At 36.0% G+C, this 72,089-nt stretch overlaps 2 protein-coding genes across 2 annotated transcripts; one reads left to right on the top strand and one right to left on the bottom strand.

Annotated features, from left to right (window-relative positions):
* Positions 1 to 31,708: 31,708 nt before the first annotated feature.
* On the bottom strand, positions 31,709 to 44,824 carry LOC129741588 (uncharacterized). Its single transcript, XM_055733326.1, has 3 exons — positions 44,770 to 44,824; positions 44,289 to 44,708; positions 31,709 to 31,992 (listed from the first exon to the last, which is right to left on the bottom strand). The coding sequence occupies exons 1-3, from the start codon at positions 44,822 to 44,824 to the stop codon at positions 31,709 to 31,711; spliced, it is 759 nt and encodes a 252-aa protein (XP_055589301.1).
* A 376-nt stretch (positions 44,825 to 45,200) lies between these two features.
* LOC129741587 (uncharacterized) lies at positions 45,201 to 68,201 on the top strand. Its single transcript, XM_055733324.1, has 5 exons — positions 45,201 to 45,914; positions 46,014 to 46,392; positions 46,594 to 47,598; positions 47,665 to 48,362; positions 68,049 to 68,201. The coding sequence occupies exons 1-5, from the start codon at positions 45,201 to 45,203 to the stop codon at positions 68,199 to 68,201; spliced, it is 2,949 nt and encodes a 982-aa protein (XP_055589299.1).
* The last annotated feature ends 3,888 nt before the right edge of the window (positions 68,202 to 72,089 follow it).

The raw sequence follows: 72,089 nt of genomic DNA, 5'->3' as shown, positions 1-72,089 counted from the left end.
AAACCTGGCTCGCGAACGTTTTGGCAAAATTCCTTATATAGGATGGACAAAATATTTTTCATAACTCTTCATTTGGCATAAGAAAACTTTGCAGATAGGTAAAACGTATTTTAAGTTCTGAATGTGTATAAAAACATAAAAATATATGTGATTCAAGATGTGTGGCCCACGATTCCCCACAAGCTATGACTTGCAAATTGATTGCGTTTGTGTGACTTATTGGTGTTTCATCAAAAATTCCTTTTCCATGTGAAAGATCATGACAAAACTAAGATATTAAACGTATGAGCATATTTTTGTTATGCTCTTTAGGCTCCCCATCGATGAAATTAGCGGTTGTTTTTTTAATTATGTAAGTAAATTTTTCTAACTTTTTATAGCTTGATAAATAAAACAAGCATATGATGCGTATTTCAGTCAACAACATATAAGAATATAAGCTCACGCAAAGCGACGACGATGACAGTTGGTTTGAGATTTTTATCTCAACACACATCTCAGATATTAAAAGTGGCCCACGTTTCTCCATGGCCCACGATACCCCACTCTCCCCTACTGTTTATGTTGTTTAGAAAGTTCTGAATGCTTTATTAAAACTCCAATAAAACTAAGAAATTTGTTCAAGCATTTATTTGCATGTTTCATGAAAGCACGCAGTGTTTGAATTCACGACCGTAATAAAATTAGGTGACAGTTCTCGTTCAAGATGCAAGCACAGGAAACGCTCAGGCAAGAATACAAAATTTCACATATTTGAATTGTATCTCATTTCACCACATTTTTTAGTCATGTGTGTAGTCATCATGAATCCAAGATGGCGTCTTCCGCTTTTCTTCGAATAGAAGTCGAATTTTGCTTTCTGAAGCCATCTAGAAATCTAATATGTTGGCTTTCGATTAACTTGAAAGTGCTGTAAATTACTGAAAATCTTTTTAAATTTGTATGAGATTTTCGACAATTTACAGCATTTTAAATTTTAGCTGAAGTCACTCTCTTGGGTGGCGGAAAATAGCGAAATTGGACTTCTACTCGTTTAGCCATTTCACCTAATACCCATATTGTGAATGTTTCTTGAGATTTTCATTAATGTTCATATTTGAAAAAAACGAAGGCTGCCATCTCGGACTAATGATGGCATCAAGCAACAAATTTTCATGTGACCTTCAGTCGTTTACAGCATTTAAAGTTAATCGGAAGCCGACATCTTGGATTTTAAGATGGCGTAAGGTGGGGGACGCCGACCTACTGTGGTGACACCTGCCATGGCGAAGATCGTCAAGAAGCGCCTTAAAAGAAATCCTCGTCGTAGTGCCACTAAATTGGCAGAGGATCTCAACATATTGGATCAAAGTCTCCGTCGGATCCTGAAAGATAAACTTTAGACCAAGCCCTACAAGATCCAAAAGGTTCAAGACCTTACGGTGAAGCAGAAACAAGAACGGGTAAAAAGAGCGAAGGCGCTGCTGAAGAGGGCCGCAGAAGGAAGGTTGAAGAATATCGTGTTTACCGACGAGAAACTCTTCAGCGTACAGCAGTTCGTGAATAAGCAGAACGACAGAGTTTGGTCGCCAGACAGATCACGAAGCCATGCCGACTTGCTGACGGCCACCCGACGACAAAACCAGCATCGGTGATGGTTTGGGCCGGAATCATCCGTGATGGCCGGACTCCGTTGGTTTTTGTCCCTGCTGATCAACCAAAATACATATCGGGAACTAGTTCTACAGAATGTCGTCGAACCGTGGGCACGTCGACATTTTGGTTCCAGGGTTTTCCAACAGGACTCGGTGCCAGCTTACAAAGGGAAGAAAACCCAACTTTGGATTTCGCAACATTTTCCAGGGTTCATTTCGAGCTCCGAATAGCCGGCGACTTCGCTGTTTGGAGTATGTTGGAGGCCGAAGTCTGCTCTAAAAAACATGAAGGTGTGGAGGTCCTGAAGCGACATATCGTGGCAGCCTGGGATAAAATACCACAAGAACACCTGCGGGCCTCATATGATGCGTTCCTCGACAGTCTGCGGCGAATGGTTAAACTCAAGGGCGAACAAGTCGAACTTTACCAGTGAATTTTGAAAAAGTAATTTGTTTTCAAGAGAAATTGAATGAATTTGTAATTAAAAACTGTTGTTCTGATCAATTTATATGTTTATTTCAATGTAGCACTTCAATTACCGAACCCTTCTTTAATACTTCCCATCACCTATGAGAATTTGGGAAAAATTGTAAACTCCTCACGTTTATTGACTGCTTTAGAGTTTTCTTCCGCACAACTTTTGTCTATTTTAACTAAAAACATGTGTTCTGGTATAATGATTTCTGGATTTTCCTGACAAAGCAATTGCTTATTGAGATTTTAAGCTCTCACTCATAAAGGTGCCATAAAAATAATGGGACATGGCTTTTTCCCTCCATTTAACCAGAAACTTATCCAGGTAAAAGATCAAGAAAAATCCAACTGGGAAATTTAGAAGTGAATTCAATATTTTAGTTATTGTGCAAATTGTCTGTGATGGATATGAAAAACCACAACTAATCGACTTAATCAGTTAATGCAAATATTCAAAGGGATAGAATAGCTATGAATAGTTTTGAAAGATATTCAAAAATGGATGAATGATGATGATGATGATGATGGATGGCCCTCCACTTTCCCCCGTACATGGGATCTTGGGCTGGATTATCTTGTAAGATATTTTGTACAGTCTCCTCATGTTTGGTCGATTTTTTTAGTTTGCTGGTTTTCTGTGAATGTATTCCCATGTACGTCTATCATTGCCTTTTTATCTGCTTTTTATTTTGGTGCTATTAATTATCAACTTTTGAACAGGGACCATCTGAGAAAAGGGATATTTCAGGATATTCAACCCTTCCCACACACACATGAGTCCATTTCAGGGTTTTACCGCACCCCAGATCGCGTTGCTTTTGATATTTGTCATGTGCGGCTCAGAGACGTTTGTTCAGTTGACTTCATCATCATCTGGTAATAAATTACTCACATGTAACACGTACTATAAACTAAAATTAACTTTTACAAACGCCAAACACTTAATCTTAAAACGATTAAAATTTTCTTCTCTTTTGATTTCCGTTGGTAGATTGTTAAATAGTCTTATGCCTCGATAAAACAATGAATTCTGCGAAGATGCCAATAAAAATGATGCAGATCGTATTTCACAAGCAAAACGTGTTCCATAGTGATGCAGGTCCGTTCCTCTTACTATCCGTTCTTGAAGATATTCTGGTGCTATTCCTTTCACGATTTTGAAAATTAAAATCAATGTGAGGTAGGTTACTCTTTGTCTAATTGATAGCCATTGTAGAGCATTTAGCATATTTTGAACAGGGGTCCTTCGATGGCATCTGAGGATCAACCTCATGATTTTGTTCTGAAGCCTTTGTAGCCGAGCCATTTGCTGATCGTTTGCGAAACATATTATAGACGGACAGAAGTCAAAATGCGGGGATATGATTGCTTTATACAAATAAATTAGACTCCACTGTGACAAATCTTTACGTAAACGACACATTAAACCAAATTTTTTGGCAATTTTTTTCACTGAATTGTTGATGTGATCTTTGAAGTTTAATTTCTCATCTATTATTACACCGAGATACTTTATTTCATGAACTATATCGAGACGTACACCATCGATACAAACGTTTACTGAATCATAGTTCATATGCTTGTTAGAGACGACCAAACATTTAGTTTTAGAGACATTTAGTTTTAACATTTTAAAATTCAGCCATTTGTTCAAATTCACGAGATCACAGTTCAATTTATGGACAGCAGCACCAGCATCATCACAAGCAATAAATATCACAGTATCATCGGCAAATAAATTAATATCACAGTGTTTGAGAATTTTCTTCATGTCGTTTATATATAAAATAAAAAGCAGTGGTCCTAGAACGCTTCCTTGGGGTACGCCAAGCGTGGTTTCTTTGGTATTTGATATCACAGAGGAGTATTTGGTTCTTTGAAATCGGCCATCTAAATAGGATTGGAGCCATTTAAGAGCTGTGTCTTTTATCCCGTATTTCGAAAGCGTGTCAATAAGTTTTTTGCGTGAAATAGTTTCGAATGCTCGCTTTAAATCGAGAAAAACGGCAATGATTTTCATTTTTTTATCCAATGTTCCTTTCCATTTAGCCAGTAATAAGTTGAGAGCTGTTTCACAAGAGTGATTCTTACGGTATCCGCTTTGTTCTGCAACCAGTATTTTGTTTGCTTCTATGTAGCATAATAACTGCTCCTTCACTATTAACTCCAAAACCTTCTCATAAACTGGAAGCATATTAATGGGTCGAAACTCCTCTGCTTTTGATGTTCCATTGACTTTCTCAATCGGAACGACTAGAGACTCTTTCCAGGACTGCGGAACGATTCCCGTCAACAATGATTCATTGATGATGTGCAATAGTTTACCACCAATTAATTCAAATCCATTTTTCAATATTCTGCAGTTCACTATATCGGCACCAGAAGATGATCCCATTGTCCAGACAATTTTTTTCAAACATTCAAGCGTTATAGGGGAAAAATTGGCTAATTGGCTTTGGGTGTACATTCCTGTAAGTTGAATGGGCTCAGGCTCTGTTTCAATGGAACTACTAATTTCTTCAATGCTTGATATGAAATATTCATTGAACATATTGGCGATTTTCAACTGCTCATATTCTTCTACTCCATCAAATTCAATTGATTTAGCTGAAGGTGTAGCTGGTTTTATGAGCTTCTTGAGGACTTTCCATAGCTCCTTACTATTCGTTTTATTCGCGTCAATAGAGCGCTGTATATATTCTCGCTTTTTTCTTCGCAGATTACATGAATACTCGTTCCTGTACGTTTTATAGAGTGACCATGTAAGATCAGTGTTGCACTGCAAAAATTTCTGGTACGACTTATCCCTTCTTCTTTTCATCTGGGCAAGTTCAGTATCAAACCATTTGATTGATTCTTTGGTTTTTTTAAATTCAACGGTCACTAATGTATTGACACATTTTTGAATATTCTCGAATAAACATTTTGCTTTATTATGCAGATTATCTAGCAGCCATTCTGAATTTATTTGTTCTATATGACTTCTCAGCAATGTAAGTAATTTGTCAGGGGAGTAATTTTTCCAACTCTGTACCCTAATTAATTTTTCATCACAATCAATACTGTTGTTACCAATGTACAAACATAAAGTTTCATGGTCAGAGATTTTAAAATCGTTAACGGCACAAACATGAATATCACAGTTTGAGAACGCCAAGTCAATCAGTGTTTGGCTAGTACGTGTTATGCGAGTATAATCTTTAACATGCTGTTTGAGATAGAACGAATTCATCATATTTTTCAGGTTTGCGGAATCTGCAGGATTTACCCAATCTATATTGAAATCTCCGACTATCAAGGAAAAACAAAATCAAAATTTGAATGTGAATTACACTGAAAGCTGAAATACTTTAAAGCTAAGGCGTCCTTTTGAGGTTTTCAAATGACTAATATAAGTATTTTACATTCAAATCAAGAGTTTTAATTTGGTCCTCCGTTCGACTGGTTCCCGCGAAATATTATCATCTGGGATGAATAATTCCTTTCGGCGGAGCAGGTAGGATTTCCATTTGCTCTTCGTCGTCATCGTCGTCCCACAAACAGCGACAAACAGCGCCATAAATAACTCAGCTCTCGTTCATCGCGATTCCTCACCCAAAAGCGTCGAAAATGTGGCACAAAAGAAGAATCCAGAAAATAAATAATATTGACTTATTGTGGGGCTGGACCAAAATCGATCATCATGCGGGAGCAAATTCAATGGTTTCTTTCTAAAATTAAGGGGAGCGAAAGAGTTGAAATAAAGCGCACTACCGCCAATCTCGAGCTGCCCGGTCAGGTCTTGTGTGGGTCCAGAATTGGAATAACCGGTTCTCGAATTGTTGCTTTATTGTTTTTGGAAGATGGGGGAAAAAATTTTAATTTTAAATTCATCTGAACTGGTTTGGTTTTTTATTTCAACTTCGAATCTCGCTGACCGCTTCTGGTGACTTAGGCTCACGCTTAATTTATTCAGTAGTCTTTTGTAGAACAAAACTAATGTAATGAGATGCTCGAACGAATAACCGATTGGCGGGGATCGAGGCGATTCTTTATGGCTTTCATATTGGGGATTTATCGCGCTCCAGTGCCGCGTCGAGTTGTCGTCAATAATTCATTTCGGAAAGCGAAAACCAGCGACAGTATTCGTCAATTATTTTGAATCGCCTCCTCGAGCAGCGACAATTTTCTCATCGACCCGCTTCATAAATGGCAAACACCTGTCGAATGGATTTCTCCGACATGAACCACAAATCAACGTGTCTCGATATTTGCCCCCAGGGCTCAAACCGTCCTGTGTCCCCGGCAGAGTTTCAAATGAGCATTCGGAGAGATGGAATGGAAAAAGGCAAAAAAGATAGAAAACCGGAGCGTGCTGCTGACTGGAGTAGAGAACATATGTTTGTTAGCCTGGGTTTGGTTAGAAGTTCGCCAGCCAGCAAAAGGGGCACCCCGGGCGGATTGAAACGGATCGATTCGAACCTGGCCGGGGTTCCACTGAAGTAGGTATCAACTCGGCGCATTTCGAAAGATGCACACACGTACTGAGACCAAGCTGCAGGCGACCTCCTCATATATGCAAGGGGCACACCGGAACGTCAGGAACTTTTGATTTTGCCATCACATGAACGCAGAAAAAAAGGAAACTCAAATTGGCTAAAAATATGGCTGTAAAACAAACTGTCCTCCTGCTGATTGGAATTGCACAGATCTTACATCAGAAGGTAGGGCCAGCGTCAAACTGCGCCACGCCGGGTGTTTTACGGATCAGCAGGCAGCAGGAATGACCTACAAACTAACGACCTAGGCGAGGAGAAAGTCTCCGGTGATGGATCGCTGTATTTGGAAAGTGACTGTATCTTATGATGTATGCAGCAAGCGTTTAGTATTGCTGATGTTGTCATTACCAAAACGAACGCATTGATTGCCATCCGTGGAATTTGAAAGTTCTTTGATGTCAAATATTAATGAAAAATGTTGGATTTATATTTCTACAAAACTGATAAGACAATGTTGTTCGCAAATTTCTTTTGAGAAAACTAACGAGATTTCAATCCTATCGGAATAAAATCTATTGAATTTGTACTTAAAGTTTAGACTATGTCATTAATATTTTGCCACCATGAAATTAACAAAAGAAGTATTACTGTTGAGAACAGAATACGTGGTTTTATTTACCAAATAACGAATTATGAAACTCATCATCATCACATTTCCTTAGTTAGATCACAGAAGGCATTAGGAAATTTTGATGAAAGATTTTTTTCAAGTATAATTTTGATACATGGAAATTTTTCCAAATAATTATCGATAACTAAGTCTTAAGTTAAAATATATCAAAACTATCAAACATAAACTATCAAAAATATCAAAAACCTATAAGTTGAGTTTCAAATTGGGAAAAATTTGGGTTTGATTTTGAAAATTTCAAATGTTGGTAAAATGTAATTTCAATATCTGAAAATATCTATTTTTTCAAAGCCTCGCTAAAAAAACAACCTTACTGATGAAATCAAAGCGTTTAGAAGCAAACAGGTTGGTTTCTAAGCTAATTTGGATTTTTTTCTTTAGTAAATGTATAGTTTTGTTAGAGTTTTTGTTGTAGTTGGAGGTAATGTGATATTTAAAAAACAGGAACATTTTCCAAGAGTAAGCCAGTCCAGGACAAAAGGCTAGAAACTCAAATGGTAAAGTTTGAAGCAAAATTTCATTTGTTTTTATAGTTAAAATTTCATTAGTAATGTTCAAAAATTTCCCATTAATTTATGCAGCATCATTGTCCATCTTTCGATTTGAATATGTTGTTGGACCTTAACACATTAAAAATCGCGATGTATTTTTTTTAATAGCGAAAAACCAATAAACACAGAAATTCTGAAGGTGTTTTGTATCCTTTATGTTAAAATAAAATAAAGCCAAAATAGAGACTGATCAATGTTACCCCTAAGCATCAAGTTCTAAACAGAGACGGAATCGATTTTTAAATCCAATTTAAAGAAGACTAATAAATTTCTGCAACCATGTTTTACGTTTATTGGAGTCCAGTACTGGTTTTAAACATATGAATATTAAAAAAAAATATTAATCTTACCCCGGAATACGGTACACTTATGTTTTGCTCGGATGATAAAATGTGGATGCTGTTTATGTGAGGGTAAGTGAATTTTAACATGTTTGCCAAAAATTATAACTGACATTTAAAAAACAAGTTTAAAGTCAATTGTTTCAAAATAGGCCATAAAAATAAAACATCACCACTAGAGTGGCAATGGATGTATGAGCCTACTATGAGCTAAATATCATGATCGAATTTTGAAAAAAAAACGACCATATACATTTTGTTGATTGACCCAAAAATTGGACATGGGCAAAGTTTCAGCTCATTCGGAATTGATTTAGGGGTGCCTCAAACTAGTCCATCTCATCGAAGCACAATACGAGGCATTTTCGTGCAAGGTCTTGCACGACGGTATCTTGTCCGAACCAATCCCGGTAACTGCTGGAGTGAGACAAGGATGTATTCTATCACCGCTACTTTTTCTAATCGTAATGGATAAGATTCTGACTGGATCGATCGACTGTGTACCGAACCGAGGATTGCCGTGGAATCCTTCAACAATGGAGCAACTGAACGACCTTGACCTGGCTGACGATATTGTTTTGCTCGCCCAAACACAACCAGATATGCAGAGCAAACTCGACGACCTCACCGAAAGTTCCAAGGCAGCAGGTCTCAAAATCAATGTCGGAAAGACCAAGTCGATGGAGATCAACACAGGAAATCCCTCCAGTTTCATGGTAGCTGGGCAACAAGTTGAGAAAGTGGAATGCTTCCAGTATCTTGGTAGCCAGATAACGCCTGATGGTGGTACCAGAAAAGACATCGAAACCCGGATCAGAAAGGCCCGATTTGCGTTTGCGAGTCTCCGAAACATCTGGCGGTCACGCCAGATCTCTCTACGAACGAAAATCCGAATCTTCAACTCAAACGTCAAATCCGTATTGCTGTACGGGTGCGAAACTTGGTGCACATATGCGGTGACGACGAGAAAACTGCAAGTATTTGTAAACCGCTGCCTGCGGAATATCATCCGCGCTTGGTGGCCTGGCAACTGGATCTCGAATGAGGAACTGCATCGCCGGTGTCATCAAAGGGCGCTAGAAATCGAGATTCGGGAACGTAAGTGGAGATGGATTGGGCACACGCTGCGAAGAGATGAAAACGAGATTTGCAGAGAGGCGCTAGATTGGAATCCAGAAGGTCATCGAAGAAGAGGCAGACCCAGAAACTCGTGGCGGCGAAGCCTAGCCGCTGAAATCCGAACTGTCGACGAGAATCTTGACTGGGACCAAGTGAAGACGCTGGCTCCAGATCGTCAACAGTGGAGGTCTTTTACCAAGGCCCTATGCACTGGAGGATCGGCGCGGGATCATTAAGTAAGTAAGTAAGTGCCTCAAAGCGCTCAAAGTTCCAGATTTTAACCCACAAAAATCTCAAAAATGCAGAGGCCAGTCTTTCAGGCCAATCTATAAAATGTATATGGTCGGCTTGCGAAATTCGACATGACCAATTTGGCTACCACCCTAATGATAAAATATGATCAACAAAAAGTCATTCAAATATCGAAAAATGTTCATTTTATTAAAAAATAATAAGTATGGCTTCTTAAACAACATCTTATAGTTATTTTCCAAGTAGTGGTTGCCAGTCAAGATTTTAGGTAAAATGTGTATGAAATAGTATCTTAAAATAAATGCGCCTCGTGAAATCTTTTGAAACATGCCATTTTATTAACAAAAAAATTTTTTATGGGAAAAAATAGAATCAAAAATATTTTGAGAAAAACATTTGGTATGAGATCGAATCCCGGTCACGGCATACATAGTACACTTTCTGTGGGTTGTGGTGGGTTTTAGCATTTGTATGATGCTAGCCATCATGTTCTCGAAAGATGTACGCTTAGAGTTAAGAAAAAAGGAATCTCTTCGAGGAAACATCAAGTTTCATTGAGATCCTGTATGTGTTTGTGTTGGTTGATTAAAAAAAAAAAGCTATACAAATTGTTAAAGAATGCAGCTGGCTGAAAAGATTTTCATTTTGAATTTGCCCGTGTTGGTTCAAAAGGTTGCTCACGTTGTGGACGGGTATCTTATTTTATTTTTTGGTATCAATGAACTTCATAACAGTCGGAAAAGGCATTTGTGACCTTTTTTTTCATGACGTTCACACCTACTAAAATCCATGAATTTTATGGCGACATTCGAAGAACCAACCGAATCAATGACATTCGCCAGGCAGAAATGTTATTGAGAAGAAAAATTTCATAACATTTCAAATGAGAAATATCATTGCAAAACTCAATGACTTTATTTTTGTCATTTGCGTAACATTTTTTGGATGACCGTCAATGTCATTGAAGTCTCTGAGAAATGTTATGGAAAATGTCATGTGACGGTTGCGAGTTTGAATTTTATTCAAATGACATTCTCGAGCCTCGAGTCATATCCAAATCCTCTACCATGCCATAATTGGTTGTATTTGCTTGATTAGTTTGCGAAATATGCAAAAAAAATGTTATAGTGCTCCCCCCCCCCCTTTCCAATATCCCCACTGGAGTACCAAATAATCATAGAAACATTTTCCTACCCATGTTCAATCCCAAACCACATTTGGTCAAATTTGCTCGAATATTTCTCAAGATATGCAATAATTATTATATGGAAACCCTCCTCCCTCTTTTTTATCTCTCCACTGGAAAAAGGATGGGGTTTCAAATAATAATAGAAACATTTCTCGTATTCAAACACTCACTCGGGCCAAATTTGGTTCCATTGGCCTCATTAGTTTTAAGTTATATAAAAAATTGCAGGAAGACCCCCTCCTCCTTCCTATCTCCCCACTGGAAGAAAGAATGGTTGTCAAATATTGATACAAAAATTCCTCGTACAATTAGTAGAATTTGCTTGATCAGCTTTGCAAACATTTGTTCATAGTAAATCATTGTAAATTTTGCAGTTGACATTCTCAAATGCAATGTTTGTGTTCAGAACCAATACAATTAGAGTGCAATGAAAGATTTGAAATTTATTTTTAGGATTTCAAGACGTTTTGAGCTTATTTTTTATAAGAGCAAATTATTTATTTTATGGATTCAGAGATCCGAGAACAAAGATTTTTTGTATGATGTGAAGCAACGAAAATACATGAAACGCATATTTACTTCGTATTTTTATGATTCCTGGTATGGCATATGAGTTGGGTAAATAATGTGTAAATGTCATTGAGTTGTTGATTTCTCTATTCGATTGAGCATTGAAGTGTCTGAAATCGTCATCCGAATTTGAAAAACGTATACATTTATCCAATTAATTATAACAAATTTACAAATGCTTGGGAATATGGCTGATTTAGTGACCTTTTTTACTTGTTCTTGATTTATATGGAAATGAAAAGATTATCTTTAAAGATTACGTGAGGCCTTTAAAGCCGAAGAGGTTAATATATATAAGATGTTGAATTTCAAGTTTTGATTTCGAGAGAAACACGCTTTTAAGGTTCTGAGCTGTGTAAGTCCCCACATGTTTTATATGAATTCATACCGTTTCATTTGGCAAACCTGTGATGATAAAAATATAAACGAATTGAAATTACATCAGTAACAATTCGAAAACATATTTAAAATACCCTACTAATCGGTGAATAAATGGGATACACCTGCATTTTTGGGCAAACATTTTTGAAAAAAAGTATAAAATGTGATCAAATTTTCATATGTGATGAAAGAAATCAGAGAAACATGAACTATCAAAGAACGAAAGAACATAAGCCGTAAATATCATGAAAATTTCGAAAAAGATACAACGGCTCACCGACAGGACTTGAACCTGCAATCTCCGCTTCGGTACAACGGCGCGTTAGCCAATTCCACCACGGTGAACGTGATGGAACCGGCGAACACGAGTAATCGAGCTCTGCCGATCAACTGCTGGACCTTCTATCGAAACACCATGTATATCCCGCATGTGATCTTTCCCTCTATTGATCTCTCTTGTTTCTCTAACCCCACCCATCGACTCGGGATTTTAGCCGAGCGAGCACATGGTCGATTGCTTCGGGTTTGCCGCAACTTACGGTCAGATGAAGAAGCAATCAGTGCCGCTCAAGGTTCCGAGCAGACCAGTTACACAGGGAGGTGTTGCTCTGTTGAAATCAATACTGATGTTATGAAATCGCTTGGTACATCTTTGTACCTGAAAATGATCAAATTTTCATATGTGATGAAAGAAATTAGAGAAACATGAACTATCAATGAACGAAATAACATAAGCCGTAAATATCATGAAAATTTCGAAAAAGATACAACGGCTCACCGACAGGACTTGAACCTGCAATCTCCGCTTCGGTACAACGGCGCGTTAGCCAATTCCACCACGGTGAACGTGATGGAACCGGCGAACACGAGCAATCGAGCTCTGCCGATCAACTGCTGGACCTTCTATCGAAACACCATGTATATCCCGCATGTGATCTTTCCCTCACATATGAAAATTTGATCATTTTCAGGTACAAAGATGTACCAAGCGATTTCATAACATCAGTATTGATTTCAACAGAGCAACACCTCCCTGTGTAACTGGTCTGCTCGGAACCTTGAGCGCAGCGATGCCACACATACCGATTTTCCGGTATTTATACCGATTTTTGAGCAAAACTTTGACCAAGAATCGGTATATACCGATTACCGATTTTAGGTTAATCATACCGATTTCATACCGATTTTTAAGATTTTAACTCAAACCTCATTCCACTTCAACATTCCCACTGCATTCAAGCTATCCTCGTAAAGTTCCCGTAGAAAGAAGACAAAGTTCGGTGATGCACTAATATGGTACTCAACCTCAAAGCCAATGGACTAAGCTCAAGTCTGATATTTGACCTTCTGCGACTGCCAATAGAAGTTTCTCAAGACCAATCTCAATTGACGCTCGCATTAATGCTCTTGTCTCGTGAGATGCTAACTTTTCAAGGAAATACATACACCGTTTTAATATAATCCTTGTTCAACTCGTCGCCAGACGGGGTATGTCGAGATTTGAAGTGCAATCAAATACACGGTATGTCATATCATGGGTAAAATCTTCAATCCTTCTGAATCTTGTTAGCAAAATAAATGATATCATAAGAACCTAACTGCAGAGATCCCAGAATTAAAGACCACGCCAGGAAAAATGGGCATTTCAGTTATTGTAAAACTATGTATTTTTTAATCTTTTTCGGCAGAACACCTTCTTTTAGAGCACATTTCTCATTTATTTTCGCATAAAATTCTTGGATTTTCATATGACTAATGCGTGATTTTTCATAAAATAAAATTAATTTTTCATTGTCTATAAAAAAAATTTAAGCAACAACTCTTTCAACTGTCTGCAATCATTTCTTTTTTTGATCGCTAGAACTCATATCTAATACTAAAAGCTTTAAAAGCTGAAATGGCCAGATTGGCGAAAAACCATCAATAAAACGAAAAACATCAACTTGGGCCCATATTTACCTCGAACGTCAAAAAGCCATTGGATTTGTAAGTGCTAACTAAATTAAAATTTCATTTAAGTTGACGTGGTTCTATTTCTCTATCGATATTATCAAATTTACATCTCACTTTAGCAATCAATTGAAGTCTCAAGTTTTTTATTAATTTATATGCCTAAACACGTGTAACCTGAAGTTGCTCGCCATGCCCCTATTTATCATAGGTATCAAACGGTAACTTTTAAAATAAATTTCCATTCAGTTAGGAGTACTGGAAAGAATTACCAATTTCGGATTTTCTGCTGAATTTTCATTTGTGATTTTTGCTTTCGTCAGCAAAAGCAGATACCTAGTTTTAAAATTTAAAAAAAAAATTGTACAACTCATAACAAACATAAAGTTCTGTTAAAATTTCAAAATCGCCATTTTGTATAAACTAGTGTTATCAAAACCAAGTTACGGAGAAAATGCAATGATATATGCTAAAACACATTTAGTCAGCTAGTTTTGAACAAAACATGAACATACATAAGAGTTCTTAGACTTGCTGTTCATTGCAAGCTTCTATTTAAAAAAAATACATTAGGAAGTTAAAAATGTAAGCATATATGAATATCCACCTCAAATACCGATTTTCATACCGATTTTTAAGATTTACATACCGATAAAAGATTTTTTTGGGTTTCAAAATACCGATAGAAATGTGGCATCACTGCTTGAGCGGCACTGATTGCTTCTTCATCTGACCGTAAGTTGCGGCAAACCCGAAGCAATCGACCATGTGCTCGCTCGGCTAAAATCCCGAGTCGATGGGTGGGGTTAGAGAAACAAGAGAGATCAATAGAGGGAAAGATCACATGCGGGATATACATGGTGTTTCGATAGAAGGTCCAGCAGTTGATCGGCAGAGCTCGATTGCTCGTGTTCGCCGGTTCCATCACGTTCACCGTGGTGGAATTGGCTAACGCGCCGATGTACCGAAGCGGAGATTGCAGGTTCAAGTCCTGTCGGTTGAGCCGTTGTATCTTTTTCGAAATTTTCATGATATTTACGGCTTATGTTCTTTCGTTCTTTGATAGTTCATGTTTCTCTAATTTCTTTCATCACATATGAAAATTTGATCATTTTCAGGTACAAAGATGTACCAAACGATTTCATAACATCAGTATTGATTATAAAATGTGTTTATGATTTTGCACCGTTGAATACGACACACCTTCATTTTTTGCCTTTAACTTTTTTCAAAAGAACTGCGTCATATACAGTGTTAAATATTAGTTAACTCTAAGTTTAAACTTTTATAAAATAACCCCTCTGGCTCGAAAGAGCTCATCTGAAATTGGAGAAATGATTTTTCAGTTTTCGTAAAAAGTTTTGTGTAGTCTCACCCAATTGTGCACTCTCATGGGATGAACATTTTTATATCAATGTTCTGTATGCTAAGGCTTTGAGGAAAAATCGTATTTTTTTTCTTGTGAGATTAACTTTTCTAAATGCATTGAATGATCAAATCCACAACTTATGAAACAAAATAACCCATCATTTAAAACAAAACAAAAAATATTATGTAAACCCTTTTCTTGTTTCTTCAAATTTACGGTTTCGCCATTATAACGGTGAAATTTATTTTGAGCATGATAAAATCGAAAAACTACTGTATAACTTTTTTTTTATTATAACTCTTATCGTGGTGTATTTTTAGGTGAACCGTTTGACATGATAAAAGATTTAAAAATATTCACATTCAAAACAAATCGATCACTATTGAAATTATTGATGATAACCCATTGCTACTTTTTCGTTGCGTCACATTAGGGGCAGAACCGTTTTGCACAAAAATCGTGTGATGTAACGCAACGAAAGAAGATTGCTCGTGAAATTACCAAAAGTACATAAATTGATTTCAAAAATACTATTTTTTGTCAATTCATTCTAAATGTTTTCGCATAATTTCCTAAAATTGAAGACGTAGCAGAAATCTTCTATATCGTAAATAATTTGGAAAACGTTTAAAAGTCGCCTGATGTGACACAACGGAGGAAAAATGTTATATCATAACCACTGCATAGAAATAAAAACTTGTTGGTTGCAATTTCAAGGATAACTCACCTAAAAGTTATCACAAAAATCTTTGAAAAAGTTTTTCCGAATGATGTGACGCAACGCTGGAATGGGTTATTCAATTGTTGTTATGATAAAACATCAAATATTGAATATTTACTGAACATTAATTATTTCAATAAGGTATTTCATTTATTAAAATCAAATTCAAAAATAACAGGATTTAAACTTTTACCACATGAACGCTACAACGAACCAGTGGCTTTCAAAGATGAGCAATGGAATATGCTCAGTAGACCGCTGCAAGCTTTGTATGGAAATTTCAAATTTTTGAATATTAACACCTCCCATAACTTTTTTTGGTTGTTTGGTTTTTGATCGATTTATATGAAGGATTTTTAAACTATATCCTAAATTTTGAAACTCTTGATTCTAAGATCTTCCGATAAGCCGAAAGCACCCGTTTTACATAAGTAGTATTAGGCAACTATAACGTAGTTATTCAGTACCATCAACTTTCTCGAAAATCGTCATATAAAATGGCAATAAATAATTTTACTAAATTAAAATTGTTTGCCGCCATGTCATGGTGGGGTGTGTAAAGAAACCTTCCAATGATTGGTTTTTCAAGTTCGCAATTGCATAACATAACGCTTAGTGAGTTCATATTGATAAATTTTAAAGCAATGAATACTCCAGTCAAAACGAATTTTGTTTTTCACAGTATGACGTAAAATTGTGACAGAGATATAATTTACCGAACTTCTAATCTCGAAATTGCTAGTTTCATCCTGCTGAATATGAATGCATTTGGATTAAGTATGAATTATTGCATTTTTAACGAATTTCTCGAGCTGTTCCCCTCGCATTGATAGATATCAAGATTTTTTTTTTGTTATTCCTCAAGCAGCAACAACTTTCACATTAGCGCGCATCAGTCTCGCTCGCCGCCGAAGATCCTCCCTTTCCGAAAGTTATCAACAGCCAGCCGGCAACAATTCCACAGGGCAGAGCATATTTGTACAATCGTCAGGGTTGAAAGATGATTGATTGCGCCTGATATCAAGCTGTCTTGTCGGGTTGTTGTGCTTCCTGGCTTGAGCTCTTGGCTAGAAAAAGGACGACGAATCGGATTCAGGGAGAAAATCCTCCCTACTCGGGTGGTATCACGAAGTGAGGAACCGTCATCCATCATTCCGTCTACATTCTCACATGTTTCCCCGGGGCACACGTACACATGCACACAAACGCCACAGGAAGAGTTTTGTTTGGTTCATATCTTTTTATATCTGAGCACTAGCTTCTATATGGGACGGAGTTCTCTATCCTGGCGGATTATTTTCACAGTTCGTCCCTCTTTTCATCGGCGAGATGGCAATTCGGTCCGCGCGTCCGCGTCTTCTTGTGTTTGTGAGTGTGTCCTTGCTCCTTGCTCCTTTTTGTTAGTCTGTTTGTGTTCCTAGCAGCAAATCCGTAGAATTTTCCTTTTTGCAGCGCTGCTGACGACTTTTGGTCTTTTGACTAAAATCCGACATTTCAGGGACGTGGAAAGTGACGGCACACGATGGATGATGTTGGGTGGAGGTGTGGTGGTCGGATGATGGTACTGGTGAAAGGCTCTTTCTCACCGTCTGTCAGACATCTATGTTGGTTTCCCTACAGCCAGCTAAAAGGAGGTTCCCATGCTGGAAGCAGAAAACCTAACTAAACTATACAGCTGCTTTTCAGATTATTCCGACACTCTCGCTTTCCTCACTTTGTCTCTGGTGGCCGCGTCATCGTGTCCTTTCGCCTTACCTTTTCGTTCCTTCAAAATCTATCTCGGTGGTGCTGCCCCGAACGAATGGCATCCAAAATGGTGAAGAGAATTTGATAAATTAGGATTTATGGTGGAACAAAGTTTTCTTTGTTTGGACGTTTCTATCTGTGGGTTTCTGGCATTTTTCGGACGCCGGCAACTAGCATTCACCCAAAATAACTTGCTGTACGTTTCTATCAGCAGCCCCGGGAAAAGGGTGCAGCAGATGGTTGGCCAGTTATTATTGTGCTGCTGCTAGCTGCTGAAAAATGGACAGACGCTAAAAAATGACGTCAGTAGATTTGGTGAGAGATAATCCTGTTGGGGTAACGTCTTAGTTTCAAAGTTGAATGAAAAATTGATTTTTTCGATTCCATTTCTCCGATTCATGCTTTCAGCCAAATTATCAGTCCCGGAGATTTCCAAAAAGACTGCCATTGAACTAGGAGAACACCCGAATATGGCGGCAATTAATTATGGACTTAGCTTAAGGAAAGGTGGATTGTTCTCTAAATTAACTATCCCTTTCACAAGTTTATTATGTTGAGCTTCAAACGTTAAAATTAAAATTGATTACTTTATTTTGTGTCCACTTTGAAGAGCCTTTTATATCAATGCTAAGTTCGATCATAGAATTTCTACAGTTGGTAATAGTTTAGTAAGCAATTTAACACTTAAACAGACGCATGGAGAAATGTTTTTCACACAATTCCAAACATTATCAGCTCTAAAGTTTCAATTTGACACTATTGGAAGTTTGACAATTTGAAACTTTTAGCTAGGACACAGAAAAAAAATGGAAATTGTTTTTATTGAAGCAAACATCAGAATTAAGGTCTTAATTGATTTCATCTTTAAATTTGCGTTGATTCTTGAAACCGATATGTCAATTTAGGACTATAAAGTACGCTTTATAAATAAAAACAACACATGTTGCAGCACAGTTTTTTACTCAAAACGTTTAGTGTGGTGGATTTTTATTTTCCACACCAACATGCTGCTAATAGTTTAATTCGGAACCGACAAAAAATACTAACGACCAGGAAATTTGTTGATAGCACAACAAGTTTACGCTAAAAGCGAAAATTACTCGAGGTGTCACTAACAAAAAAAAAATTTCCATACAACCAATATTCGAGGGATCGTCTGCGTCTACCGGTTTGTTGTCGTTGTTGAGGTTTTTTTCTCGTTTGTGTCACACTCCTACAGCTGTTTTTTTTACTGTCCTTCCTTGCAAATCCGATACCCTGGCTGTTGCCTCTCCGCGGTTTGTTATTGAATTCAAAATTTACCGCCAAAGGAAAATCTAGCTCGGTGCGGTTTTGTGGTTAAGCGCTTTGACGGATTGTTGATTCAGGTTTTACTCTTGTTGTGCTTAATTTACGGGATTAGGTGTAAATTTCATAGAGGAACATGTGTTTTGCCAAGCTGCCGTTTGGAATGACTTAATCAGAATAAAAACAATGTCTGATCATTCAGTTCGAACATGTCAAGAAAGTTGTTGGTTGCAAATTGATAACAATAATCACGAAATCGACAAAAATGACAAAAATGACAAAAATGACAAAAATGACAAAAATGACAAAAATTACAAAAATGACAAAAATGACAAAAATGACAAAAATGACAAAAATGACAAAAATGACAAAAATGACAAAAATGACAAAAATGACAAAAATGACAAAAATGACAAGAATGACAAAAATGACAAAAATGACAAAAATGACAAAAATGACAAAAATGACAAAAATGACAAAAATGGCAAAAATGGCAAAAATGACAAAAATGACAAAAATGACAAAAATGACAAAAATGACAAAAATGACAAAAATGACAAAAATGACAAAAATGACAAAAATGACAAAAATGACAAAAATGACAAAAATGACAAAAATGACAAAAATGACAAAAATGACAAAAATGACAAAAATGACAAAAATGACAAAAATGACAAAAATGACAAAAATGACAAAAATGACAAAAATGACAAAAATGACAAAAATGACAAAAATGACAAAAATGACAAAAATGACAAAAATGACAAAAATGACAAAAATGACAAAAATGACAAAAATGACAAAAATGACAAAAATGACAAAAATGACAAAAATGACAAAAATGACAAAAATGACAAAAATGACAAAAATGACAAAAATGACAAAAATGACAAAAATGACAAAAATGACAAAAATGACAAAAATGACAAAAATGACAAAAATGACAAAAATGACAAAAATGACAAAAATGACAAAAATGACAAAAATGACAAAAATGACAAAAATGACAAAAATGACAAAAATGACAAAAATGACAAAAATGACAAAAATGACAAAAATGACAAAAATGACAAAAATGACAAAAATGACAAAAATGACAAAAATGACAAAAATGACAAAAATGACAAAAATGACAAAAATGACAAAAATGACAAAAATGACAAAAATGACAAAAAAGACAAAAATGACAAAAATGACAAAAATGACAAAAATGACAAAAATGACAAAAATGACAAAAATGACAAAAACGACAAAAAAGACAAAAATGACAAAAATGACAAAAATGACAAAAATGACAAAAATGACAAAAATGACAAAAATGACAAAAATGACAAAAATGGCAAAAATGGCAAAAATGACAAAAATGACAAAAATGACAAAAATGACAAAAATGACAAAAATGACAAAAATGACAAAAATGACAAAAATGACAAAAATGACAAAAATGACAAAAATGACAAAAATGACAAAAATGACAAAAATGACAAAAACGACAAAAACGACAAAAATGACAAAAATGACAAAAAAGACAAAAATGACAAAAATGACAAAAATGACAAAAAAGACAAAAATGACAAAAATGACAAAAATGACAAAAATGACAAAAATGACAAAAATGACAAAAATGACAAAAATGACAAAAATGACAAAAATGACAAAAATGACAAAAATGACAAAAATGACAAAAATGACAAAAATGACAAAAATGACAAAAATGACAAAAATGACAAAAATGACAAAAATGACAAAAATGACAAAAATGACAAAAATGACAAAAATGACAAAAATGACAAAAATGACAAAAATGACAAAAATGACAAAAAAGACAAAAAAGACAAAAAAGACAAAAATGACAAAAATGACAAAAATGACAAAAATGACAAAAATGACAAAAATGACAAAAATGACAAAAATGACAAAAATGACAAAAATGACAAAAATGACAAAAATGACAAAAATGACAAAAATGACAAAAATGACAAAAATGACAAAAATGACAAAAATGACAAAAATGACAAAAATGACAAAAATGACAAAAATGACAAAAATGACAAAATGACAAAATGACAAAAATGACAAAAATGACAAAAATGACAAAAATGACAAAAATGACAAAAATGACAAAAATGACAAAAATGACAAAAATGACAAAAATGACAAAAATGACAAAAATGACAAAAATGACAAAAATGACAAAAATGACAAAAATGACAAAAATGACAAAAATGACAAAAATGACAAAAATGACAAAAATGACAAAAATGACAAAAATGACAAAAATGACAAAAATGACAAAAATGACAAAAATGACAAAAATGACAAAAATGACAAAAATGACAAAAATGACAAAAATGACAAAAATGACAAAAATGACAAAAATGACAAAAATGACAAAAATGACAAAAATGACAAAAATGACAAAAATGACAAAAATGACAAAAATGACAAAAATGACAAAAATGACAAAAATGACAAAAATGACAAAAATGACAAAAATGACAAAAATGACAAAAATGACAAAAATGACAAAAATGACAAAAATGACAAAAATGACAAAAATGACAAAAATGACAAAAATGACAAAAATGACAAAAATGACAAAAATGACAAAAATGACAAAAATGACAAAAATGACAAAAATGACAAAAATGACAAAAATGACAAAAATGACAAAAATGACAAAAATGACAAAAATGACAAAAATGACAAAAATGACAAAAATGACAAAAATGACAAAAATGACAAAAATGACAAAAATGACAAAAATGACAAAAATGACAAAAATGACAAAAATGACAAAAATGACAAAAATGACAAAAATGACAAAAATGACAAAAATGACAAAAATGACAAAAATGACAAAAATGACAAAAATGACAAAAATGACAAAAATGACAAAAATGACAAAAATGACAAAAATGACAAAAATGACAAAAATGACAAAAATGACAAAAATGAAAAAAATGACAAAAATGACAAAAATGACAAAAATGACAAAAATGACAAAAATGACAAAAATGACAAAAATGACAAAAATGACAAAAATGACAAAAGTGACAAAAGTGACAAAAGTGACAAAAGTGACAAAAATAACAAAAATGACAAAAAATGACAAAAATGACAAAAATGACAAAAAATGACAAAAATGACAAAAATGACAAAAATGACAAAAATGACAAAAATGACAAAAATGACAAAAATGACAAAAATGACAAAAATGACAAAAATGACAAAAATGACAAAAATGACAAAAATGACAAAAATGACAAAAATGACAAAAATGACAAAAATGACAAAAATGACAAAAATGACAAAAATGACAAAAATGACAAAAATGACAAAAATGACAAAAATGACAAAAATGACAAAAATGACAAAAATGACAAAAATGACAAAAATGACAAAAATGACAAAAATGACAAAAATGACAAAAATGACAAAAATGACAAAAATGACAAAAATGACAAAAATGACAAAAATGACAAAAATGACAAAAATGACAAAAATGACAAAAATGACAAAAATGACAAAAATGACAAAAATGACAAAAATGACAAAAATGACAAAAATGACAAAAATGACAAAAATGACAAAAATGACAAAAATGACAAAAATGACAAAAAAGACAAAAATGACAAAAATGACAAAAATGACAAAAATGACAAAAATGACAAAAATGACAAAAATGACAAAAATGACAAAAATGACAAAAATGACAAAAATGACAAAAATGACAAAAATGACAAAAATGACAAAAATGACAAAAATGACAAAAATGACAAAAATGACAAAAATGACAAAAATGACAAAAATGACAAAAATGACAAAAATGACAAAAATGACAAAAATGACAAAAATGACAAAAATGACAAAAATGACAAAAATGACAAAAATGACAAAAATGACAAAAATGACAAAAATGACAAAAATGACAAAAATGACAAAAATGACAAAAATGACAAAAATGACAAAAATGACAAAAATGACAAAAATGACAAAAATGACAAAAATGACAAAAATGACAAAAATGACAAAAATGACAAAAATGACAAAAATGACAAAAATGACAAAAATGACAAAAATGACAAAAATGACAAAAATGACAAAAATGACAAAAATGACAAAAATGACAAAAATGACAAAAATGACAAAAATGACAAAAATGACAAAAATGACAAAAATGACAAAAATGACAAAAATGACAAAAATGACAAAAATGACAAAAATGACAAAAATGACAAAAATGACAAAAATGACAAAAATGACAAAAATGACAAAAATGACAAAAATGACAAAAATGACAAAAATGACAAAAATGACAAAAATGACAAAAATGACAAAAATGACAAAAATGACAAAAATGACAAAAATGACAAAAATGACAAAAATGACAAAAATGACAAAAATGACAAAAATGACAAAAATGACAAAAATGACAAAAATGACAAAAGTGACAAAAGTGACAAAAGTGACAAAAGTGACAAAAGTGACAAAAGTGACAAAAATGACAAAAATGACAAAAATGACAAAAATGACAAAAATGACAAAAATGACAAAAATGACAAAAATGACAAAAATGACAAAAATGACAAAAATGACAAAAATGACAAAAATGACAAAAATGACAAAAATGACAAAAATGACAAAAATGACAAAAATGACAAAAATGACAAAAATGACAAAAATGACAAAAATGACAAAAATGACAAAAATGACAAAAATGACAAAAATGACAAAAATGACAAAAATGACAAAAATGACAAAAATGACAAAAATGACAAAAATGACAAAAATGACAAAAATGACAAAAATGACAAAAATGACAAAAATGACAAAAATGACAAAAATGACAAAAATGACAAAAATGACAAAAATGACAAAAATGACAAAAATGACAAAAATGACAAAAATGACAAAAATGACAAAAATGACAAAAATGACAAAAATGACAAAAATGACAAAAATGACAAAAATGACAAAAATGACAAAAATGACAAAAATGACAAAAATGACAAAAATGACAAAAATGACAAAAATGACAAAAATGACAAAAATGACAAAAATGACAAAAATGACAAAAATGACAAAAATGACAAAAATGACAAAAATGACAAAAATGACAAAAATGACAAAAATGACAAAAATGACAAAAATGACAAAAATGACAAAAATGACAAAAATGACAAAAATGACAAAAATGACAAAAATGACAAAAATGACAAAAATGACAAAAATGACAAAAATGACAAAAATGACAAAAATGACAAAAATGACAAAAATGACAAAAATGACAAAAATGACAAAAATGACAAAAATGACAAAAATGACAAAAATGACAAAAATGACAAAAATGACAAAAATGACAAAAATGACAAAAATGACAAAAATGACAAAAATGACAAAAATGACAAAAATGACAAAAATGACAAAAATGACAAAAATGACAAAAATGACAAAAATGACAAAAATGACAAAAATGACAAAAATGACAAAAATGACAAAAATGACAAAAATGACAAAAATGACAAAAATGACAAAAATGACAAAAATGACAAAAATGACAAAAATGTCAAAAATGACAAAAATGACAAAAATGACAAAAATGACAAAAATGACAAAAATGACAAAAATGACAAAAATGACAAAAATGACAAAAATGACAAAAATGACAAAAATGACAAAAATGACAAAAATGACAAAAATGACAAAAATGACAAAAATGACAAAAATGACAAAAATGACAAAAATGACAAAAATGACAAAAATGACAAAAATGACAAAAATGACAAAAATGACAAAAATGACAAAAATGACAAAAATGACAAAAATGACAAAAATGACAAAAATGACAAAAATGACAAAAATGACAAAAATGACAAAAATGACAAAAATGACAAAAATGACAAAAATGACAAAAATGACAAAAATGACAAAAATGACAAAAATGACAAAAATGACAAAAATGACAAAAATGACAAAAATGACAAAAATGACAAAAATGACAAAAATGACAAAAATGACAAAAATGACAAAAATGACAAAAATGACAAAAATGACAAAAATGACAAAAATGACAAAAATGACAAAAATGACAAAAATGACAAAAATGACAAAAATGACAAAAATGACAAAAATGACAAAAATGACAAAAATGACAAAAATGACAAAAATGACAAAAATGACAAAAATGACAAAAATGACAAAAATGACAAAAATGACAAAAATGACAAAAATGACAAAAATGACAAAATGACAAAAATGACAAAAATGACAAAAATGACAAAAATGACAAAAATGACAAAAATGACAAAAATGACAAAAATGACAAAAATGACAAAAATGACAAAAATGACAAAAATGACAAAAATGACAAAAATGACAAAAATGACAAAAATGACAAAAATGACAAAAATGACAAAAATGACAAAAATGACAAAAATGACAAAAATGACAAAAATGACAAAAATGACAAAAATGACAAAAATGACAAAAATGACAAAAATGACAAAAATGACAAAAATGACAAAAATGACAAAAATGACAAAAATGACAAAAATGACAAAAATGACAAAAATGACAAAAATGACAAAAATGACAAAAATGACAAAAATGACAAAAATGACAAAAATGACAAAAATGACAAAAATGACAAAAATGACAAAAATGACAAAAATGACAAAAATGACAAAAATGACAAAAATGACAAAAATGACAAAAATGACAAAAATGACAAAAATGACAAAAATGACAAAAATGACAAAAATGACAAAAATGACAAAAATGACAAAAATGACAAAAATGACAAAAATGACAAAAATGACAAAAATGACAAAAATGACAAAAATGACAAAAATGACAAAAATGACAAAAATGACAAAAATGACAAAAATGACAAAAATGACAAAAATGACAAAAATGACAAAAATGACAAAAATGACAAAAATGACAAAAATGACAAAAATGACAAAAATGACAAAAATGACAAAAATGACAAAAATGACAAAAATGACAAAAATGACAAAAATGACAAAAATGACAAAAATGACAAAAATGACAAAAATGACAAAAATGACAAAAATGACAAAAATGACAAAAATGACAAAAATGACAAAAATGACAAAAATGACAAAAATGACAAAAATGACAAAAATGACAAAAATGACAAAAATGACAAAAATGACAAAAATGACAAAAATGACAAAAATGACAAAAATGACAAAAATGACAAAAATGACAAAAATGACAAAAATGACAAAAATGACAAAAATGACAAAAATGACAAAAATGACAAAAATGACAAAAATGACAAAAATGACAAAAATGACAAAAATGACAAAAATGACAAAAATGACAAAAATGACAAAAATGACAAAAATGACAAAAATGACAAAAATGACAAAAATGACAAAAATGACAAAAATGACAAAAATGACAAAAATGACAAAAATGACAAAAATGACAAAAATGACAAAAATGACAAAAATGACAAAAATGACAAAAATGACAAAAATGACAAAAATGACAAAAATGACAAAAATGACAAAAATGACAAAAATGACAAAAATGACAAAAATGACAAAAATGACAAAAATGACAAAAATGACAAAAATGACAAAAATGACAAAAATGACAAAAATGACAAAAATGACAAAAATGACAAAAATGACAAAAATGACAAAAATGACAAAAATGACAAAAATGACAAAAATGGCAAAAATGACAAAAATGACAAAAATGACAAAAATGACAAAAATGACAAAAATGACAAAAATGACAAAAGTGACAAAAGTGACAAAAGTGACAAAAATAACAAAAATGACAAAAATGACAAAAATGACAAAAATGACAAAAAATGACAAAAATGACAAAAATGACAAAAATGACAAAAATGACAAAAATGACAAAAATGACAAAAATGACAAAAATGACAAAAATGACAAAAATGACAAAAATGACAAAAATGACAAAAATGACAAAAATGACAAAAATGACAAAAATGACAAAAATGACAAAAATGACAAAAATGACAAAAATGACAAAAATGACAAAAATGACAAAAATGACAAAAATGACAAAAATGACAAAAATGACAAAAATGACAAAAATGACAAAAATGACAAAAATGACAAAAATGACAAAAATGACAAAAATGACAAAAATGACAAAAATGACAAAAATGACAAAAATGACAAAAATGACAAAAATGACAAAAATGACAAAAATGACAAAAATGACAAAAATGACAAAAATGACAAAAATGACAAAAATGACAAAAATGACAAAAATGACAAAAATGACAAAAATGACAAAAATGACAAAAATGACAAAAATGACAAAAATGACAAAAATGACAAAAATGACAAAAATGACAAAAATGACAAAAATGACAAAAATGACAAAAATGACAAAAATGACAAAAATGACAAAAATGACAAAAATGACAAAAATGACAAAAATGACAAAAATGACAAAAATGACAAAAATGACAAAAATGACAAAAATGACAAAAATGACAAAAATGACAAAAATGACAAAAATGACAAAAATGACAAAAATGACAAAAATGACAAAAATGACAAAAATGACAAAAAAGACAAAAATGACAAAAATGACAAAAATGACAAAATGACAAAAATGACAAAAATGACAAAAATGACAAAAATGACAAAAATGACAAAAATGACAAAAATGACAAAAATGACAAAAATGACAAAAATGACAAAAATGACAAAAATGACAAAAATGACAAAAATGACAAAAATGACAAAAATGACAAAAATGACAAAAATGACAAAAATGACAAAAATGACAAAAATGACAAAAATGACAAAAATGACAAAAATGACAAAAATGACAAAAATGACAAAAATGACAAAAATGACAAAAATGACAAAAATGACAAAAATGACAAAAATGACAAAAATGACAAAAATGACAAAAATGACAAAAATGACAAAAATGACAAAAATGACAAAAATGACAAAAATGACAAAAATGACAAAAATGACAAAAATGACAAAAATGACAAAAATGACAAAAATGACAAAAATGACAAAAATGACAAAAATGACAAAAATGACAAAAATGACAAAAATGACAAAAATGACAAAAATGACAAAAATGACAAAAATGACAAAAATGACAAAAATGACAAAAATGACAAAAATGACAAAAATGACAAAAATGACAAAAATGACAAAAATGACAAAAATGACAAAAATGACAAAAATGACAAAAATGACAAAAATGACAAAAATGACAAAAATGACAAAAATGACAAAAATGACAAAAATGACAAAAATGACAAAAATGACAAAAATGACAAAAATGACAAAAATGACAAAAATGACAAAAATGACAAAAATGACAAAAATGACAAAAATGACAAAAATGACAAAAATGACAAAAATGACAAAAATGACAAAAATGATTCGAATATGACACAATAATTTCTCGAAAGTGGTACAAAACTGATTTCATAATGACACAAAAATAATGCAAATTGACACGAAATTGAGGTAAAAAACATTCAATCATAGTAGAAGGACCTAAATTTAAAAAATCCGTTTGCTTTGGATTTTTTTTATTCGATATTTAAAAGCTTTTAAATTTAAGATCAAGTGCACTTTCCGAAAAACAAGTGTTCAAAGGCTGACTTATATTTTTAATGCTTACAAGTCGTTACAGGAGTTCCCTCAGGGCATTAAACAGTTTGTTATGGCAATTCGAAGAAAATTTCACTTTTCAAAATGCTTGGTTTTCTCTGTTCATTCTTAAATTGTCCCCACCACAAATACGCCTTCGGCAAAATTCAAACCATTGCACCATTGCATTGCGGTAGGTGGATAGGAAATTGGAACGCATGAAGTGCGCCACCACAGCCTTGACTTATGTCACTTTTATTCCTATAGTTAGTGCCGAGCGAATATTTTATCATCGTCTTAGGTGAGTCAATGCCCACGCGCTCTTCCAGGTTCAATGGTGCGCCGCAGTTATTCGATTATTGATATACAAATTGTCACAATTACAATTGATTATGACAAATTACATCCGAGTCTTGGAATGACTTTAAGTATGAGACATATGTTGACGAGTTGTTACAAGTTTTTTTTTAATGAATGTTAACGACTGCTGCTTGAATATTGCTCATTTGAATCACTGGAACTTTGAATTGTTTCATACATTGTATTGATGTGATTGTGGATTACATAAAAAAGCAACACTTTTTTTTTAATTTATGAAAAAAGGGTTTTGGGGCTATAAGGCTTTTTTGGACCTTCTTATTATTAGTTTTTTTTTTTCAAAAATGACATATATAAGAATTACCATCATTCAAAAGAACCACGACTTATTTTCCTCATTGTTTTGTTTTTCCTTCGATCATCTGTTCAGTTCGGGTAATCAACATATTTACTCTGTTGTGTCATATTTACTCTGTTACGTGTCGAGACTTCTCCAGCCCCAAACAAAAATTGCAAGTTTATACCACCCACCCAACCGTAATTTTAAACTCTTCAAACGCTTTTTTTGTGTTGCTCCCCACAATAAACTCACTGCCAAAAGTATCAAAAAATAAAATGAACACATCAACTCAGCTCATTTGCCGCCTCTGGTCCGGCTGTGGAAATATGTTGCCCTGATTTTGGAGCCCAGTCAGGTTCGCAATTCATCTCTCTTCCCCTCTTTACCTTTAGCAAAAGTAAACGAGGCGTACAAAAGTCGAGTGCAATTTAATCCAAAAACAAAAAACAGCAAAATAAAAAAAAACAAACGAATCTCAGCTCCGTTTTCAGGAAAGTCTAGCGTGAGCGAACAGTTAAAATTTTAATTCAATTTCACGCTTCAGTAATTGATTAATGTTATAATTATTGAAATAAACATAATCGGATGAAAAATAGACCGCGGGACCAATTATGATGAACTCTTTGATCCCCGGGAACCCGTAGTGCACTCCTGTTATGTTGGCCGTTTTGGTGCATCGGTTGATGTTTTCATTTTTAACTTCCCACTTTCTGCAATGTTGGTTGCTTTTTTCCGATGCAAAAATGAAAATTGGTTCACTCTGCAAATATTTTCGGGTGCTATCATATGGGACCAACAATTCCGTGTCAAGGAGAGCAGCAAATTTTGTGTTCATCCATCACGTCCAAACTGTCAGTGGCACCCTGAATACTGGCCGATGATGTTCAGCCGGTGTATCGTAATTAAATTTGCATGGATGGTTGTTTTTCTCCGGAGCAAATCGAGGAAAATAGATTTGATTGATTTTTTAAATGGTTTTTGACTCAACTTTTGATGTTTTGAACAATTTATTTTTTATGAATTTCTAGGTGAAAGTTGGATAAAGTTGAAAATGCTTGGAATTTGACCAAATTGGACATTAGGTAGAATGTGGTTCAGCTGAAAGCATCTCACGTTCGTTAGCACGTTAGTCGCCACGTTCATTTTAGTTGTTTTTCTAGCCGGGCCCAAAGAAATTCTCGGAGCGAGAAAGCAAATAGGAAGAATTCACTATTTGCAACGTGTGGCTAAATTGAGCGGCCAACTTGAGTAAGAGAGCGTCACACGTTTTTGATGTGACGGGGCCTCCCAGGAAATGCACCCGTCACACGAATATGGGTTCCATGGAGACGAACTTGTTGACACATTCATCGCCATGGGACCCATAAACGGGTGAAGGCTCTTTCACACAAGATAAATAAATTTGGAGCTCTCTCACTTTACTTCCACGCTCCGAGATTTTTTTTTTTGGGCGACGAACGCGTTAAACCACGCTCCACTTGGTGTAACCACCTCGCTCGTTGTGCCACTGCTCGTCTGGTATCTACCGAATCTTAGCGATCACCTGTTTTTCAGGACAGCTGTCCGGAATTCCCTGTACTGTCCATCGTCTCCACTCTACTTTCACCACCTTCTGAATACTGGGTTCGCCTTAGAGTCGCGTGAGCTCGTAGTTTATCCTTCACCTACACATTCCGTTTTCTAGCACTCCGCCAAAGGTGATTGTATACTAATCGCCCGAATTCTCCGAGTGCACTGCACACAGATCCTTCTCGAGCAATATCAACGTCTCATGCTCTTAGAGGATAATCTATGAGCCGTGAGGATTTAAGGATGCCTAGACCATAGCTTTGTCGAAGCCACTATGTGTTTCGAATGAACTCTATAGTTCACCCGAAACCCGCACACAGCACTGTTTTCCATGAATCGTAGCCTTGATCAGTCAGGTTAACTTTCTGGGAAAGTCGTTCTCGTCTTTGCTTTTCCATAGCTCGTCACGGTCGTTCGTATCGTATTTCGCTTTCAAGTCGATGAATAGATTGTGCTTAGGAATTTGGTGTTCACGACATTTTCGGAGGATTTGCCGTTGCTCGAAGTTATTGTCCGTTGTTTCTCCATGCTTCTGGTCATATATGTTTGTTTGTGGCATTAGACGGCGGTTGTAGGATTTTGTAGACGGTATTGAGGACACTAATCGCTTAGTAGTTCTCACAGTCCAATTTGATCGTTCCGTCCCTGCGTTTGTCCCGGCGCATTTTTTTTTAATAAGTTGATCACCCAGGTGGTAAATCCTTTTTACGGATTGCAATCCAAAGCGCGGCGAGCCACCGCGTCCCCCCAGTTTGCTACTCTGGGTCCATGGGTGCAATTGGACGACTCATGATACTATGTACCCTACGCCATAAAGTCCACCTGGGGCCTCTGGCCATATTTCCCATCCGGAACTGCAACAAAGGCTATACCCATGATGGGAAGACCATACTCGCGCAAAGCACTCCACGGCCATACTCATTTATTCGTACTACACCAGCAATCTTCATCCACTCTGCTGTCACGATTCACGACTCACGGGTCAGCTATCCGTTCGCCGCTACTCGTGACTCGAGTCCCACATTCGGTCTCTTGCCAGGGGAGGTGGAACTACTGTCCCGGCACATAGCTTTTGCGGGATGCTTAGAGCCTCGGGTAGAGCTTTTGTGTTTCCGAGGAACGTAGCAGCGACTGTAGATCTTCAAGTTCCTCCTCCTCCAGGTTGCGCTGTTTTAAGGTTAGGGCTCTCTGCCTATTCCACTGTCCTTTATTTTCCACGTTTGGACTGGAGCTTCTATGTTCTACTCTAACCCGTGTGGCATTCTCTTCGTCCATAATTCTCCTGCACTCCTCGTCCTGTTGGCTTTCTTGATGGTATCCCACTGGCCTGAAGAGAGCTTTGCCAAACTCGCCCTCTGCTGGCAGTGCTGCTTTGTGCGATTACGCGTAGTCTGCAGCATCCTTAGGTTGCTTCTGTCGTGCTATATTTATCCGAATTTTCGAATATTGTACACTATAGAGAGTTTTGGGCACATCTTCAGCATTTCCAGATAGTGGTCCGGTGGTCGTGATGGTGTTGTTGTTGGTGATTTATCGTCGATTGTTTTGACTATAACTGTGCTAAGTCTCTAGTGGTTGAACAAACCAAATTTTTACACCGTTGTGTTGTCTGTAAAAAGAACTATCCTGCCTATTTTTTTTTCAAAATTTATAACTTATGCATTTCCGAGATAATAAAGATGCAAAAGAAGAAGACAAAAATAATTTTGCACAATTTTCTTCAAAATCTATCATTATGGAATCGAAAGCTGAGGAGCCCGTTGTGTATACCTAAAATTACAATTCTTGTGTGGTAAAAAAGTATAAAAACATTATCAAGCATGTTCACAAAGCTCAAAACAAGTGTTAGAGTAAAGCACATGATCAGAAACTACTGTGAAAGATCAACCAAGGCTTATACCTGCATTTTAAATTATGAATAAGCAAAATACTCAGTGTAGATCTCTGAAACCTCAAAAAATCTCCCAGTGTTTCCCAGAAATCAATCATGTAAATTGAAACTCAAAAGACAAACTGTTGCTAGTTCTGGAGCTCGTTAGCTGTGGGGCCGGTGCCGAGCCATTACGACAGATAAGTTTTTTATGGACGACAAAACTTGTGAAATAAATAACGTGTCACAAGTTACGACAGTTGAACCCTGTAATATGTTTGCTTCTGACAAGGTCCCTAGCAGAATAAAGTTTATAATTGCTGATTGTTTTTGAAAAAATAAAATCAATCTTGTGAAAAAAAAATCTAAATATTTGCGACCAAAACTTTGGAATTAGATTTTTTCAAAAGCCTAAAAAGGAAGTCTTGTTTCTACCCAATTTCCAATCTCAACTAATCGATTTTACTTTTATTTGAGTCTTGTGATTACCCGCATAATTAAAAACAGTTGGGGATATAGTACTAACTATTAACTTAATATATTGGTAGCAGTACCAGTATGAAATATCTTCCAAGTATCATTTCATTATACATGTTCAAAATTTTATTACCTCAATAAATTATGACAGGATCGTATCAGTGACAGTGACAATATGATATATGATTTAGTAAGTATAGTATAATAAGAGAATAAAAATTTGCAACCTTTGAATATTGTCTCTGGACCTTATCCAGGACTCTAACAGTGTACGACAAAGTTTCCTTATATTTTCTTAGCATTAGACATTAAATTAAAAAAAAACAACATTGACAACATTGTATGAGTTAGACAAGTCGTTATCATTTCACCTCTTGCGGATAATAACTAATATTGTTATTTTAAGATGTAGTTGTGAGCTTATGCATTTTTTCGCTCTTGGGTTCAGCATCTGCTAATTTTCACTTCACTTCGTTAAAATTTGTGTCGGCAACCCCACGCCAGGTTCGGAACTGAAAACTGTGTTCAAAATGGCTCCGAAAAAAAAGAATCACGCTGAGAAAAACACACAGAACGCGAAAAGTAAGTAAAACTATATTATATTATCGATAAAAACTAGTGAGATTAAATAAAACTAATGAAATTACAGAAACAAAGATCTCTGCTGAGCGGAGAGCGGAAAAAAAATCTACTGAAAGGCTGAACAATGCAGATCTGCACAAATAGGTAAGATTGTATAATCCATGTATAATATCAGAAATAAAAAATAAAAATCTCAACATTTAAATTTTTTAATTTTATTTTATTTTTTGTGGGAAAGAATTGGAACTATATTGGTTATGGTACAGGGAAGCTCTTTTTAAAAATATTTTACAATATGCGGAACGTATGATTGAGCGTTATTTTTACTACAAACTACTATAAGCAAACTATATCCATTGAAGTTGATGAAATCTATGATTTTGTATTCCAACGTAGCTAGAACATTCAGGTAGATTGTTTTGCTCGCCAAAAGTGGATGATATTTTAACCGTATCCAATAATGTAGCATGAAATATTTGTTCGAAAAAATCGCTCTTTTTGAATGGTAAACATGCTTAACAGCCCTTTCCCCATATGGTACTTTAACAGATAATCATAATACAGATTGTTAATATGGTCTGTGTTATTGTACATATACTGTTCACTTTACAATAAACGATAACGTTTAGAGACAATATAGAATATTCTCTATATATTGTAATTGATTATGCGGGACATTTCTGGGGAGCAGTACTGAAACCATATTCTTCTATGCTTTTGTCTGATTTTGCCAGCTGACATTTAAGTAGTGTTTTAGTGGCGCAAAAATAATAAAGTTTTGGTGTCGGCAATGTTAACTGATTTTATTTGTGAATCGTTTTTATTTCTAAAAAGAGTATCGAAAATTAACTATAAACATATTTGGGCCTTCTACTTACTAACGCGTGACCGCGCACAACTGAGCTCACCTGTATGTATGTATCTTGATCTGTCAAGAGTGAACCAGCGCTTTATTTACGTTTGAATCATTCGTTTCTCCCAAAATGTCGCGATTTAAAAAAGAAGTTAAAAATCGTGTGATGGACACTTGGATGCGAGAGAAGGGCATCTCGATAAATGAAGTGGCGAAACGTTTCGGCATTCATCCGGCGAGCGTTGAATCATCCACAAGTTCGGGGAACACTATACATTCGATGATTTGCCAGGAAGAGGCAAAAAACCAGAACCATCTGACTCAAATCTGAACCGTAAGGTAATCAATCTCATCAACCAGAATCGATCAATGTTCATACGGGATTTGGTGAAAAAACCTGGGACATCGATCGGAATGGTACAGCGGTTCAAAAAGCGGAACAATCTGAAGACATACAGGAAGCAGAAAGTGTCCAAAAAAACGGCTGAACAAAAATCACGAGCCAAAACCAGAGCCCAGAAGCTGTATCATCGGATTTTGCAGAAGCCAGATGCGTGCATTCTCATGGACGTTGAAACATATGTATACGAGGATTCCAGTACTCTTCTGGGACCACAATTCTACACTGCAGCTATTGGGGAGGATGTGAGTGACCACAAGAAGTCAATTGAGGTGGAAAAATTTGGCCAGAAAGTGCTTGTGTGGCAGGCTATCTGCCTCTGCGCATTGAAGTCGGCGAGTTTCTTTACAAAAGGAACAATAAATGCCGATATCTACCAAAAGGAGTGTTTGCAGAAATGGTTGCTGCCACTTTATAAGAAACGACTTCATCAATCACCATATTGCTCTGGCCGGACTTGGCGTCAGCCCACTACGCTAAATCCACTCTTAGATGGTTTGAGGATAACGATGAAGATTTCATTAAGAAAGATATTCACCCACCAAACTGCCCCCAGCTTCATTTCATAGAACGATATTGAGCTATCGTCAAGAGAGTTTTCAAGAAGGATTGTAAGGCCAACTGGACCATGGCGGTTTTCAAGAAAAATTGGAATGCTGCGGCCAAGAAGTGTGAGCTATCAGCTGTACAAAATCTAACGAAACGCGTCAAGTCGAAAGTCCGAGAATATTACCAATAATTACTTTTTTACTTGTATTTCTTTACTAGCTGACCCGTTGTGCTTTGCTACACCTTCCGAAAATAAATGTAATTTGTAAAATTTATTAAAATTTAGATTTTAGAGAGCATTGTTTTAAATCAAACCTCATCATACTTCAGAACCAACAACTTTGAAATGAGAGCTGCAGCTGCAGTTCTGAATAGCAATTTAAAGATGGTATATATTATTTACTGATCTCTAAACTCGTTTTTCAAGATCTGAAATTTGTACTCTGTACCGAAAAAAACCTTTTTAAATATCGTCCCTTCTTTGAAAAGCTCTTTATCTTAAATTTACATGGGAGCTCTCCCATCTTTTTCAATTTTGTCCCCCACTGCTTGAAGAAGGTAGGCAAATTTAACCGGCTCGATACCCAAACAGCACTTATCATGGTAATGAAAAATATATTAAATCAGTTACAGTGCAAATTTCTTTTTTTTAAATAAATTTACTACGGTAAACATATAAATATTTAAAAAAATATCAGTTGCATCACTAAATAAGTTCTCAGCGTTTTTTTTTATTTTTTCTTTGAAAGTCAAATTTTCAAAAATTTAGTTAAAAACAAATTTCTAAGTTTACATTTGTCCCGCATATTGGGGCAAGTGTCAATGCAAAGCTTATTTACAGATGCGTCAGAGTAATGGCTTTAAAATGGATTTAATACGAATTCCTGTTTTTTGTTTTATCAAGTTTCACTGATACCTCTGCAGTATTCCTGCAATATAAATTTATGTTTGTTACTCCACTTTTAACGAATGCTGTTCAAAGGGAATGACCTTCATTTACAAAGACATTTAAGAATTTTCAATATCCGCTGCAGTTTCAACATTCGGAATACCCCTTCTGGTCTTTCCAACATTGTGAATCATTTTGAAGATGAATTTCTTAAAAGTTCGACGTTTGCCCTTGCCCCACCGTGTAAGTTGACAGAGAGGAATATTGTTTTTAACACTTTAAGGGTAAACTAAAAATTTCTTTTAAAAATTTTGCGTCCAGTTGAATATCGGTTCTAAAGTCTCGCTTTTCAAAAACGAAGCGGATTAAAAGTCTCTTTTATGCAGCCATGTAACACAAAAACACTTTTCATGTTAAGTACGTACTTGAATTGGTATGTAAGCAAAAAGTACAATGGTTTTTTTCAGAATTATTTAAAATAAAAAGCTCCCATCTAATTTCTAAATTCGTTTCAGTTGTGTATTTGGGCCGAAGTAACAATTTCTAGAAGAAAACCTAATTTTTAATTTTTTTTTAACAGAAAAAGTTGAACGTTTGAACATGTTCTAATGTTTCTTGAATGAAAAGTCGAATGCTACCTACATTAACACGAACTAAATATGGAAGTATTTTAGCAAATCTTTCAATTGGTTTTGATTCGATTAATAAAATACCAATCCGTGTCACATCTAGGCGTCATTTATTACCACGTGCTGTGTACAAATCAAATAAGCAAGAAAAAAACACATCTAGGTTGCATATCGCCCCACGTGTTTGTTTTTCGGGATGAATGATTCACATAAATAATTAAAATCCCGTGAAAAAGGAAAAAAACCCACGTGTTTGAGAAACAGGCGCCTTATTGTTAAATTTTCCAGCAATCAATGAACAGTGTGCTTTGGTTACCATCCTCTTGCGACGACGCTTGCTCGCCCATGGAGACGAAAAACAAACCCCGCAAAGAAAATATGCTTGGTTGAGAAATACGCGCCAAAATATTCCTACTGATCAGTATGCTATGCCTGGGTTACTATCTTTTTGCGACGTTGGCCGCGACGCCTCGACCATAGAGACGAAAAACAAACCGCCCAAAGGAAAAAAAATCTCAAGAAAATGGATGTCATGACTTTAATTTGTTTCGAAAAGCTACAAATTTTGTATGGAAGCCTCTCCTTCCTTAAGTCGGATGGAGTTTTGACTATTACAGAAACCATCCCCGGCCTCAAAAACCCTCAGATGCCAGTTTTGACGATGATCGGTTCAGTAGTTTCCGAGTCTATAGGGAACAGACAGACAGACAAACATTCATTTTTATATATATAGATGTACTGTACAAGTAAGCTTTTTAAAACAATTCCGAACTGTACTTTGGGGGTTGAACAGATCAAAGTTATGCCACGCCAGTTATCACACTCGGTCAGGTCTCCTTTCTTCGGGACCTTTACAAGGATACCCTGCATCCAGTCGGCCGAGAATGTTGCAGTATCCTAAATGTCAGCGAAAAGACGGTGCAACATTTGTGCCGACGAGGCAGGGTCGGCTTTGAGCATTTCAGCAGGAATGCAATCGATTGCTTTGTTGGATTTCATGTCCTTGATTGCCGCTTCTATTTCAGCCAGCGAGAGCGCTTCCAAGTTGACGCCATTCATGCGACTTACTGTTGGCGCCTCGAGCTGCGGGTTCTGTTGACCATCGCTATTTTTGACTCGGAAAAGTTGTTCAAAATGCTCAGTCCAACGCTTGAGCTGATCTGTTCGATCTGTCAGCAGCTGACCTGCTCGGTCTTTCAGCGGCATTCTTGCATTAGTCCTTGCACCACTAAGGCGGCGAGATATATCATATAATAATCAGATATCTCCAATGGCGGCAGCTTTTTCTCCCTCTTCGGCTAGGGAGTTTGTCCAGGCTCTCTTGTCTCGTCTACAAGCTCGTTTAACTGCCTTTTCCAGCTCCGCATATCGTAAGTGGGCGGCTGCAATGGCTGACCCGGTACATGCCGACCATCCTCCAAGTTTCATCCGACATCCATTCACTTCTTCGTCCACAAACTTTATCGAGAGTACCATAGCCCGTCGTGATAAAGGCATTCTTGATTCCACACTACTGTTATTCGACTGTTCCGTCTGTCGGCAATTCCAAGGCTCGGGATTCTAGCTGCTCAAAGTATGCTCTTTTCACCTCTGGATTCTCCAACCGGCGGACGTCGTATCGACACCCAACTTTCTCCTCGCGTCGTTGAACACGCGCAACTCTCAGTCGTATCTCGCCAAAGATGAGGTGATGGTCAGATGCAATGTCTGCACTTCATTTGTTGCGAACATCAAGAAGACTCCTTCTCCATTTTTGGCTGATGCAGATTAGGTCCATTTGATTTTCTGTTCGGCCATCTCGGGATACCCAAGTGACCTTATGTGCTGGTCTATGGGGGAAGAGCGATCCACCGATCACCATGTTGTTGTTTCCACAAAATTCTACAAACAGCTCTTCGTTTTCGCTCATCTGTCCTTGACCAAGGCGCCCCATGATGCGCTCAAGGTCCTGATTGTCGGAGCCAATCTTTGCGTTGAAGTCGCTCAAATGGATTTGAATGTCACCCTACGGAATTTTCTCTACCACGCTGTTCAATTGACTGTAAAACTGCTCTTTCTCCTGCAAGTCGGCAACGTCAGTTGGCGCATAACACTGGACCATTGTAAGGTTTCTAACCCGTGTTCTGAATCTGGCTACGATTATTCTTTCGTTTATCGATTCCCATCTAATGAGGGCCGCGAAGGCTTGCGGGCTTAACAGGAAACCAACTCCTCGTTCCCGAGTTTTTTTTAGTTGATAATCACAGGTGGTAAATCCCAGTTTACGGATTGTATTCCAAGGCACGGCGAGCCACCACGTCCCCCAGTTTGCTACTCTGGGTCCATGGGTACAATGGGAAGACTCATGATATACTCCGTGTATACCCCCTTCTCCCTAAACTCCACCTGGGGCCGCAGACCTGGTCCCCACCTCGAACTGTTTAGTACACTATGCTTCAAAAGTGGGAGGTCTATTCGCGCTAATGCGCTCCCAGGCAGTACTCATTAACGAGACCACTTTCAGCAAAACCTCTCATCCTTACGACTCAACGCCTGAACTCTCCTTCAACGACTTGAGAACCGCCATCTCCTCGCAATGACTCGAGATTCCCACACAAACCTCTCCTCTTTGCGACTTGAGGCCTGATCTCTCCTCTAACGACTCGAGATCCGACCCCTCCTCGCATCGACTCTAGGTTGACCTCTCCTCTGCACGATTCAAGGCCCGATCTCTCCTCTAACGACTTGAAATCTGACCTTTCCTCGTAATGACTCGAGGTGACCACTTGTACCCCTCCTCTTGTTGATAAGGGGCCTGATCCCTCCTCTTACGACTCGAGACCCGACCCCTTATCATAAAGACTCGGGGTTGACCACACAAACCTCTCCACCTGAAGGTTTGAGGCCTGACCTCTCTCCTAACGACTCGAGGCCCGACCTCTTATCTTCAGGGTTCGAGGTTTGCCACCTTGCCCGTCGTGTGCCTGATCGAGAGCAGCTTATCCTAGACTCGCGCCTGTCACGGCGCACGCGCGGGACTTAACGCAACGACTCGGATGATTCCCGACGGAGACGTCATCCTACTCCGACTCGAATGGCTTGCCCGGCGTCGAGAGCCACTCTACCCGTGGGTATTCCCCGAACGTGGAATAACCCTTCCCCAATGATTTTCCCGCAGCTTCTGTCGTTGAGAACCGCCCTACTTGGATACTCCCCGAAGGTGGAGCATCCTATGCACGAACGCGGCGCACCCACGGCATCCGCTACGCAGAAGGTATTGTCTTATCTTTGTAGCTTCGAGCCGTGGGGTCGGACGCACTCTACTCGACAGCCCCCCGTCGATGGGGTCAGTCTACTCCGACCGTTGTCCGGTCTTCTTTATCCCCCTTTGCTGGCAACCCTAGGATTTTTGGCCCGCGGATTTTCCTGCCCGTTGTGTGCCAGATCGAGAGCAGCTTGTCCTGGACTCGCGCCTGTCACCGCACACGTACAGGACTTCGAACTCGGATGTTTCCCGACGGTGACGACATCCTACACCGACTCGAGAGGCTCGCCCGGCAACGAGAGCCTCTCTACCCGTGGGTATCCCCCGACAGTGGTTAACCCTCTTCCCTCGAGATCCGCTACGAGGAAGGTAAAGTCTTATCCCCGCAGTTTCCCTCTAAGGAAGCGGCACTACTCGGATACCCCCCGACATTGGGGTATCCTACACACGTTCGCGGCGCACCCCCGACCTTCGCTACGCAGAAGATGATGCCTTATCTTTGTAGCTTCGATCAAGGGATCGGACGCACACTACTCAGATGCTCCCCGTCCTCGTTCCCGAGTAGCATGTTCTCCTCGTATGCCAGAGTAAAGCAGTACTTGCCCGGACTGTGTCTTGTGTTCTCCAGTGTTAGGCCAACGGACTTCGCTCAGTCCCAAAATTTCGAGCTTGAGGCGGCTAGCCTCTCTAGCAAGTTGTGCCATTTTGCCTTGTTGGGCAAGGGTTAAAACGTTCCAAGTTCCGTGTTTTCATGCTAAAAATCGTCGCCAAAGTTCTAGGTCGGTCATTTCTTTCGGATTCCGTGGATTTCAATTACCAAAAATAAGTGATGATTATGTTTAAGAGAATTAAAAATTAAACTTTAAGGGTCAAAAAATAAAATAACACGAATAAAATAAATACAATACATTGGTTTGTATTAATCTTTCAAAAAATAAGTTATAGTTCAGATTTATTTTCAATTTTATATGTGTGACTTGCAAATGGATTCATATGGAATTTATTTCGTTAAACCATCCGTATAAATCACTCTACTTTAATTTAAGGACTTTTTGAAATACCTACTTTTTAAATGTTCTCAACTGCATCATTCGAAGTTTAATTCTGTGAACCGTAACTTCAATGCTCACCGCAGAAATAAATCTTCTGGCATTAGATATGACAGGGATAAAAAACTGCAATTCGATACGCCAAAAAAAAAGCAAATAACGATGTCCCAAGACACCCTTCACGAAAGTAGCGAACCATTCAAAAACGGCCGGCACCGCCATCATCTTTCATTGCCATCATTGGAAGGGAAGATAGTTAGCTGAAAACCGGCCAGCAGCGAATTGTAATCAGAAATGAGTCGTCTCTCGTCTCTAAATATGTATGGGTTAGGGGTAGGTAAATGTAGCAGCCTGGCCAAAGCAAAAGGCAGTAATCAATCATTGTCATCTCTCATTACAAATAGGGGCTTTTTTTCTGCGCTGCCATGCCGGTTTTTCGCCCGGCCTCCAACTGCCACGACCAGCCTGTCATGGCCTCAGCCTATCATCCCTCAGATATTGGCTCGCCGTCGTTCATCTCTCCAGGAGTTCGCTCGAAGCTGTCTCGTTGATGTATTATGGCTAAATATATAAATGGTCGTCGTCGCCACGGTTCGTCAGCAGCTTTTTGTACATTATATAAATTAAAATGGTGTTATTCCACCTCGAGGGGTAGTTGACGGAATGTCCACCGTTCGAGTCCGGAGGAAGCTGCTCGAGAGAGACCAGCGGGGAATTCTCTGATTGGAGCAACCCAGAAACCAATCAATTTTATCTTACTTGCTCGCGCACCAGTTGAGCTTTGGCAGAGTTCTTAATGATGAAGTCTGCTTGGCGCGGAGAAGTTGACTGAAGTCATAATCGTGCATTCCTTCAAGCAGGGAACTGGGGTAAAATGTCCACCATTACCTAGAGGCGTAAAGTCCATAACGACCACATTTGACATTAATTAGCCTCGGAGATTGGGAAAATATTTACTATTTGGACTTTATTTGTTAGACCCCTGAATGAACTTCAAAAGAGCATTAAAGACGATTAAAGAAAACATTTGGGCGTTATAAGTTGTATATGCAAGTTAAAACTCTTAAAATAAAAAAAACGAAATGTTACTTTTTATTTAACTTCGTCTGTTTCGCCTTAGGCAAAAATACTTATTTTGAGCTAGAGTTTAAAATTTTTGAAAAAAGCTGACCGCTTCCTTGAAATGGCGAAATAAGATTTATGGAACACATTCATTCAAACTAATGATTTCTTTAAACTTTGAATAAAATATTTTATTTCTAGCATCTTATCATGTGAATTCAACACAAGCTATTTGAATGTTAAGTTTCGATCTAGACAAAAACTACAAAAATGACAAAAATGATAAAATGATCAAAACGACAAAAATAACAAACACAGAAATTTAAAATAATAGAAATTTAAAAATAGTATAAATAACAAAGATTTCAAAAATAACTTAATTTACAATAATTACAAAAATTACAATAATTTCAAATATATCACCCCGTCCATTCCACTCCCAGTTTCCTTTGAACATATGAGCTGAGCTTCGATCAGACATTTGTAAAAAATGGGGAAGTTTTGCAAAACCGAACCACTTTGAGAGGTCGTACAAATGGATAATTCTTCTGCGTTTCGTTCCGTCTTCAAACCGCGTGCCCCATTTGAGGCCCGAGGCTTTGGGATCAAGTGTTTCCCGTGCCAAGTGCCCTCAGAGAACAGATGGACCTCCACACATTTCAAATGCCAGTTCATTGCCATTTTCAGTGATTCGCACTCGCTCCCAGACCCGTATATATGTATGGGTCGCTGTTAGAGGGGCTTATGGAGTTTTGATTAATTACCTGTCTGGAGCCACCTCCTGTTTGGCGATATTTTCGATGAATTGGTTTCAGGTTTCCTCGATGAGCTTTGATTACAACGATGCGATTCGGCGGACAAAGTGGTTTAATTTGAAGCGTCGATAAATTTATCATGTTTCGTCTGGTAAAGAAGGGAGGACTGCTCAGGAGAGGTTTGGGAGGTTTGTACATACAAGAAAAGTTGCAAATGCAACAGATAACTTCTTCAGATGATTTGGACTCATTAAAATTGGAAAAGTATGGTCTTTATTCGGTGGAAATTGAATATTTTTTTCCATGTCAGACTGTTTTTTTAAAAAAAAACCTACTATATGCTTAAACGATTTGAAAGGTTTAAGGTGAGCCATTATTTTGAAAGGTGATCAATGGATTTCCAAAACTTTATTGAAATACTACTATTCAGTATATAATCCAAAACGTTTCCTTTTAGTTCTTCAAGTGACTCTCTTAAGTGTTCTTTTACAAAGTCTTAAGAATTTATTTAAGAAACACAGTTTTTTTTTCGAAACCTTGCGAAAATATATCAATTCACTTTAAAAAAAAAACAACAAAATAAAAAACTCAGGACTTGGTGGACTTTTTTTTTAAATTTTGTATTAAATGAGTTAAGTTTTATGAGAATATAAATTAAAATTTTGACATTGAAATTCACTGAATACAATATTGGAATAAACTTTTCAATCGCTTTTTTTTCGGTTCATACTGTTTGATCTAAAGTACGATAGCTTGACGTTTGAAATTATTTACTCCTGAAAGCTGCTTTCTGTTGAATTGCAAACCCGAATTCAGAATCTATGATTCAGATAAGATACCTAAAAGAATTACAGATCGGGGTCGATTATTAAATATGTGGACGTAAAAATACTATTTTTTTCAATTCTTCGACCTAAAGCAGTTTTCAGTTCGGATAAGAAAGTTATGACTTACAACTTCACATTATGTTTTTCAAGTCTTTGAAAGATAGGAAGCTCAAGATTTGATCTTGAGCTTGAATTTTTCTTGATTGCAAGGAATGTTACGTTATTCAGTTTGGTAGAAATTTTTTGTTGATATCTTGGACAATATGGCACCAAGATAGATATTACTCCCAACACATCAATATTAGAATGTTCTGAGTATATTGTCAGAATACTGGAGAATTTAATAAATAAGTATGGGAGAGTTGACCAGGGATTGTTGGTGCTGTTCGTCGCAAAACAACTTTCGCAGCTCTGCGAGGATTCGCTTCGCCCCTAAAAAATTCCGACCGTTATCTGAATATATATGAGCACAATTACCTCGTCGTCCGATAAATCTTTGGAGAGCCCCAATAAACGCCTCGGATGTCAGGTCCCCGACCAGCTCCAAATGGATCGCCCGAGTCGCCATGCAAATAAACACAGCGATGTAGCCCTTGTACGTGACCGTCGATCGTCTGTTTCGTTGCTGTAAACTCACAGGCCCTGCGAAGTCTACTCCGGTGTTGTAGAAAGGATAATTTTGCTCGACTCGACAAACAGGAAGCTCGCCAACAGGTTGACTCAAAATTTTCGGGTTTCGTCTGAAGCACTTGGTACATTGGCGAATCACTTTCTTCACTATGTTTTGTCCTCGTACAATCCAGAACTTTTGGCGTAGAGCTTCGATGGTAAGACGAGGTCCTGCGTGGAGGTACTTGGTGTGATACGACCGTATCAATGCTACTGTAAACGGATGGTCTGCCGGGAGGATCATTTGGTTTTTCATGTCCTCGGGAATCAACGTCTTCTTGGAAATTACCTGACGGTGTGATTCCCTCTGACCCCTCTTTCAACATACCAGGGCGAATTGACATGCTTCTCGGTATGGAATTGTACTGGGAAATATTTTCTGGAAGGCAAGAGTTTATGGATGGAAAGTTTTCGTTCCGTGAAACCAAGTTTGGCTGGGTAGTTGGTGGAATAATTGAGCGACAGGGCGAGTTTACCGAAACTGATGATTGTTTCTGCAACGTTATGACAAATGAAGAGTTGCATGAGAAACTTAAAAGATTCTGGGAAGTTGAGGAACTCCAACCATCAGAAGCAGTCTCTGAGGAAGCATTAGCCGAAACTCATTTTTGTGACACGGTCGAAAGAACAGCTGATGGTACATATATAACTAGACTACCGTTTCGAAAGGGAGCTACATTGGGCAATTCTTTAAATCTTGCTCACCAAAGATTTCTTGCTATGGAATATCGCTTACTCAAGAATCCCACATTGTATGATGACTACAAAGCGTTTATGGCCGAATATTTATCCATGGGCCATATGATAAAAATCGGAACTATCGATACAGTGGTTGACGGTCCAGACCAGTACTTCCTTCCCCACCACCCTGTCCTCCGACCATCTAGTAGCACCACCAAATTACGTGTCGTTTTCAATGCGTCCTCAAAAACTTCGAACGGTCAGTCCCTGAATGATAATCTTTTGGTCGGCCCAACCATTCAACAGAATTCGGCAGATATTATTTTGAGGTTTCGAAAACATCGAGTCGCTATGTCAGCTGATATTTCAAAAATGTACCGAATGATAAAGATGCACCAAGATGATCAACGGTTTCAAAAAATTCTGTGGCGATCGAGTCCTGATAGTGAAATATCTGTGTATCAGTTGACAACCCTCACGTACGGCACGGCCTGTGCTCCCTTCAGCGCTACTAGATGTCTTCTACAACTCTGCCAAGACGAGAAAGATCGTTTTCCTTATGCTGCGGCTCGTGGTACTACTGACTTCTACATGGACGATGCATTGACCGGTGCGGACAGCACAGACGAAGCAAGGACTCTGCAAACTGAACTAATCGAAATGTGTTGTTCCGGAGGGATGGTTCTGCATAAATGGTGCTCCAACGACATCAAAATCCTGGATGCTGTTCCCAGCGAAAATCAAGAACAAAAGGTAATTTTCTCGAACGACAAATCAACAAAGACACTTGGGCTAACCTGGCAGCCTAACACTGATCTCTTTGTCCTTGATTTCTCATCCATCGAATTCAAGACTTGCGGATGTACGAAGCGTGAAATTCTGTCAGACGTGGCAAAGCTGTACGACCCGATCGGACTCATCGGTCCTGTGATTCTGACAGCCAAGTTGATTGTTCAGGAGGCATGGAAAAGCGGATATGGCTGGGACGACGTTGTAGACGAAGGGTTGAAAAACAAGTGGCTAAAATTTCGCTCTCAAATCCAACAAGTAGACCAAATCAAAGTCCCAAGGTGTGTGCTCCCTAACAACCAATTGAAGTCCATTGAACTACATGGCTTCTCCGACGCTTCGAAATCGGGCTACGGAGCCTGCGCGTACGTAAGATCGGTCGATTGCGAAGATAAAGTGTCGGTTCAGCTCCTTTGCTCAAAATCGCGTATAGCTCCAATTCGTAAAACAGAGGAGGAACAGTTATCTATTCCAAGACTCGAGTTATGCGGCGCTCATGTTTTAGCTCAAATCATTGAAAATGTGAAACGATCTTTTGAAATTACCTTTGACCAAATAATTCTTTGGAGTGATTCCATGGTAGTATTAACTTGGATCCAAACACCATCTACTAAGCTCAAAACATATGTTTCTAACCGAGTAGATTACATCCAAAAAACGACCAGTCCAGCTTTGTGGCGGCACATTGGCACGAAGGAGAACCCAGCCGATGCCCTGTCACGAGGACTCATGCCGAACGAGATTGTCGACTTCGATAAATGGTGGCACGGGCCGTGCTTCCTGCAGAACATCGAGGCTACATGGTTATCTGACGACAAGCCAAACATCGAAATCGAGGACATCCCAGAACTGAAGGCATTGGTGAGCGTGGTCAACGAGCGGTTCAGCATCTTCGAAAATATTGGCAGCTTCGAATCGATGCTACGCACGATGGTCCAGATGCTGCGATTCATCAGAAAAAAGCCGAAACAACCCTGCACATTTCGGACGAATGTGTATCACGTGCTGGAACTCAACGATGCTTTGGTGAAATTGGTGAAGCTAGTTCAAGAAGAAGTTTTCTCTGACGTCATCGAAAAACTTCGCAACGGCAAGTCAATTCCCCGAGACAGTCATTTGCTAACTCTCGGACCATATCTCGACGACGACGGTGTGATGCGAGTTCGTGGACGACTTCAAAAGGCGCAGATTCCCGAGGACATGAAAAACCAAATGATCCTCCCGGCAGACCATCCGTTTACAGTAGCATTGATACGGTCGTATCACACCAAGTACCTCCACGCAGGACCTCGTCTTACCATCGAAGCTCTACGCCAAAAGTTCTGGATTGTACGAGGACAAAACATAGTGAAGAAAGTGATTCGCCAATGTACCAAGTGCTTCAGACGAAACCCGAAAATTTTGAGTCAACCTGTTGGCGAGCTTCCTGTTTGTCGAGTCGAGCAAAATTATCCTTTCTACAACACCGGAGTAGACTTCGCAGGGCCTGTGAGTTTACAGCAACGAAACAGACGATCGACGGTCACGTACAAGGGCTACATCGCTGTGTTTATTTGCATGGCGACTCGGGCGATCCATTTGGAGCTGGTCGGGGACCTGACATCCGAGGCGTTTATTGGGGCTCTCCAAAGATTTGTCGGACGACGAGGTAATTGTGCTCATATATATTCAGATAACGGTCGGAATTTTTTAGGGGCGAAGCGAATCCTCGCAGAGCTGCGAAAGTTGTTTTGCGACGAACAGCACCAACAATCCCTGGTCAACTACTGCAGCGAAGAGGGCATCTCTTGGCACTTCCAGCCACCTTATTCTCCTAATTTTGGTGGCAGCTGGGAGTCTGGTGTAAAATCTATGAAAACGCACCTACGAGCAGTGTTAGGCAACGCAGTGCTAACCTACGAAGAGATGTCGACGGTGCTAGCGCGGATCGAGGGGGCCCTCAACTCGCGCCCATTGTGTCCTCAATCAACCGATCCGGGTGACTTGACCGTTCTCACCCCGGGTCATTTCCTGATCTTCCGACCATTGAAGGACCTACCAGAGCCCGATTTCCAGAAGACGAAGACATCCCTGATGAAAAGGTGGCAACACGTGTCGAGACTGGTTCGACACTTCTGGCAGCGATGGCATATCAACTACTTGACCCAATTGCAGAACCGAACCAAACTTGATCAAGCGAAGAACATCGAACCTGGACAGGTAGTTGTGGTGCGCGACGAGAATCTTCCACCCCAAAGGTGGATCCTTGGCCGAATAGTCGAAACCTTCCCAGGACCGGACGGTATAGTACGAGTCGCTGACATCCGGACCCAAGACGGCATAATTCGACGATCGATTTCGAGATTGTGTATGTTGCCAATCCAGAACAATTTGGTGACACTACACACAACCATCAAGACTGGGTCCCAGAACGTTTGATTTTTTGGAAGGTTGCCTCCTTCCACCCTGGGGAGTATGTTGAGGCATTTACGGACGACCAAATTATAGCGAACCGAAATCATCACTTGACAGCGGTACCGTGCGTATCGAACCAACAACACCAACACATACGCACCCGCGTATGGAATGACGACGAAGAAGGTAGATAAAGCCGGGTCCCGGCAACTGCGCAGTTAGTTCACTTTCGACAATCGAGAAATAAACGGCGGACGAATCCAAAAATTAAGTTTGCGCGTTTGATTTCTTTTCGGTCCAGAAATACCCGAACAGTGGGGAATCATGGGCCACTTTTTTTCGTTATTCCATAACTTCTTTATTATAAAAGATAAAATTAAAATAAAAAATGGTATGGTTTTCTACATTTTCAAGGTATCATAAGGTATTTTTAAAATTTGTTGATAAGTTATTTTCCCCAAATTCTGAGTGTTTGAAAAAAAGCTATATTTTTTGGATTTTGAAAAATGGTGGGGAATCGTGGGCCACCAAATTCAAATTGACCAAATAACATGCAAAGTTTATGAGTTGACCCAAAACTGTGATTTCCTAACTCATTTCGTTATTTAAAAGCAATTTCAGATGATGAAATAAAAAAGAGAGCTGTGTATGATCGCATAGATTCCAAAACCTGGCTCGCGAACGTTTTGGCAAAATTTCTTATATGGGATGGACAAAATATTTTTCATAACTCTTCATTCGGCATAAGAAAACTTTTCAGATAGGTTAAACGTATTTTAAGTTCTGAATGTGTATAAAAACATAAAAATATAGGTGGTTCAAGATGTGTGGCCCACGATTCCCCACAAGCTATGATTTGCAAATTGATTGCGTTTGTGTAACTTACTGATATTTCATCAAAAATTCCTTTTCCACGTGAAAGATCATGACAAAACTAAGATCATAACCATATGAGCATATTTTTGTTATGCACTTTAGGTTCACCATCGATTAAATTAGCGGGTGTTTTTTTAATTATGTAAGTAAATTTTTCTAACTTTTTTTAGTTTGATAAATATATGAAGCATATGATGCGTATTTCAGTCAACAACATATAGGAATATATACTCACGCAAAGCGTCGACGATGACAGTTGGTTTGAGATTTTTATCTCAACACACATCTGAGATATTAAATGTGGCCCACGTTTCCCCATGGCCCACGATACCCCACTCTCCCCTACATAAAATATGCGGGACATCCTAATGAATTTTTTGTGTTAAGGTTCTTTGCAAGGTTTAATCGGAAGTTCTAAAACCAAAACTATAAATAAATGATGAACGAGTAAATATATAATGTTGAATAATCTGTAGTTTTTTTTAACTTAGCTCAAAACTTCATACTGTCTTTAATTCAACTGCCCACCTTCATACAAATAAATTTTTATTCTTAAACTTTTATGGTTATATCTATTGAATTTGAGGCCCTCAGAGCCAAAGGGGTATGTGCAGAATAGTTAAATTTGTGTTTTTATTGCCAAACAGTGTTTGAAATTTCCAACTGTTTTTGTTTTTTTTGAAATTTATAAAATTTTGTTTACATTCTTTAACGTTCGGAAGGAAAATACAATATTTCAAATTATGTTTGGAAAAAGACCAAACACAACAACTTAGAATCGTGTTTTATCAAAATAACTTTTTATGAACCTATACCCCTTCGGCTCTAAGGGCCTCTTTTGTTTCTGTTCATCTGATATTTCTTCGTTATTAAGAGCACTTTTGACACATCGAGATTTGGAAATTTTCCTTGAAGTTTTAATTTTGACTTTTAATGATTTTCAATATACTGTGGAACCTGCATAAGCAAGTGCTGGATAAGCGTGAAACCTCTATAAATGAGAGAACTCGTCAGATTCAGCGATTTTTATGCCACAAAACCTCTATAAGTGAGAGTTTAAAAAAACTCAATTTGGCGATATATGGTCGTAAGTTTAAATATCTGGTTGGCCACAGCCATAGCCTCGTAACTGGCCCAGTTTTTGACCTCATCAGTGATGCCATATGGTATGCCATAAATATAATTAACTTTGCCTTGGATTACTTGAAAACTTCCAGAATCCCTTGAATGTTTCACTCTATCTATTTGTTTAGAGGTGTTGAGATAAAATTTAAGAGAAAAGATAAAATAGTTTTGAGTTAACGAAAGTGTTGTGCACAATTATGTAGAATTTTTAAATGTATTTTATGTGAGTTATGCTTCTCTGCGAAAAAACAAGATATCTAGCTTTTGGCCCGCAATTTGTTAAAAAAAAACAAAATAATGCAATTTCAAAACATCTGGATGAATTATCTATGAATAAATCGTGACTGGTGATAACACATATTTTAAAATGAAATTAATTTCTAAAGCATCAATAAAATTCTGTCAAATCATTCCATTTGGCACCACTCGGGACATTCAAAATCAAATCATGATCATCTCAGTGGTGATTTTCGAAGGGACGTATTTCACAATATTACTTTGAGAAAGTTGCATGTGCGCCCTTTTCAAAAATTGATCACTTGCATTGATGGTTTGAGGTTAGGGCTGAGGCCTCTTTTAAGGTGCCGAAATGTCAATATATCCTTAAAAACGAGAGTTTTTTTTCCTGCCTATACTGAGGAAATCATGGAACCGAACATTTGCTTACTGGTGTTTTGGTACAAAACTGATTTCTGATACCAAACTGAAAACTTTATACCAAGAGAAAAAGACGTCGTAGTACCAAAACATTAGTGTTGTACGTTTACGGATAATCAAACAGTTCCTTTTTTACACCACTTTAAGCAGCGAGAATAACAATCTTGGCATGCCATTTACATGCGTTTATTCTTTTTCATGGTTTTATTATTTAATTTTTTTTGAAAAAAAAAACATAAATCTAGGAAAGGTAGTTTGAAATAAGTCGTTCAAATGAACAAGTTAAACTGCTATGCACTCGATGTGCATATTAAAAAAAAATGGATCTTGCATATTTAAGGGCGATTTTTTATCTTTAGCAGAAAAGATTACTGAATTTGTTTGAGTTTCTTTTTTTTAAATATTTGTCATCACTTAAGGCATTAATGTGCTCTTTTATTTAAATTGCCTGGATGATTTCAGCACGTATCCGGGCCGGACATGTCCGAGCTGTTTTATCTAAAAATCTGGACAAAATCCAAGCATTTGATTTTAAAATTTTCGACCGAATAACCGTGCAATATCCGGGCAAACTTGGTCAAAACCCAACAATAGTGAAGAAAACAAACTAGAAAAAAAAATCACCACAACTTGTCAGCAGATTTTAAATCGTACGTTAGGCTTTCGAAAAACCTTTAATTTAATAGAACTTGCCCAAAAATTTCGTTTTGAGCCCAAAAATTAAAAAAAAATTAGAACAAAATTTGTTTCTGTTTGATTTGGCAACTAAAGTGTATAAAACCGGGCCAATCCAGACTTTTTCAATAAAAACCAGGCAACCGGTCCGAACCATACTTTTATCCTATTTTGTATCAAATATTCGGATATACCCGGATTATTTTACTTTAATACGTCGTTCAGTTAAAATATTTTAAATTATTTCCTGAGAAGAAATATTCATTGGATTTAAGAAACCTCTGTAAGGAAAACGATTATCCAGAACCTCTATTATAAAAAAACCTGGATAAGTGGAGAAACCTCGAAAAAAGTACCGTCCCCTGGACTGTTGCTTATCCAGATTCGAATGTTTTTATACATGAAAATGAAAATAAACTGTGTTTTTTTCAATAATCATTAACAGTGGAAAACGAGTTCTTTGTTCACACCTTCTTAGAAATTGTGGTTCTAGACTTAGGATACCATTTGTACGTATTGTTTTCTGAGTATTTGCCGTTTTTTTTTAGTAAGAAAACTCTAAGACAGAAAATTTCAAAATGACACGAACTTACTTACTTACTTAATGATCCCGCGCCGATCTTCCGGTGCATAGGGCCGTGGTAAAAGACCTCCACTGTTGACGATCCGGAGCCAGAGCCTTCACCTGGTCTCAGTCAAAATTCTCGTCGACAGTTCGGATTTCAGCGGCTAGGCTTCGCCGCCACGAGTTTCTGCGTATGCCTCTTCTTCGATGACCTTCTGAATTCCATTCAAGTGCCTCTCATGACACGAACCGGTTTTGAAAATTCGATGATTTAATTTGAATTTACTCCTTTGCACTTTTTCAAGAAATGACGTGAATGAACTCTTATTGCCGAATTTTGAAAAAGACTGGACAAGAGCACCTGTGCCCGTGGTCCAAACAGACGGTTTAGACCCAAATTCCGACCAAAGCAACCGCATCCGTGGTACCTGTTTCAACTCAACTTTTTTTAGAACCGATATAAAGATTGCTTCAAATTGAAATGATCTGTTACACAAAGATTTAAAAAAATAAACAATTTTAGATTTTTGTATTTTTTCCAAATTGGTTACTTTATGACATGAAACGAAGTGTTGAGAATTTTAAGATCATAATGGTTTTTATTTTTCATGGATTTTATGGCTTGTAGAATTCGTAGTTCCTATAAGACTCTTATACATCGTGAAGAATCGTTTCTGTTACGGTAGAATCGTTACTGACAAAATATGTTTGTTATGGTTACAGTCAATATGAAATTATCTCATCGGCTATATTGGTGAATTTTTTAATTATTGAAAAATATTGAAGAAATGAAAAAAATATAGACGTATAGAAGATTCGAATAAGATGAAATAATTTCATAAAAAATAATTTACGATTAGAAGCTCTACGTTTGAAAATAACTGTCAATGTTGCATGAAAATGGTAGTTAGTTCTGCAAAAAAATATTTAATAACGATTATTTTTTTTACAGAACTTTCTAAAAAGTAATAATTGTTTTTTAATTTGCAATCTAATATGATTTGGAGGCCTCCCACAACCACTTTTATTTAAATCCAAAAAACTATTATATTTTTAAAACTGCCAAAAATTGGTGAAAAAAAAATCTTTGAAAGAAAATTAATCATGTCGTTGAAAGGTACAATAGAAAATTGAATACCTAAACCTTAAAGATGATTCCAATTAAAGTGGTTTCAACTTGCACTAATAACTTTCATTTTTGCTAATGTTTAATATATGATAAATAAAAATCAGTTGTTAATATTAAAACAATTGATTTACTAATAAGTGAATTCTGTTTAAAAAAAAAATCATTCATTTTATGCCATGTTCATTCAACTGCTATCTTAATAGCTCCCAATGCTTCTTGATAATGATGATCGTTTTTCACAAAATGCTGCACAGTTAAAAAATAAACAAAACACTGACATAAATACTGAAAGTTCACTCAAGTCACTCGATGCTCGCTCAGTAGTCCTAACTAAAAGGCTCATTAGCATAACATGTCCCTATCAGTCAGCTGGAAAAATATTTTCTCATCTCATTTGTCCACGCGTTGTTGCATTGGATTGCATTGCGTGTCACCACAACAAACAAAACGAACGAACGATGGCGCGACAAACTTCAAAAAACCGCACCGTCAACATATCGCGTCAAGAAACGGGACGCCGGACTCAATCATCTGAACAAACTAGGACCACTACTCGACTCTTAGCTCACCATTCCAACTTGAGACAGCATTTTTGTGTAAAATAATTGAACATTCATTTTAATTGAAGCTAAGTGAGGAGAGACCGCGTTGATCGAGCGCGAAGAGCCCATGTGACGCGTGTATAATTTATGACCATTCTCATTTGGCAGACCTTTCACGGTTTTCCAGTCAGCAGCCAGCCAGCAGTGTGCTGGGCTTAATGGTGCTGCAATGCAATAATAATGGTGCGGATTTCTTCAGCCAGCCTCCTTCCTCTCCCTTTAGGAGATGGAAAGGGAAAGAAGGGGAAGAGGCAGCATAAATCCAGCACAGCTCGTCACAAATAAGTGATCTATTGCTTTCGGGCGCAGTTTCTGTTACCTCCTGATGCCAGTTAGTCTTCGACTTGGCAGCTAAAGAGAGGGGAGGCAGGAGAGATAGGGTAATTTATGGAGATATTATATAAAATTCCCATAAAAAGATTTCCTCATCACTTCTCGGACGACTACCAGGAGGGATCCAACCGATTCGGGACGCGTCGTTAAGACTGATGCTGCTGCTGCTGCTGGTGACAATCTTGAGAGAACGAATATCTTGGGCAGATTGTCACAGGAAAAGGATGATGACCGAATATGATGCTGTCGATGGTTGTTAGCCAGCGAAATGAACGTGTCCATTTAGTAAAAATTAGAAAAGCTAAGAAAATATAACTCTGTTAGAGAAAACATATAACCGGGATCAGTGCTTCGATGTTACGGAGGTAAATTAAAAGCATAAGATAGAACAGCTGATTGCAGCACAATTCGCTAGATGGCCGGAGTACGCTGGAGTATCGCAGATGCACCACTTTTTCATGCAATAAAATTGTTTGATAAAGGAGTATTCACGATAATTATTTATTAAAATATTTATTGAAGAATAAAGTTGATAAATATTGGAAGCTGTTTAAGATTCCTCTACTTCGAAAATATCTTGCAAACAGAAACAAAATTCGTAATCCGTTTTCTACAAAAGATGCGCATAATCATTGTCTAAACATGGGTGGCCAATCCATGGCCCGCGAAGCTCTTTTTGAAAAAGTCATGTTCTAAGAATTCATTGGTTTTCTTGGTCTGCGTATATCATTTAAAAATATATACATATTTGAATCTTCTCTTACTAAAATCAAAACAAACATCTGAAAATCTCTTTGAAGTGATAGAAGCCAAAGGGGTAAAAGTGTATAAAAACTAATTTCCAGAAAACATGCTTTTAAATTGTTGTGTTTGGCCGTTTTCTATACATTTTCAAACATTTGCAATTTTCTTTCGGACGTAAAAGTATGCGAATATAATTTTAAAAATCAAAAAAATTCAACATGGAAAATCGTTTGACATTATTAACTCAAAATAGTTCATTTTTGCACTTATACCCTTTTGGTTCTGCGGGCCTCATATAATTTTACAAAAAAGGCTAACGTCACTGTATAAAAACAATTACATTTACAATTTTTAAATTATCAAAATTGTACGGTATTTTACACATCATTCGAGCGGACTCTAATTTTAATATTGAGGAGTTTGGATAGCCCCAGATTTACTTAGATCGTATCAAATTCGTTTAAAAATTGTAAAAAAATACTAAAGCATATAACCATTATAATTCAAATTATATACAAAAACTTCAACCATTCGTGACATGAATTCTATAACAACAACTTCGTTCATCCATCCAAATTTAATAACTTCTGCAAATTATGTAAAATATCGAAAGTTTGATCTGTAATTTTTTTCCAATTTGTTGTTGTTTGCTAAGCTCCAATGAAAAAGAATAAATTCATGAAATTAAACCAAATCCAAATATTGTTTTATAGGCATCTTTCTTTGTTTTTATAAACATCAATAACAGAAAAAACTAGACCGAATTTACTATTGGGTAGTAACATTCAACGAGAACCGATTTGGTACTGACAAATCTATCAGAAAAATGATTTTTAAGCAAAATTTTGACTTGGAAAAGGAGTAATGATTGAATCAAAGCAATCGAAAAATTCCCTTCAATTCAACCACGAGGAATCTTTCAGTAGAAATATTCAACCAAGTAGACTCACAACCACAACACATAGTAGAGTGCAATGATTAAAAAAGACTCAAATTCGAATTTATCCTGTTCATAGGAGGCCTTCCAAATTCACTTGTCAAATCGAGATAATGAAATACAGTGAGCGAAATAAGAATAGCACCACTATGTGTTTTGCTTGTTAAAATATGAATGATTGAAAATTACGAAAATTTTCTTCCACAAATTGTTTTGAATTGCTTAACAGATAAATCAAACACAAGTTTACTTTTTTTGGACGTAGCAATTGGCGTTGAGGACCAAAAATGTGAAAAAGGGGTGCGAAATAAGAATAGAACCACCTGAGTTTTTCTCACGAAAACAAGATTATTTTAAAAACTTACTGTGTAAAAGTGAATAATAATGCTTCTACGAGTTATGTGAATAGATAACTGCATTTTAGGAGTTTTCCAGAATTCCAAAGGATTTCAAAGGTTTTAAAATGGGGGTTTTATGAGATGCTCCTCTAGCGTTAAGGAAATAAATATTTGAGCTGTAATTCTTTATCAAATTACTAACTTTCTTCATTAAAATGACGTGAAATAATGAAACAAACAATCGGGATTAATTCTTAATCAGAAAAAAATGGTTGGAAATCAAAAACTTTGATTTTGTTCAGTAAACCACACTTTTTTTCCAGTTTCAAGTCGTAGATGGCAGCACTATCTTGCAGTTAAAACCAAATTTAGTCTCAATATTGATTTTTCAGGTTTGTTTAGGCCCATATTCATCATTTTGAGGTATTTTCCCGTTACAGTTTTGTCGAAGTTCATGCTGCAGAAAGCTTTTCCGGATTTGCAAAAGAATCACCAGCACAAAAATGTACAACCGCCAAAATTCCTGCTCATCTCAACTTCCAATCCAATTGCAAATCATACCAATAATACTGCTAGCCGTCTGGTCTATCAAACTGCATTCTAAAGTATAACTTTCTTCTGATAATCGGTTCAAAAAATTCACTTTTAGTTACCTTGATGGAATTCTATTTTTTTGGATTTAGTGATCTTAGAATTTCCAAAGCGTTCACACGGTACATGAATTTATTTCTTGACCAAAATCGCCAAACTATCCCTAATTAAACCCGGATATTCGAAAATAGGTATGAATTTGGTTAAATGGCAAGATAGTGCTGCCATCTATGACTTAAAACTAGAGAAATAGTGTTTGATTATTAAAAAACATCAGTATCTTTGAATTCCAACCTGCTTTTTGGATTCAAATTCAGCCTCAAATCTATGTTTCATCATTTTGCATGATACTTATGAATGTTAATGAAGAAATCAATCAGTTTGATAAAGTTTTATAGCTCATATATCTAATTCCTTAACGCTAGAGGAGCATATCTTAAAACCCCCATTTTAAAACCTTTCAAAACCTTTGGAATTCCGGAAAACTCCTAAAATGCAGTTATCTATTCAAATAACTCGTAGAAGCATTATTATTCACTTTTCCACAGTAAATTTTTTAAACAAATCTAGTTTTTGTTGGAAAAACTCAAGTGGTTCTATTCTTATTTCGCACCCCTTTTCCACATTTTTGGTCCTCAACGCCAATTGCTACGTCCAAAAAAGTAAACTTATGTTTGATTTATCCGTTAAGCAATTCAGAACAATCTGTGGAAGAAAATTTTCGTAATTTTCAATCATTCATATTTTAACAAGCAAAACACATAGTGGTGCTATTCTTATTTCGCTCACTGTATTTGGAAAGAGTTGGATTGAATTGAGGTTGAGGTCCGTACTTTGAAAAATCAATATTATTTATGATGTAACTAGAGTTCGTTGAGAAAATTTTTCTTTTTAATGTTAAAAGCTTGTGAAGGCTTTTTTTTCTCAACAATACCATTCTGCTGTCTGTAATCTATTAAATTTTTCTAAGGAAAATGGTGAACTAGAAAACTATCTAAAATCGGCGGCCTTTTTTTGAATTTGGAGACCATAAAATAGACTTTGTGTCCATTGAAAACCAATGAGATTTTAAATGCCTTGAAAAGATTGACATAAGTTGGGAGGCATAATTCATTTCGTATTGCTTAATATTCAAACTTTTTTTTTCAAATGGAGGAAAATTTATAAAAATATGCAAGTAACAAAAACGACTAATTAAGATGAATCTATAAAAAGGTTATCAGAATTTTTTCAGCGCGTATCAAGGCCGGAAAAATGCGGACTATTTTTATCTTAAAAACTGGCAAAATCCGGGCATTTCATTTTAAAATTGTCGACCAAAACTCCAGCCAATATATGTGAATAGAAAATCAATAGCAAAAAATGTCAATCAAAAGTTATCAGCAGATTTAAAATCGTATTTAAGGCTTCCGAAAAACCTTTCGTGATTATATTTATAAAACTCACTAAAAAATTCTCATTTTAGATGCATAAATACAAAACTTTTTCAAAACAATGTGATTTTTTGTTGTTCGGTTTGGCAAAAAAGGTGAATAAATCCGAGCATTTTTTTAATGAAATCCGGCCAATCGAATTGAATCGGACTTTTTCCAAATTTTGGGAGCAACCTGGCAAGCTTAAGCTTTGCTCGATGTGACCTAACAAATGTTTTATAGCGTTTTCAAAAATATAATATTGTTTTTTTCGAATACTCAATCTTGCAGAGCAAATTGTTCTGATGAAGTATCCCCCTGAAAAGAGCTAACAAAAAATGTGTTTGTAGGACCACCTTAACCTGAAGAGATGAATATTTACATTTTTTTTACAGTATTGTAGAGCAATGTAGATGTCCACCCAATCAACCAAAAGTCCCATATCTACTTGAACGCGTGCCTAAGAAGTTCGAATTTCGCTGAACAAAGGTTCCAAAGGGAATTGGTACCGAGTTTTCTTGAATGCGAGGATGAAAGTTACTAAATATTCCTCAAATAGCCTTTTTGTGACACGTGAATCGCATCACTCAGTGTTAAAGTTTCAAATAGAGCCTCAAATTGCCTTTTATGGACTTGAATTTCCAAAACGTTCCTTAAATAGCCTTTTTGTGACATATCAATCGCATCCCTTCAGTATAAAAGTTACAAATTGGGGGTCAAATAGCCTTACATGGACTTCAAGTTCCAAAAAGTTCCTTAAATCCTTAAATCTACCTAGATGAAACTCTTTGTTGGAGTCGTCACACAGAATATCTAGAGAAAAAAGTTTCTCCTCTTTGTGGTATCCTATGGAAATTGAGAAATTTTGTGCCTCAACATGTTTTATTGAAATTTTACTTTGCGTTTATTCACTCTCATATTAACTATCTTATTATGATATGGGGAAGAGCTTCCTTGTCAAATTTACAAAAACTTCAAACTCTCCAGAATAGATGCTTAAAAAATATTTATAGACTACCGTTGCTCTTTCCTACCCAACAGCTCTACACTTTAAGAGCCCATAACATTCTTCCATTAAAAGATCTTTGCGATTTACAAACTGTAATATATGTCTACGACAATTTACCCACACAAGTTTCAGTAATCAAAACATCCATTTTACAACGGGATTGCGTACTCATAACACTCGCCAGTCAGATTTTTTACAACGAAGCCGATCCGTGACATCCTTAGGTCAAAAAAGAATATCATTTATTGGTCCAACTAAGTACAATGCCTTGCCTAATGAAATAAAAACCATCAACAACCGTTCCACGTTCAAAATCAAAGTAATACAGCTATTAAAAGAAAAATTGAGTCGTTAAAAACCGTTCGATCAGTGACCAGTTTTCTTCTTTTATAATTAATTTTTTGTGAATTTTTGTAGCAATTTAGTTTCTTTGTGTGTTTTTTTTTTTTTTTTTATTAATTATTTAAATTATAATGTCTTATTTGATTAAATGTTTGCTTAGTAGTATTAATATCAAATAGTGGATCTCTTTAAAGAAAATCTGTTTTCCTTTGAGATCCATGTAGTATTTAATTTAGTATTATCATTACATTTCCTCGCACTAAATTTAAACATTTCAGTTCTCAGCATGAGTAAAATTTTGCCCGCGTTTTTTATTATTTTTTGTTGCTGCCAGACATGCTGAGAACAGTAGCGTCCATTACCAGGGGGCTCTAATGAGCTTTTTGGTGTGGGGGAGTGTGGTGGGCCGCTACAAAAACAAAAAAAAAATAGCCTTTTTGTGACATATGAATCGACTCCCTTCAGTATAAATGTTACAAATTGGGTCTGAAATAGCCTTCCATGAACTTCCAGTTCCAAAAAGTTACTCCAAAAGTTAGCCTTGCGTCTGCGCTGCTGGCAGTTGGCTGCCCTTGCAGGTATTCTAGGGAAGCATATTATCACTAAGAAATTTAGCTGCTGGTATCGCAACAACTAGGCGTGACCTCGTGGTAGCGTGTTTGGTTACCATCTCGAGAATTGCGGTTCAAATCTGGTATCAGGACTAATTTTTTTCATTAGGTTGGTTGATTGCCCGAGTAAGCAAATAATTCAAATGTGTAACAGAACTGGAGAGCGTGCCGGCGTGTGTCAAAAATAAAGCAATTAAGTCAGATGAATTGTGGTGATGAGAGGAATTAAGATGGATGCCAAGAAACCGGCAGCACCACATGGGCTTGGTGGTGAGCGAAGAGAGACAGGAGAGAGTAGATTTTTTTTGTTTTTGCTGATTAATCGATGATTTGTGAGCTGAACAGAAGGCCGTTCAAATATGTAATGAAACTTCAAAATTTCAATAAGAACTTAAATTTTGAGCTGAATAAAACGAACTTCAGCACATTGATTATGCTGATTAAGCTGTGTTTGACCTTTTTAACGAGACTTTTGGTTGCTTGGGATCTTATCACATTTAAAAAGTAATTTTTATATCTCAGAAACTTTATGTAGAACCACTCTAAAATTATAAAATTAGAAATGACAACCTTCAGTTGTTATAAAAGTTAAGGGAAGGATGCAAATAATTGTTTCCCGCTAAATTTATTTTCTTAACCACTATGCATTGGCGATGTGGAATGCGTTCTTCTGAGCCACTCCTGCGGATATGTAATCCGAAATGTTTAAGTGTTGATTATGAAAGAAATTCTGAAAAACACGAGAATCGAATCAGTTTCAGTCAATATTTTAGCCTGCATTTCGGGTTCAATAACTTAAGGTGGAACATTGAAACCAAACGATTTAAACTCCTTTTAGAAATAATTATTCCTAGCTTGAGCTGCATTGACTTAACTATACTATACTATACTATACTATACTATACTATACTATACTATACTATACTATTCTATACTATACTATACTATACTATACTATACCAGGGCCGTAGGAAGAACCGACTCATGGGGGGGGGGGGGGGGGGTTTGGTGACTGATTTTACCTGTGATTTATTGCCCAAAAATTCACGAATACAAAAAAAATTAAAACAAATTATGTTTGTAGCTTTATGATCATTCATTTTTAAGTACTTTGACATTAAAGTTTTCGTGTCGAATTGAAATTTTAGAAAATTGATCCTAGTTCTAAAAGGTGAGCTAAGTTCGCTTTCATCGATGGTTAATATCTTTGAATTTGCTGAAGAGTCTGGTGGATCAAACTAACTTAATGTGGGCATAACATAAGCTTTTTAGGAGAGTCTTCCTCTTCTTAAAAATAAAACTTATTCTATACTCAAATCAAACAAGAGCAATCTTTCAAACTATTTTGCAAATTCAAAGATTTAAACCTTGGATGAAAATTCTGATAAAAATCATCAGATTTTTGGATCAAATTTTGTTGATGCAAACTTAATCCAAATTAATGATTTTAGTATGAAATTTGGCTAAGAAAAACTGGTTTCTGATACATAAAATTCCGAATTTTGGTGACTTTTATGAGTTGATAATGTTAAACAATACACTGGGAAAATATAGATTTTTTTCAGATTAATGAGGTGTAGATAATTCTTTAACAGCAAATATTTTTCATAACGAATCAATTCCATAATGGAAATCTTGTGGATGATTTTCAAAATAAAATTTAGGGTTTTTCAGATGAAACAATGATTTGAAATTATACCTTTTACTTGTGATTTTCAATTGAATTGTGTTTACAAACTAATTTAGTTTAAGAATTCGAAATCTGGAAATTTCATTAACAAGCAATCTTAACACATTAAGGACCACGAAGAAATCTACGAAGAGAAACACCGAAATTCGGCATTCTATATCACAGAAACCCCTGGACTACATTTTACAAATTTAGCATTTTTAATTTACGTCAAATGTTGTGTTCAATTGTGTCGAATCAAATCAAACACTCAGATTCAGTCCATTCAAGTTATACTTCGAAGTGTAGCACACTGTTGGCAAGCGAAAAACGAGATATCTCGTATTTGGTCCGCAATGTGTTCAGTCCAAGATCTATTGAATTCCTCAACAATTTAAGTTAATTGTAAAATTTATTTACAAGTTAAACCTCTTTCTGAATTTTGAATCTGAATTTTGAAATTGAATTCAAAAATCGAGCTTTGAACCTGTATCCGAATTTCCATACGATTCTGAAACTTAAAAAAAACGATTTCCGAATCAAAATTTTATGAGTCAAGTTTTAGAGTCTTTAAATTCTGTAGTTCAGGATAAATCTAAATTCCGTATTAAAATTATTAATTTTTATTCTGTATTGTGAATCAGAATTAAAATATGAATTTACAATGGTCTGAATCTGATTTTCCATTTTGGAGCTTTGAATTTTTGAATTTTGTGTAAGAATTAAGATAAACAACTTCGAATTTGAATATAAAACAAAATTTATCTTTTTACATATTTGGAAAACTGTTAACTAAATATTAAAAATGCATATGATCTCGAAAAACATCCGAAAAGAATTCTGAACTGGATACAGAATCCGAAATACAAAAAAAAACAATTTTTTATATGGGAATTAAGGAATAAGAACCTCCGAAATGGGTTTAATTGAATTCAAAACTTGAATTTCGACGATCAAATGAGAAAATTTTGAAAAAGTGTAGCAGAATTTTGGACTTGGAATGGACTTTTGAGGTTTTGGCATTAGTTTATAGTCTCAATTGTTACTCTTGATTAACCTTGCTCTATTATCATAATTTGATTCTGAATTTAAATTTTTGAGTGTAGAGTAGAATACTTCGCTTGCTGTTTTGGATCCTCATGGGGGAGGTTTAACCCCAAACCCCCCCCCCCCCCCCCCGTTCCTACGGCCATGTACTATACTATACTATTCTATACTATACTATTCTTTACTATACTATACTATACTATACTATACTATACTATACTATACTATACTATACTATACTATACTATACTATACTATACTATACTATACTATACTATACTATACTATACTATACTATACTATACTATAATATACTATACTATACTATGTTTACTAGAATATCAATTTTTCAATTCGCTTGAGGGCAGTTTATTTAGATTGAAAGAAAATTTATATTACATACATTTGGGAGTTTGGACGGTCAACAACCCTGTGACCAATGTTGTCTAAATCACAGGGGAATATTTAATTTCACGGAATTTTTAGCGAAATAAATTCCAGAATTCTTTTATCTTTGTATACAATAAATTCCGATGTAATTTAAGACATAAAAAATTGTGTAGCATTTGTTTTAAAATTAATTATAAAACAAACTGCTCATGTTTGAAATGATTTTTAATAAAGTTCTCAGAATCACCATCAACAAACAAAAATAGATTATGTTTCTTTCAAAAACACAAGTTTCGTCGCTTAATAATAACTAATTAAGTTACAAATAGGTTGCTCAATGTGTAAATCGGATTTTGAATACACGAGTGTCACTCAGAGAATCATGTACAGACATGTGCTTTAAGGTGATATCAAGCATCGGCAGGATATAAAATATTGTTGTTTTGATGTAATACCACGTATAATTTACATTTAGCATTTTATTTGGTTTATGATTTCTTGTTTAAGTAATATAGAGTTGTAAAGATGAAAAATTAATTAGTTCAACCAGAATAAGCCGTATATGACCGTTGTAAAAATAAAAATATAGAAAAAAACAAAAATGATTTTAAATTTACTTACCAGATTGCCAGACAAAACATCTAAAAGTCCCAAATTTAATAAAAGGAAGTCTTGGAAGTTACATATTGGCTGAAAAGTGTGTTCAATTGTTTTCATGAAGGTCGGGGTTCGATTCCGAAGCCGGGCAAGTTTTTTTTAGAAGTATGTGAGATGGAGGAAAGAAACAATCGACCAGCAAATTGAGCAAATACGGAATTTAGATTTATCCTGAACTACAGAATTTAAAGACTCTAAAACTTGACTCATAAAATTTTGATTCGGAAATCGTTTTTTTTAAGTTTCAGAATCGTATGGAAATTCGGATACAGGTTCAAAGCTCGATTTTTGAATTCAATTTCAAAATTCAGATTCAAAATTCAGAAAGAGGTTTAACTTGTAAATAAATTTTACAATTAACTTAAATTGTTGAGGAATTCAATAGATCTTGGACTGAACACATTGCGGACCAAATACGAGACAAAACGCAATTGCGGCATCATGGTGGCACCATATAGGTGGACATAGTAAATAAACAAGATATTGATGATTGGGTGAGGCAGACAGGTGGAAGGTGGGAGAGAATTTATTGCGTATTAAAGGATTTTTTGGGAGCTGAATTAAAAGGCCATTGGAAGCTAAATAGAAAGTCACTTTTAACTATTAAGGAAAATAATAATATCAATAAGAACTTAAATTTTGAGCTGCATTGAACGAACTTCAAATTTTAAAGCAAATTTCATCAAAATACACATAATATTTTCTTAAGGAAACCTTAATACACATTTTAATCGGTTAATGTGATTAGATAACCAAAAAAAATTCTTGAAGCGTTTTTATTAATAATTTTCATTGACAGGATAAAAATTTTGATTTTAAATGCCCGGATTTTGCCAGGTCTTAAGATAAATTCCCTGAATTAGCCCGGTCCCTCTGTATCTTAAAATTTTTTTTTTTAAATTAACTTTTTATTGAAATCAGGTTTTATTTCTATTAATGATGTTACAAAAAAAATGTGTTTTATATTCTTCCCAAAAGTTTTTGTTTCTAGGACGCTTCAAAGATGTTATATAATATTTTATTAGAAAATTCAAAAATAAACTTGATATTAATTTAGGATTTTTGGAGGAAAATAAATGGATTTCTAATGAGGTTTTTTAAATTTGAAACTATCTTTGATGATTTTAATTTTAATTTTCTTGTGCTTTAATTCAAAATTCTCATTATCTCAAAATAATCACAGAGACGATGATTTGTTTTGATTCATACTTTGTTGTTCGAAAATTATATTTTTTTCTATGGTCAAATTTGATAACATTGAAAATAAGCTTCAACAAGCCCTTCACAATTCCCGTACAGCTTCATCGAGGCGAAGATCCGACACACGAAAACCCCTCGAAGCACTGGGACTGGGATGCCTCGTTTGCCAATCATATCTGGAAGCTGTATGTCTCTGAGACAGACCAATGCCAATTTGAGTAAGACATCTTGCCATCTCGCCAGCCAGGGCGCGGGGATGTGTACCCATCGGGGGGCATCGGGGGGCCAAGCAAAACCCGGAGACGACTCCGTGACAGCTGTAAATCATTCAATCTTGTATTGAGCGACGGCCATTTGTGTCAACCGGCGATGGAACTGGAACTTGGAAGGAAAAGCAAGTGAAACCCGACATTTGCGTTCACAGCCAACCGGAGTGGGTTAATGGGGAAGACTACTGCTTGAAATTGTACGAATTTGTTTCAATCATCTCGGTGGGAGCAGTTATTTTTCGCCGGATGGCAAATTGGGGCGCGTCATCACTCAATGCCCGGCGGGGTTGAATGGAATGTGAAGATGGATTGGTCTTGTTTTTAGTACAATGTATATTTTAGTGTTTTTAACATATCGCCTGCCAGTCCAAAGCGCTATAGTTTTTTGAATCTGGTGCTACTGTTTCATTTTAAAAATAGCAGTTTTGTTGTGAAAAACAAATCTGCCTTACGATTTTTTACTAGAAGTTTTATAATTAATAAGGAAACTTAATTTTTCACCATTTTTTCGGATTATATAAAACTCTTGAAATGATAAACAAATTTTTGAACTCTTTGTTTTGACGGTTTCAATTGCAAACATTTGAATTCTTTATGATCAAAAAGAGATGAGGCTTTTTGAGACAAAGGGTTTTTAGTACATTTTTCGTTTGGTTCTGAAAACTTTATATGGCTTCGTTGAAAATTTCCGTGATAACTTAATTCAGAGCACAACGAGTTTTTTTTTTGTAGAATATCGGAGAAGATATCTTCCAAAAAAACTTCCAGTTATAGTACCCACCCACATATCTGCATTCACTCTATTAAAAAAATCAATATTATTTATTCACCATCATATCATTTTCTTAGAAGAAAATTTTTTGATGCTCCATATATCTTCCTTTTTTCTGATTCCTGGTTCAAAACTCATGTTGCAACTTTCCACCGCCCAGTAGGTGTCACTTTTGTCAGATCATCAAAAGCCCATGAATGGCAGAAACACGGTGTGAGTCCACTACAGTCTATATTCATGACTGGCTGGCTGGCTGGTTTTTGTTCAGCCTTGCCAGATCAAGTGTCCAGTCCACTGTCCCCGCGCCGTATCGCAAATCTCTCGTGACTAGGCCTCGACTTGTAGGTATAAACAACAACCTGTGAAACGACATCAGAAAGGCATCACCGTGTGCAAACATTATGAGCGTTTGCTTCTTTCGTTGGTTTTTTTTCTGCAAACCTTCGATAGATCCAGCAGGGAATCCATCGTCATCGCGTCTCCTTGCCCCCGTTAGAGGTTGTTTTTTTTATGTTTCTCTCTCACGATGTCCTATGCATCGGTGCTCGAGTTTCCGCATTTTTTGTCACCCGACGCGAGCCTTCGCCCTCGCCTTCCAGTTTGAATGTTGCGGTTTTGAATCGGTATGTCAACCGTTTACCCCTGCTTCTGCGTCTTCTTGGTCTGACTTGGCGACCAGGAGCAAGACCCTCTGCAGCTCAGCTGGGGCTACGCTTTTCAGTGAGCGCAAACAAGTGCACCCACTTTAGAGGCACGGGCTGTTTTTTGGACCAGTTCCTGGAAAGTAGCGACTCCTACTCAACTCTGCCTGGTTGAATCGGGAACAGGAACGTATCAAGGTGAAGCCTCAAGAAAGTTGGATACTGTAATTTTTTTTTTTACTGAGCATAACTTTACATGGGAAAAATTGTATTAAGGGATCATTAATACGTAATTCAAGGAATATTTTGAGCATAAGTCGAATATTTCAACCCATCAACTCAGCAATTCACCTTCTGGTAATATAAATTCTTGAAACTTACGCAATGCTCATCTGCTTTCATTAGATATTGTTATATTTTTGAATATTTACCTAAATATTCAAATAAATATTCATCCGTTCCACCGAATAGTATAAAAGTAAGTTTTCAGTATTCGGTACAGCTCAGACATGTGAGTAAATATGCGCACAATATGAGAAAATTATCACAAATTTGGGTAAAACATTATTGATGCTTTATTCAGTTTGATGAGGTGTTTGGATGAACAGTCAGATTTTCCCTATTGACCAGGAGAGCTGATGATGATTCCATGCTCTTCGATGTGACGCAACCCAAGTAACACTTATATTCCAGTTTGAGTTTGAAGTTTTTTTTAAACCTACTAGTTTATAAACGATTTAATATTCGATTTATTATTTCAAAAAGCATTAATTTAAAACTATTTTACAACTAATCTCCAGAACATCTTTAGGCGTATTCTCTGTCCAACTTAATTATATTCATAACAATAATTAATATAATTCGATAGGTTTCTTTTGAAATCGCAGGTTTCCGAGGCGGAATAGGGTAAATCTTTATTCAGTTTCGTTAGTCGAGTCTCTATAATAGTAATCATTACATAAGCGATAGCTATTTGTAACTTTCAACTCATCATATTCCCTAACCGGGAAAGTACCCACTTTCAATGAGTAAAATGAGATAACTACTCAATATTTCTGGCAACACTGTTGTGATATCACGAACCTACCATCGATTGTGAATTTGCGCAAAAAGACCATAACCAAAACCAACTGTACTGGTTCTTTGACGGCAGTTGCTGCAGATTTTCTGCTGCTGGATCGGACCGATCCTCAACGATTGTCTCCGGAGGATCCGATGCCGGAAGAAACCGTGAGTCTTAACACCTTCCCTCAATTCGCAAATTGAGAATGTTGATCAGCTTTGCATACCTCGCCCTTGGTAACGCCCTTTGTGAACTGGTCCTTTGAGGCTGGTGCTCGGTGGAGATGTGTCGCGAAGATAGCTGACTGCTTCTTATGATGTCCCTGATGAACGCAAAGTTAACGTCCAGATTCTTCATCCGCTGATGGGTTCGCGCTTCTTCCAGATAATAAATTCAAAGGATGTTGTCCATTACTAACGTTAAAGGAGCACTAACCATACACAATTCACTTAGCAAATCTTCCAATCAGGCAAATTCTTATTATAATTTTCATAAGATGCGTCTTCTGAACAGACCGGCGAAACAATCGAGGAGGTAGAAGACCTTGCAACGGTGTCCGTAGAAAGGGTTGGCATCTGGATGGAGGGAGTTAAGCTTCAGATAGCTCACCATAAAACTGAAGTTCTGCTCGTGACCAATAAAAGAGTTGTGTCGCACATGGAGATTACTGTTGGAGGGCACACGACATCTTCGAAACAGCAGCTGAAATACCTTGGAGTAATGGTCGACCATCGCTTAAGTTTTGGTGCGCATGTCAAATACTGTTGCGAAAGTGCATCGAAAGTCATAGATTCATTGGCCTGGATTATGCCGAACTGCCATGGTCCAAAGAGTAGCAAGAGACGTCTCCTTGCGAGCGTATCACTGTCGAAACTACGATACGGAGGAGCGGCCTGGAGCTCCGCGATAGAGGTAAAGCGCAACAGATCCAAATTAGGCGTCATACACAAATTACGTAACGCATGTAGGGAGGGGAAGGGAGGTTGAATCTGCGTTACTTTCTGTTACATAGGGGGGAGGGGGGGGGGGGGTTACTTGGTTCAGTTACGTAACAAATTAATTCTTATTTAATTTTTGGCATTTCGGCGAGTTATGAAAATTCAAGGTAGAATCACGTGGAATGTTTGGACAGAACATGAAAGTATTATTGTTGGAAAGATCAAAGCTAGAGCACTTTGGGTAGAAGAAATTGAATACATAGTTGGTGAAAATGTGAGCAGGGCTTTTGTTTTGCGAACAGCTTTTGAACTTCACCAACTTTTAAATTTCTTCTACCCAAAGCGCTCTAGCTTTGATCTTTCCATCTATAATACTTTCATGTTCTGTCCAAACATTCTACTTTAAATTTTCATAACTCGCCGAAATGCCAAAAATAAAATAAGAATATATCCCAGCGGCGATTAAAATAAGATAACGTTACAAATTAATGAAAAAAAAAACATAAAGGAAATAATTGTAATTTTCTTTTTTGGCGAGTAAATCTACGCACCCCTTGTTCGAAAGCGTCAATGGTGGCTAAGTAGGTGCGTTCAGGGAATCACTGTTTATCAACAGCTTTTTCCCATGGACTGGAATTCAACAGGGTGTGTGAACTACCAGAGTTCGATGAGATCAGGTGTTATCAAAGAGAGATCAAGCCCATTGTTATTATTACCGTTGACGGGGACCCAGATGAGAACCCCCGTTACTTTGTGTACTTTTACTTTTAATTTCAAAATTGAATTGGGTGGAGGGGGGTATTTAGCGTTACGTAACTATAGAAGGGGGGTCCTATCAAACGTTACTTATTGTTACATAGGAGGGGAGGGGGACTAAATTCTAATTTTTTTGCGTTACGTAATTTGTGTACGACGCCTTACGGAGCACACATCGGTTGATAGCCATGCGAGTTTCCTGTACGGATAGGACCATATCAGCAGATGCAGCTTTTGTCATCGCGGGCATGGTTCCCATCGACATAACTCTGGCGGAGGATATGGAATGTTACAAAGCAAGAGCTGTTAGAGGAGTGCGTAATATTCAACGAGCAGCGTCAATGCTCAAGTGGCAGGAGCAATGGGACGCATCGAACAACGCAAGATGGACGCATAGGCTAATCCCGAGACTTTCAGACTGGGTAAATCGGAAGTATCCCAGTGAATATGAATCGGCAGAGAGGTAACTCAAATCGCCAGAGGCATCGTAACGATCTCTCTGGCGATTTTGCATCATCACATCGTTAGAGAGGAACACACCATACGCGTGCCTTGGGTGAGTGCCACGAATTAAGCTAAGACACGCCCTCCAGAGAAACACACGAACACAATCCGAATCGTGTTTGTATGTTTCCCTTCGAGACCGTTTCCGTGTTCGCCCCTGAGAAGTCGACAGCTACGATTGAAAGCACACACGGGACACGGGGACAAAATGCGACCACACCGTACGAGTGTACGATTCAAACTGATTTCGCATGTACGCATTCGTATTTGTTGCCTCTAGGTATCTCGGCAGGACAAACCGAATGAAAATGTTTGCGTTCTTGGAGTGTCGCCGAAGTTAACCGTTTTATTCTAAGTTCGGTGACTCAACTCTCAGTTTTTTGCATGCTCTGTCGATTTCTGAGAGGACGCGCTTACTGGGATGGAGAGGTCAACTTCTACCTGACGCAGTTTCTTTCGGGTCATGGGTGCTTTAAGCAATACCTCCATCGGTTTAAGCTTATCAGCTCGCCTTATTGTCTGGAAAGCGTAGAGACGGAGGAATCGGCAGAATATGCTATCTTTGTCTGCCCCAGGTTCAATTCAAGGCGTCAACAACTTCAAAATTTGAACGCTGAAAACATAGTGAGTGAAATGTGTCGCGACGAACAGTCATGGCGTGCTATAGTCGACATGCAAATCATGCGCGATCTGATGAGGATCAGGAAAGATGATGAACGGAGAGAGCGAGATAGTCAACCAAATTTGACAAGCTAATGAAAGGTCTTGGGCCTCGTATGACACTTCAATTCAAAAGCAACGCGATCTTAGGGCGCGGTATAACCCTAATCTGGACTTATACGTGTGGTGGGACTTAAAAGGTCTCACGTACTCAGCTACGATCTTTCCTGCAGCAAAAGGAAGCGGAGATACCATTCGGGGTGGTCGTTTCGGGATTCTAACTTGGTAGTTTCTCAATCGGCCATGCCTTGTTGGTTAGAAATCCTGCGGAAGTGGTTGCTGTGACGGGCGCGAGTTACTTTGAAAGCGTTACCTAACCGGCACACGTTTCGAGGTCCCCGGGATAGTGGATGCTGTGACGGGCGTGAGTTATTATGAAAGCGTTACCTAACCGGCACACGTTTCGGGGTCTTCCGTACCAGTCTGAAGTTGGCGATAGAGGAAAAGGAGAAGGAGAAAAAAGGAGAAAAAGGATAAAGCAGAACGATGATCAAGGAGAAATTGAGGAAAAATCGAGAAAGAGGAAAAGGGTGAGATGTATAAGTGCATGAGCACAGCCTACCCCTTGATGTAGTATCATAGGGTGAAACCAAGGGGCACATCTGGCACACGAAGCCCAAGGTGGTTTTAGTGGGACGAACCCACACACGGCAGCAAACACCCGGCTGTTATGGTTTGAAGTCAAATTTCCATGTTGTAAAAAAAAGAAAAAAAAACAAAAAAAAAAGAAAAACCGATCAACTCTTTGAACGGCTGTTCAGCTTCGCCCGCCGAACGTTCATATCACGAAACATGTGACACAGGGTAAGCCAACCGCTTCCCATGTCGCGTATTTCTCCAGGACTGCCATTTATTTGTTAATAGCTGTCTTTCAAAAGACCCAGTTGTTCGGTGCTTCAGCTCGCTGGTGATTTAAGTTAGCTCCTCATTAATATCAGCAGCTACGTTAGCAACGTAGCGCTTAGTAGCTTCTCCGATTCGGTCACTGCGTTTCAGAGCCGATTGAAGATTGACGGAATCTTGATCATCATCGTCAGGAAATTCCACGTTACTCTCGTAGTCGCTTTCGCTATGATCATCTACAACCACACTCTCAGTATTATTTAGATCAACAGGCGCATCAGCTAACGACTCAGCTGTTGTATTCTGTTGTTGGCACATCGGCTGACCGCT

This window comes from Uranotaenia lowii, chromosome 2, assembly GCF_029784155.1.
Source record: "Uranotaenia lowii strain MFRU-FL chromosome 2, ASM2978415v1, whole genome shotgun sequence".
Classification (NCBI taxonomy): domain Eukaryota; kingdom Metazoa; phylum Arthropoda; class Insecta; order Diptera; family Culicidae; genus Uranotaenia; species Uranotaenia lowii.
This window is presented reverse-complemented; position numbering and strand designations above follow the sequence as displayed.

Coding starts and splice junctions, on each gene's coding strand:
- LOC129741587 (XM_055733324.1), top strand. CDS start 45,201: ATGGAATATCGCTTACTCAAGAATCCCACATTGTATGATGACTACAAA. Junction 45,915..46,013: donor GCGAAAATCAAGAACAAAAG/GTAATTTTCTCG, acceptor ATCGAATTCAAG/ACTTGCGGATGTACGAAGCG. Junction 48,363..68,048: donor TCAAGACTGGGTCCCAGAAC/GTTTGATTTTTT, acceptor TTGCGCAAAAAG/ACCATAACCAAAACCAACTG.
- LOC129741588 (XM_055733326.1), bottom strand. CDS start 44,824: ATGTCAATTCGCCCTGGTATGTTGAAAGAGGGGTCAGAGGGAATCACA. Junction 44,709..44,769: donor AGAGGGAATCACACCGTCAG/GTAATTTCCAAG, acceptor TCCTCCCGGCAG/ACCATCCGTTTACAGTAGCA. Junction 31,993..44,288: donor AAGATTTATCGGACGACGAG/GTAATTGTGCTC, acceptor CGCACAAAGCAG/CACTGCCAGCAGAGGGCGAG.